This window comes from Lactuca serriola, chromosome 6, assembly GCF_051521515.1.
Source record: "Lactuca serriola cultivar US96UC23 chromosome 6, Lser_US96UC23_V15, whole genome shotgun sequence".
In the NCBI taxonomy this organism is placed as follows: Eukaryota; Viridiplantae; Streptophyta; class Magnoliopsida; order Asterales; family Asteraceae; genus Lactuca; species Lactuca serriola.
Genome location: NC_136413.1, coordinates 5,862,278 through 5,934,366, shown reverse-complemented (window position 1 = coordinate 5,934,366; position 72,089 = coordinate 5,862,278). Strand labels below are relative to the sequence as shown.

General features: G+C 38.7%; 1 non-coding gene across 1 annotated transcript; it reads right to left on the bottom strand.

Annotated features, from left to right (window-relative positions):
- Nucleotides 1–58,102: 58,102 nt before the first annotated feature.
- On the bottom strand, nt 58,103–58,208 carry LOC145060822 (small nucleolar RNA R71). The gene has a single exon (XR_013687005.1). It is a non-coding gene; the product is annotated as a small nucleolar RNA R71 (small nucleolar RNA).
- Nucleotides 58,209–72,089: the final 13,881 nt, after the last annotated feature.

The following is a 72,089-nucleotide window of genomic DNA, read 5'->3' as shown; positions in this document are numbered from 1 at the left end:
GCTTGAGGCTGGGGAAAAGCAGTTTATGGGACCCGAGATAGTCCATCAGACTGCTGAAAAGTTGAAAATCATTAGGGAAAGGATGTTAGCGGCTCAGGATCATCAAAAGAGCTATGCTGACAAGAAAAGAAAACCGATAACATTTGATGTTGGTGATTCGGTTTTGCTTAAAGTCTCACCGTAGAAGGGACTTATAAGATTTGGTAAAAGGGGAAAGTTGAGTCCAAGGTTTATTGGACCGTTTAAAGTTCTTCGGAGGATTGGAAATCAAGCTTACAAGCTAGAACTACCAGAAGAACTAGATGGTATTCATAACACTTTCCATGTGTGTTATTTGAGGAAGTTCACGAGAAGTTCCTGACATAATTCCAATTTCTGAGTTAAGGATTGATGAAAACAAAAGGTTAATTGAAGAACCAGAGGCAATCGTTGACCGTAAGACTAAGAAGTTGCGACGCAAGATGGTTGAATTAGTGCTTGTGCGTTGGAAACATGTGAATGGGCCAAATCTCACCTGGGAAATGGAGAGTGACATGATGAGTCGCTACCAGCATTTATTTGCTAATGTGTGATTTTGGGGACGGAATCATCCTAAAGGGGAGAGAATTGTAATGCCCGTGTTTCTGGGAAAAGCATTAATGATGGTGTAATAGTCTAGGTCAACCTTTATAACTCATTTTGAAGTAATAAAAAGGAATTATGTGAATATTATGTGAATTATGTGTTTATTTGCTTAATTATTATAATTTAATGAATTAAGAATAAAAATGAGCGTCGAAAATAAATATTAGATAAAGCCGATATCTATTAAGAAAGTTGTAGTGATTGAAATAAGGATTCCGGAGAAATAAAGAATACCGAAATCCGAGTTATAACAAAAGAGTTATGACCTGTCAAAGTTTCACGACAGAACCGGTACGACACTGCATTAAGTAAATAGTGAATTTACGATAGAGCGATATTTAGTCTTAGTGATCTAAACGAAAGTCGTAGAATACGTTAAACCGAGAGCGTGCATAAAAAAACGTTTAAATCTTACTTCGTATGAGGAAGTTATGATTTTTCTAAGTTTTGACTTAGCAGTATGCAGCCCAAAACTCGAAATTTAGATCGAGTGATTTTTAGCTGAAACAATCTAAACGAGAATCGAAGATCTTGTTGATATTAGTTCAATGGTAAAAAGACAGACGAAAACGGACGTCGGATGAAGAAGTTATGAATTTTTAACGGACTTTTCCTGTCCCTGCTCGTTAAAAATATAATATTAATATAATATTAAAAATACGCTCAAAATTAGACAATGGAGTCTAAACGAAAGTTGTAGAGCATAATTTCACCTACGCGTGGATATAAAGAACGTCAAAAACGGAGTTCGTGTGCGAAAGATATGATCTTCTGAAGTTCGGTGCACAAACTTCGAGAATTTGATTGCACTCACTTCGTGAACACAGTGTTCACGACGTGAACTCAGTGAACGACGCGTTTTGAGCCTAGAAGACACACGACAAGCCTAGGGGATGATCAGGATCAAAAGTCACGACGTCAACAAGCCTTGTTCACGACGTGAATGTCGAATTTGCACCCTATAAATAGAAATTGAAGGCCGTCGTATCTTGTTTACAATATCAGCTTTCTTTCACTTTCTACTCTCCTTTTAGCCTACTTTTAACCCCCTAAAGGCTAGGTATCATCCCTAACACCCGAAGCAAGTCCCGACGCCCCAAATATCCCGAGAAAAAGATTTTTCTAGCCGAAACTTTGCTTGCGTGAAGCCCGATTTTTGAGAAAACATCCCGGTTTCATCGAAGAATATTATTTTTATTGTTGAAGTATTGTCCAATCGTCTTCTTAACAAGTGAGTGTCTAGTCAGTTTCATCTTACACATAGATATGAAGTATTTTCTATAAAATACGTGCTATGTGTAATTATAGTGTTTGTTTATTTGAGATGAATGTTGAATGAATGTTTTATACAGGTTTTAAAATGTATATGTATTTTTATCTACAAAAATGTTGGGTAAAAAATGGGTATATAGTTGATGTGTGATGAAATAAAATGATGAGAGGCCTCGATGTTATTGTGATCCAGTCATCTAGCGGAATATGGATGACGACCACAGACTCTTCTAGACAGTCCAGTGGAACGCTGGCAGGCTCCCCACCTATAGGTGTTATTGAACCTGGGTGTTCAATTGCTGTACTCCATCCCCCACATGGTTGCCTTGTTTGACATATATTGATGAGGAACCCCGGAAGCATGTGTTGTCCCCCCGATGAAAATCCTTAGACTAGGTCCCTTGTGATAGTTGTTTTAGGGACGTAAAGTGAGGATAACGGGAATGGGTATTCTGGTTATTGTTGTTTGATGAAATTAATAAAAAAAAATTATTTTGGTTCGAAAACCCTATATGCTCACCAGGCTCCCAAGCCTGACCCACTAAGTTTTCTTTATATTACATGTAGTGGCGCGAGAGCATAAGTTGAACGACTTATCAAGATATTTGATTATACGCCTGTAGTGAATATAACTGTTGTAAGGCTTATAATGTGTCTTTTATGCTTTTGGTATGTATCGGAACATGACATCCCGAGTTTTGTTATATAATGAGAATACATTTCTTTAAGAAATGCTTTGGTAAATCATATTTTATCATATTTCGTTTTGGGAACAAATTTCGCAACTCTTTTAATCGAAGGATTACTCTGAAATTATTTTAAAAGCATAAATTAAACCGATCTTTTCTGGCCATGAATTTGGGAATGTCACAGCCGGGCAACCAGATATGCCCGACAGTATGTGATTATGCTTACGTGGTATGTGGTAGGTTGGGGAACTCATTATGCTTCGTGCTTATGATTTTCAATTTGTGTTTCAGGTACTTCCTGTAGTGGAGGGAAGAACTCGGGATGATCGCATGACACACACCAACAAGTTTAGTCTGAGGTGTTTTACTCTGATAAAAAGAACATGTTTAAAACGATACCCTGATTATATATATATATAAACCTTTGTTATGGACGAAACAATTTGATGACTTATGTTTTTATTAATGTTTTAAAAAGAAATTTTTTGTCATGATTTTTTGGATGTTACAAATTCATATTGTTAATTTTTCCAGATTTATAATGTGAACTTGTCCATATTTAACAGTGTGAATCTGAATTCATACGATGAAACCGAAAAATATATAATTTAATTTTTAGCATTTACAATGTGAAGTTATTAATTTATATATTTTTTATTTTTTTTCGATAAAGAATAAGTTTTACATTTGAAAAAATATTTGGTTCCTTGGAGAACTATTAATTATGGTTCTCTCTCTCTCTCTCTCTCTCTCTCTCTCTCTCTCTCTCTATATATATATATATATATATATATATATATATATATATATATATATATATTTCAAAAGTTGAGTAAGTTGTTATATCTCAAAAATATTTTAGTGCCGTTAAATAGCCAAAAGAAGTTCAGTAAGATTGTCCGGTATAACCATGACGAACCGGCTCGTGGTTTACATGACCACGAGCGTTTTCCGTGCACACTACCCCAACCATTCGTAGTCGAGTGTTTTCGTGGTGGTTCGTGATGCGGACGACGAGAGACAATGCCCAACCAAGGCTTCTCTCTCTCTCTCTCTCTCTCTCTCTCTCTCTCTCTCTCTCTCTCTCTCTCCGTGGCCGTGGAGGGTACGCCATTGCTTTATGGTGGGTGGTGGTGATTGATCTGGAAGCTTTCCACGATAGTTTTCGTGGAGAGTATAGTAGATGGTCTAACCTAACAATAAAAAACAAATAGAGAAATCTTTTGTTGGTCATAATAATTATTTTGACAATATTAATAAATTTTATAGCTATTTAAAACTTAAAAAAAATTAAATTATGAATTAAACAAAAAACAAAAAACCAAAAGTTATATGAATCTTAACCCTATTTTAAATGGGCATGTAAACTTTACATTTAAAACACCTAAATGTGCAGAATATTCCCCGAACTTTTGTTGGATGATTTATTTCGATAGGTATATGTTAAATTTGCTTTAGCAAAATGTTTAGTTTAAAAATAACTACAAAGAAAGAGCTTTATTTAACCTAAATTATATTGTCAATAAGTTACTTTTTTTTAGCAAATCAAATATATTCCTACTAAAATACTTTTAATATCATCTTTTAATATCATCTATGTTCCAAACGAAACTTGAAACATCGTAATCAAATTTCATTCAACTCGACGATACACCCATGAACATTTTTTCAATTTTTTAGATAACCGTAATCAATGTCTAAACGGTAAGTATTGTAATCTATACTGAAAAGTCAAAGATTTGGTTTTCAGAATCATGAAACTTTTCATGGCATTTATTATTATATTAAACGTTTAGATTTTAATATGCATAAATATAAAAATATCGCAAACGTTAAAAGCATTGTCAAATTTTCTTATCAAACAAATAGAAAATTTCAACTTTATCTCAATTAAAAAATACTACGATTAATAAAAAAAATATATTTTATATTTTATTTTACTGGATTTGTTTTTGTTTTTGTTTTTGTTTTGTTTTTTTTTTTTTTTTTTTTTTTTTCTATAGCTTATTCCTACCCAAATTTACCATTACTTAAAAGTTTAAATATGTGTAACAATCTAAATTTTCAAAACAATTTTTTCATTTCAAAATATAATAAAAATTCATATGTAATATCAAAATCCATGTATCAACATGATCTCGATAAACAAATCCCAAGATCTCAATGTAAATAAAACTCCATATGTGTGTACGGTCATGCTGGCGCCTTCCCGTGATCTTTTCTGGTACCTGAAACACATAACATACAACACGGTAAGTATAAATGTTTAGTGAGTTTCCCAAAATACCACATACAACACATACGCCACTCGTGGCTACAGCACGACCCTTTGGTCGATGTGTCTCAGCGGGACCCTCCAGTCACGTAGCTCGTTGGACCCTCTGGTCCGATCACAGCTCGTTGGACCCTTCGGTCCGGTGTGTATCGTTGGACCCTTCGGTCCGGTCAATATCGTTGGACCCTTCGGTCCGGTCTATACAGCACATAGCATACATATATCACAATGCACATAATCTTATACATACACATAGCACACAATACCCTCCGGTCTATACATAGATACCACTCTAGGTAATGTATAGTGAGAAGACTCACCTCGGGTAACTCGGATAATCTCGCACACGAATATACTGATCTAGCCCCTGCCTAATCACATAAACAATATCCTCAATAAATAATGGCTCTCAAAGGCTAGATTAAATCCCTTTCTACAATCCTACAGAAGGGTAAAAGACCATTTTACCCTTCCTTGACCCAAAAGTCCAAATGTTGACTAAAACCCTAAAAGTCAACGAAAGTCAACAGGGGGCAATACGCGGCGCGTACCAGCTCTTGTACGCGGGGCGTACTACGGCGATCCAGAATCGGGGTCTCAAACCCTTACGTTGCGCGTACTGAGATTTACGCCCAACGTAAGTCTCAGTTTCATGCTCTTATGGATTTTTGGACTTAAACGGTTAAGACATAAACTCAAACTCTAGATCTGACTTTTCTAAGGTCACTTAATCCATAAAGTTGAAACCTTTAAGCCTTTGCATGGCTGTAAAGGTCACTAATCACTCTAAACACCTTTTTTCTTTCCTCATAAAGCCTTTATCTCATGCATGACTTAATATTCACGTCCAAGATTGGATTTTTATGAACCCACAACTCATATTACTCTGAAATATGGCAGATCTAAGCTTATGGAGACCATTTGCTCATAAAATCTCCACCTTGGGACCAAAAACTCAAAAAATTGGTCCATGAAGCACAAATAAAAAATGACAAGGAAAGCTTTGAGCTTTTTACCTCCAAGTGAAGCTCCTCCCTCTGTAGAACTCAGATCCAAGCTTGTACTCCAACTTCTAGCCTCCACAAGAACCTCCTCTTCTTCTTCATTAACACACAAAGGCACTTTCTAGCTCAAGAACACTCACACACTAGCTTTAGAACGATAATATTGCTCTCCTAGGGTTTCTCTCTGTGTAATGGTGGCTGGGGACAAGACCATATCATTCCTTTTATAGTCCACAAGCCACAATTAGGGTTTACATCTGGGCCAGCTACGCCCAGTGTAACCCTGGGTACACCCAACATACCTAGGCGAGTCCGCGTCCAAAGTAAGCGCTTGAGTACGCACAACATACTCTTTAGTACGCCCAGCGTACTCAATAGCCATACTTTTTTCTTTAGGGGCTAAACTTGACAACTTGATAAAGAAGAAAGGTTTAAGAGATGCACCTGAATTTCAGAATGTTATAATTCTCCCCCACTAGAACCAGACTTCGCCCTCGAAGTCTCATGCCGTAAACAACTTCGGATGCTGCTCCCGCATCTCCAACTCCGGCTCCCAAGTCAGCTCGGACCCTCTCTGATGTTGCCACTGGACCTGAACCAAGGGCACTTCCTTATTCCTCAAAACCTTGATCTTTCGATCCACTATTGTGATTGGTCTCTCAACGTAATTCAGGCTCGCATCCACATGAATATCCTCCAGCGGTACAACTGTCGTCTCGTTGGCAATACACTTCCTCAACTGAGACACGTGGAAGGTATCATGTATCTGGCTCAACTCCCCAGGTAGCTCCAAACGGTATGCTACCCTGCCCACCCTAGCGGTCACCCTAAAAGGACCAATGTACCGGGGTCCCAACTTGCCCCTCTTCCGAAATCGGATTACTCCCTTGCAAGGAGATACCTTCAGGAGTACGAAGTCTCCTACCTGGAACTCGAGCTCGGACCGTCGCCTATCCGCATAACTCTTCTGGCGACTCTAAGTTGTTAACAACCTCTGTCTGACCTGCTGTATCTGATCTGTCGTCTGAAGCACTATCTCAGTGCTGCCAATCACTCGCTGCCCTACCTCTCTCCAGCAGATGGGAGTCCGACACCTCCTCCCATACAGAAACTCGAAGGGAGGCATACCAATACTCGAATGGTGGCTGTTGTTATAGGAAAACTCAGCCAACGGTAAATACGTGTCCCAACTTCCTCCGAAGTCCAACACACATGCTCGAAGCATGTCCTCGAGCATCTGAATCGTCCACTCACTCTGTCCGTCCGTCTGTGGGTGGTAAGCGGTACTGAAATGCCGCCTTGTGCCCAACTCCTCATGGAACTTCTTCCAGAACGTGGAAGTGAAGCGTACATCTTGATCTGACACAATCGAGATCGGTACTCCATGCCGCGATACCACCTCCCTCACATACAACACTGCCAGTCTCTCTGCAGAAGAGCTCTCACTGATGGCAAAGAAGTGAGCGCTCTACGTCAGTCGGTCGACGATCACCCAAATTGCATCGACACCCCTTGCGGTCCTTGGCAATTTGGTGATAAAGTCCATAGAAATCTGTTCCCACTTCCACTGGGGAACCTCAAGTGGCTGCAACTTTCCATGCGGACGCTAGTGCTCGGACTTGACCCTGCGACAGGTCAAGCACCTCTCAACGAACCACGCAACATCCCTCTTCTTACAAGGCCACCAATAGTCTTTTTTCAGGTCCAAATACATCTTAGTGGCACCGGGATGGATCGAGAACCTCGACCTGTGCGCCTCCTCCATCAGAATGGTACGTGCCCTGCCCGCAAACGGCACCCAAATTCGACCCTGAAAGGTCATAAGCCTTCGGCTATCGGTAACGAACTCAAATACCTGCCCGATCACCCGCTCTCTCTTGCGGTTCTCCGGTCTCACGGCCTCTGCCTGGGCCTCCCGAATGGTGTCCAACACCGGAGTCATCACTGTCAACCTCATACAAATGTCTCGTATCGGGGCACTCTCCGCCCTACGGCTTAGGGCATCGGCTACAATGTTATCCTTTCCCGGGTGGTACATGATCTCACAATCATAATCCTTTACCACATCTAACCATCTCCTTTGGTGCATATTCAGCTTGGGCATATCCATCAAATACTTCAAGCTCTTGTGGTCCGTGTATATGGTACACCAAACCCCATACAAATAGTGACACCAGATCTTAAGGGCGAACACGACTGCCCCCAAATCCATATTGTGGGTGGGATACCTCGTCTCATAAGGCTTCAGCTGCCTCGATGCGTATGCTATCACGTGCCCTCTCTAAATCAACACCGCACCCAACCCCGATATCGATGTGTCACAATACACCACAAAATCCTCCATCCCCTCTGGAAGGGCTAACATAGGGGCTTTGCACAATCTCTGGTGAAGTGTCTCGAATGAGGCCTGCTGCTCAGGACCCCAACTAAAAGCCACACCCTTCCGGGTCAACCTGGTGAGAGGAACGACAATCTTGGAGAAATCCTTAATAAATCTCTGATAATAGCTGGCCAACCCCAGGAAACTCTTGATCTCGGTGGGGGATCTCCGCACCTCCCAACTCATCGAGCCTCAATCTTGGCCAGATCGACCAATATCCCATTCGGGTTGACAAGATGCCCCAAGAACTGGACCTCTCGTAATCAGAAATCGCACTTGGAGAATTTGGCGTAAAGCCTCTCAGATCTCAGAACTTCGAGGATCCCCCTCAAATGCTCCTCATGCTGCTCTCTGGGTCTCGAATACACCAATATATTGTCGATGAACATGATCACCGAACGATCCAACATCGGCCTGCACACCCTGTTCATGAGATCCATGAACGCCGTCGGTGCATTGGTGAGCCCAAAAGGCATCATCACGAATTCGTAATGCCCATAACGAGTCCTGAATGCCGTCTTCTAGATATCCTCATCCCGCACTCTCATCTGATGATATCCAGACCTCAAATCAATCTTGGAGAACCAAGACGCTCCCTACAACTGATCGAACATATCATCGATCCTCGGTAAGGGGTAACGGTTCTTGACCGTCAACTTGTTTAACTACCGGTAATCAATGCACATCCGGTGTGAACCATCATTTTTCTTGACAAAAAGGATCGACGCTCCCCACGGTGAGCTACTCGGTCGAATAAACCCCTTCCCCAGCAGCTCCTGAAGCTGTGAGGATAACTCATGCATCTCTGGCGGCGCAAGGCGATAGGGTGCCTTGGCAATAGGCACCGCTCCCGGAACTAAATCGATGCGAAAATCCACTTGTCTCTTGGGAGGAACACCCGGAAAATCCTCGGGGAAAACATCCGGGAACTCTCGCACTATCGGTACATCATCAACCGAACTCGGCTTCTCCACAGTCACTCGTGTGTTCATCACATAGGCCACAAACCCACTACAGCCCTGCTGTAGACTCTGCTTTGCTCTAGCATCTGAACAAAACGTTGACCCAAAACGGGTACCCTCGCCTTATACCGTAAGAACTCCCCCACTAGGGTCTAATATGGTCACCAGCTGTCGCTCACAGTCGATAACCGCTCCAAATCTTCTTAACTAGTCCATACCCACGATGAAACAAACATCCCCCCATCACAACCGGGATCAGATCAATCAGGAACTCAACACCGAAGATCTCGAGTACACATCCTCGAATCACATCAGTGGCATACACCACTCGCTCGTCAGCTATGGAAACTCGTAGAGGTCAACTCAACGCCTCTCAACGGATACTGATGTGCTGACTGAAGGCTAACGACACAAAAGATCGACTCGCACCCGCGTCAAATAACACCAAAGTAGGTACAAAACTCACAAGAAAAGTACCTACGCATAACATAATACGAGCACACTATCTCAAACTCAAAATAGATACATGAAAGAATACATACCAGCCACGACATCGGGCGTTGCACGGACCTCCTCCGCTGTTAACTGGAAGGATCTCCCGCGAGCCTTCGGTACCTCGGCCTTCGTTGGCTGGATCTCAGTAGCTCTAGCAGCAGGTGCAGATCCCTACAGTAGATGTGGGCATTCGGCCTTCTGATGGCCGGTCTGGTTGCAATGAAAGCAAACCGAGAATCCCTTGGGGCAATCCATCACAAAATGCCCCTCCTTCCAACACTTGTAACATACCCCAGCTCTGTACACCCCCTCATGGCTCTTGCCGCACTTCCTAAAAGTGCGTCCCTTAGGACCCCCAGATCTCGAATCAGCGGGCTTTGCCCGCTTGGCTGCCGGCTGAGCCTGCACCGGTCATCTGTCCCTCCTCTGAGACTCGGCCTCCTCCCTGACCTGAATCTCCCACTCAATCTCCCTTTTCTAGGGCATTTTCCTGGAGCTCAGCAAATTTCCGATATGACGAGTTCGCCACGAACTCACAAATATCCCTCCTCAGTATGCTCATCTACCGGATCATACGTGCCTGCTCAGTAGACACATGCTCAGGGCAAAACAATGCCCTCTCATGAAACATCCTCGTAATCACTGTCACGAACTCAGTTCCCTGCTTGAGGGACAAGAACTCCTGGGCTAGACGTTCCCTCTCCACAGGGGGAACATGCTCATCTCGAAACATCGCAGTGAACCTCTCCCAGGTCACCGCGGTAAGCTCTATAGTAGTGAAGTCAGCCGTCACAAACTTCCACCAGTCCTTTACCCCCAAGCGAAGCTGGTTCAGTGCAAACCAAACCCTCAGATGCTCCGGACATGAGTAGGTGTAGAAGCATCCCTCGATATCAGAAATCCATCTCATTGCAGCTTTCAGATCCTGCGTCCCATTAAACTCTGGTGGCTTCGTGTTGCTGAACTCCCGGAACATCAACGAGTCACCCAACTACGGTTTAGCAGTAGCAACAACTACAGTAGCTGCAGCAGCCATAGCCTCAGTAATCGCTGCGTATCTCCTGTCAAACATCTCAATCAAGGTGGTCTTAATAGACCCAAACATCTCCGGTATCTCCGCGCAGATAACCGCAACCACCTCATCGTGGATCATCTGACGAAGCTCCTCGTCACTCACGCCGCTGGTCTCTGGTCTGTGGTGTGTCCCAACCATGATGTCTCTGAAATACAACATAAAAATATTAGAGACTCGCTCGAGTGTACTCGCACTCGATAACTCAACCCTACTTGCTCCCTAGTACCCTAAGAATTCTTACTTAGACTGCGCACTGATCTGGTGTCTTGGTAGTATGGGCCCTATACTCCTGTCCACACCGCATCAGTATTCACCCCAAGTCCTCCTCCTAGGATCCCAGATCACAAGTAATCTAATCTCGCTATGCATAGGCTACTCTCCAGCAGACCTCTCGTAAACTCCTCGCTGCTGTGACAACCGTCAATTTCCGGTTAATTCAAAGTCCACCGAAGTCAACAAGTCAAACTGTTCGACTCAATTTGCCCGTGAGTACTAGAATTTACATTATGTAATTTCTATACAACTCACTATTCTAATGAAAGATCATAAATCGAAAAGTACGTACATCTAGATCTCCTTAACCTAAAACTGTGGTACGTGGCGAGCCAAACTGATAAAACAATGTTGCATACTCATCGGGAGTGTGAAAGATCCTTAAACAAGGCTTAACAGGGTTTACGGACCTTGGATTGCGAAGCCGGGTACTCAAAAAGGTCACAAATGAAACCTCTCTCAATTGTTTTCTCCCAAATATCTCTTTGTATGTGAAATCTCTCCAAGAATGTCAGATCTCTCCCAAATCTCTCCAAGTATGTGAAATCTCTCTAAAAAATCTCTTTGTATGAGAAATCTCCCCAAGAATGTCAAATCTCTCCTAAATCTCTCCAAGTATGTGAAATCTCTCTCAAAAATCTCTTTGTATGAGAAATCTCCCCAAGAATGTCAAATCTCTCCCAAATCTCTCAAGTATGTGAAATCTCTCTCAAAAATCTCTTTGTATGAGAAATCTCTCAAAGAATGTCAAATCTCTCGCAAATCTCTCCAAGTATGTGAAATCTCTCTCAAAAATCTCTTTGTATGAGAAATCTCTCCAAGTATGTGAAATCTCTCCCAAATCTCTCTCAAAACCTCTCTCAACTTTCTATAATCACTCGGGGCATCCCGACCCTCGAATTTGGCGAAATCAGCCCAAAAACGGAAGTCTACACGAAAAACGGACTTTAGGAACCGCAACCTCTTAGGAACCGAAACCTCTTAGGAGCCGAGAGGCTTCCCTTCTTACTTTCTACCCGAGAGGCTTCCCTTCTCACTTTTTGCCCGAGAGGCTTCCCCTTTACTTTCGGCCCGAGAGGCTTGACCTTCGATCCGAGGACCAGGCTCTCGGTCCCTCCTGATGAGCAGAACCTGCGAGGCTCTCGGTCCCCAAGCACCCGAGCACCACCTTCGGCCAGAGAGGCGCCCCAAGCAGCCGAACCCTCTCCTTTCGGTCTCTTCTCTCCCTCTCTCGGTCTTCAGCTCTACTCTCGGCTCCAAGCATCAGAGACCGAGACCTCGGCCAGATTTCGGAATTTCGACACTTTTCACCCTTCTTTGATATTTTTATCATTTTAAGCCCGTTTTTCGAGATTTTAATGCGGGATTTTCACCCAAACTCATATTTTAACAAAATAAACCCCAAATATTCATAATTTAATCATATTTTCATGAAAATCCTTATTTAAATAATAAAATCTAATGGGTGAATAATTAAGGTGGAGTGTTGACTTTGCTTTACCTTATGACACAAGCAACCACCCCACACCCACTCTATGACCAGCCACACCTCCCCACCTTACCTAGGTCACTTCCATGTCCTTTCAACTCAATTATCACCATTTCTCACGTTTTTAGAGTTGGAACAAACCATCCTCTCTCCTCACTTCTCTCATTTGCTCTCATTTCACCAAGGATCCATCTCCACTTTTCTCTCAAACTTTCTCCATCAAAATTCGAGATTCAAGGCTGAGTATCAAGCCTTCTCATACTCTTCGTAAGTATAATTCACCCTCCTTGTGATTATTGCTCTTCATTCTACTCAAACCTTTGATTGCTTACACAAACTCCATCACTTTGATGTTAGATTCTCGAAAATCTTCAAAGCATCTTCAAGTGTTCTTGAGTTGTTTACTTCCATTATTCACTAATCCTCTTCTGAAATCACTCAAGGTGAGTTCATACCCCTCTATTATCATGTTTTCTTAAGTTTTATGGGGGAGAATACAAGTTAAAATACCAAGAACATAACTAAAATTTTCTAACAGCTTTCATCAGAAAAGTTGGACTCCATTCACGGACTGTTTTGGTCCACTTAAACATTTTTGTTTTTCAAACTGTTTTAGGTTCATGTAGTTCACGTTTTTAGCTTTAAAATGACTAATTGCACATCTCCATACGATTTTTCTACAATTTATGGTGATTTTTACAAAACTGTCTATCATTTCAAACATCAATCCGAACCAGTCTGTGATTATGGACTTGTTCACACAAGTTAAAGGTCACTAAAAATCATGGAAAAATTTATGAATAAACTAAACTCATTTTCCAAACTCCCGGAATTTACGGATTCTGATTTGGACCTGTTAAGAAGTTTTTATAAATGTTCTAATAATAACGATCGAAACTAGTACATACAGAAAAATGCTAAAAATTTCTTATCACCTTGTAACATGTTGAGCAAGGTGTATATCTTTATATGAATGTGTGTTATTGTAAATAAATGACATTTGCCTTAGTTTATAAACGTGCATCAGTTAATAAATGGATTTGATACATTGAAATACACCTGAAATATAAAGGATAACACATTTGTTTTAAATCAAAGTACATCCATTTTACTAAAACAATTGAATAAACTACATTGAATATAGTTTGCGTACATCACCATTTCAAACGTTTCGGATAAACTATCATAGGTATGGTTTATGTTTCCCATTAACACAACAAGTACATATCGGAAGGTTTTATTCCCATAGAAAAAAGGGTTTTACACTCACGCACACCACACGTAAACTTGTTAACTTAAATTGTGAGTTATCCTTCTCAGTACTCCTAGAGTACGGGTTAGAATTCCTGGTAGTTATAATCAGAGTCTCTTGTAGGGAGATTGTGATAGTTGTGTATAGATCTATATTGGGTTTGACACCCCACACCTTGCTGCTAGCTACAGTGGGACCTGTAGGTCTACGGGTGACAAATGTCATATCAGTTTCGCGACGCTTGAGAAACGTCGTGACAGGTTCATTAGTCATAGTATGATTATAGCGCTCACATAGGGAGTTAACAATACATAAAGTTTACGGGATTTCTTTTTGTATAAATCAAAAAGGGATTTTATGACGATTTAAAACCACTTTCTATATCAATAATTACAGATATTATGGTATACTTTCGGTCTTGTTATTTAAGACTACACATCATTCATTACATGTTTTTCTCAAATTTAGAAGGGTTTTTACGCCAATTTAAAACCACTTTATATCTTTAAGTACGACAAATACTTTTTCATTTCCGGTCCCGGTACTTAGGACTACATAACTTTTATAAGGAAAATATTGGATTTTCTTGGTAACATACCTCGCTTTACAAAGATGATTTTCATACTCTTACCATCAAAAGCTTATGAAATCACCAACCTTTGTGTTGACACTTTTTCAAAACTACTTGTATTCTCAGGAAATCATTGAACAGGTAACCAAGTGCTTTTGAGGATGGGACGTTAAGGCGTCAAACATTTCATACTTATTGACTACATATTGTAACTGATTTAGAACATGTAATTCATACATTGATGTAACTCTTTCAATTATATATATATGATTGGTTGTATTTACTTTGAGCACTATTATACTCGTTGTTGTGATACTATACATGAAGTCCTCCACCCCCGGACGTTTGCGCCATCCTTGGTTTGGGGGTGTGACAGCTGTTACCTACTCACTCTCAAGCATCTCATAGTAGCAGTAATCTCCTAGGCTAAGGCATCACAAATCAGGCCACTCTAGTCCTAATATGAATACCTAGCCTAATCTAGCATGCATAATATATCATATCATATCTCATAACGCATAATGTAAGGGTATTTTGGGAAATCACCGTTCAGGCGCTGGCTGATCGTACACACTGCTCTGATCTGCTCGTTTCAAAACCTTTTACTCTTTTAGAAAAATTGTTTTGTTGTGAAAAATTTCTCAAATCCTCAGTTTGAGTTTAGATATGCCCGAAGGTGCATCCGAATCCATCAAACCAATCCTCTGATACCAACTTGTAACAACGTAAATTTTCCAAAGAATTTTTCCATTTCAAAATATAATACAAATTCATATGTAATATCAAAATCCATGTATCAACATCATCTCGATAAACAAATCCCAAGATCTCAATGTAAATAAAACTCCATCCGTGTGTATGGTCATGTCGACGCCTTCCCGCGATCCACACTGGTACCTGAAACACATAACACACAACATGGTAAGCATAAATGCTTAGTGAGTTCCCCAAAATACCACATACAACACATACGCCACTCGAGGCTACAGTACAACCCTCCGGTTGATGTGTCTCAGCGGGACCCTCAAGTCCTGTAGCTCGTTGGACCCTTTGTTCCGGTCATAGCTCGTTGGACCCTTCGGTCTGGTGTGTATCGTTGGACCCTTCGGTCCGGTCTATATCGTTGGACCCTCCGATCCGGTCTATACAACACATAGCATACATATATCACAATGCACATAATCTCATAGATACACACAGCACACAAGACGCTCCGGTCTACACATAGATACCACTCTAGGTAATGTATAGTGAGAAGACTCACATCGGGTAACTCGGATAATCTCGCATATGAATATACTGATATAGCCCCCGCCTAATCACATAAATAACATCCTCAATAAATAATGGCTCTCAAAGGCTAGATTAAATCCCTTTCTACAATCCCATAGAAGGGTAAAAGACCATTTTACCCCTCCTTGACCCAAAAGTCCAAATGTTGACTAAAACTCTAAAAGTCAACGAAAGTCAACAGGGGCAGTACATGGTGCGTACCAACTCTTGTAAGCGGGGCGTACTTCGGCGATCCAGAATTGGGGTCTAAAACCCTTACGCTGCGCGTATTGAGATTTACGCCCAACGTAAGTCTCAGTTTCATGCTCTTATGGATTTTTGGTCTTAAACGGTTAGGACATAAACTCAAACTCCAGATCTGACTTTTCTATGGTCACTTAATCCATAAAGTTGAAACCTTTAAGCCTTTGCATGGTTGTAAAGGTCATTAATCACTCTAAACACCTTTCCTCTTTCCTCATAAAGCCTTTATCTCATGCATGACTTAATATTCACGTCCAAGATTGGATTTTTATGAACCCACGACTCATATTACTCTGAAATATGGCAGATCTAAGCTTATGGAGACCATTTGCTCATAAAGTCTCCACCTTGGGACCAAAAACCCTAAAAATTGGTCCATGAAGTACAAATAAAGAATGACAAGGAAAGCTTTGAGCTTTTTACTTCCAAGTGAAGCTCCTCCCTCTGTAGAACTCATATCCAAGCTTGTACTCCAACTTCTAGCCTCCACAAGAACCTCCTCTTCTTCTTCACTAACACACAAAGGCACTTTCTAGCTCAAGAACACTCATACACTAGCTTTAGAGCGATAATATTGCTCTCCTAGGGTTTCTCTCTGTGAAATGGTGGTTGGGGACAAGACCATATCATTCCTTTTATAGTTCACAAGCCATAATTAGGGTTTGCATCTGGGCCAGCTACGCCCAGCGTAACCCTGGGTACGCCCAACGTACCTAGGCGAGTCCGCGTCCAAAGTAAGCGCTTGAGTACGCGCAACGTACTTTTCAGTACGCCCAGCGTACTCAATAGCCATACTTTTTCCTTTAGGGGCTAAACTTGACAACTTGATAAAAAATAAGGGTTTAAGAGATGCACCTGAATTTCAGAATGTTACAATATGATCACTAGTTTCTTAATTTATTTAGAACATTTTTAAGGGAAGTTTTTTTTAGCGTATTATTATTTTTTTTCTTTAATTAATTTGTCAACACTATTGAATGAAATAATTTATTTGGTTTTTTATTGATCATTGACTCAATTATTGAGTGATCAATATATATTTACATTTACTCTATCTAAACCTTTATTCTTTAATAACATTTCATTTTACGCCTTAAATATATTTTAATTTTTAAGTATTTATTATTTGTTTACTGTATAATTCATTTTACTTTATACAATATAATTTTATTTATGAAATATAAATTTTATATCGACTATATAATGTTTTTAAATCCTTTTTTTATTTTTTATAATTATGACCTTTTATATATATATATATATATATATATATATATATATATATATATATATATATATATATATATATATATATATATATATATATAAAAAGAAAATATCTGACATAATTATATTTATATATTTTTATGTTTATGACATTTTGGATATAATGTGTGTTTAACAAACAATTATTTAATTGAAGGGAGATACATAATAGTTTAGATAAATAATGATATATTAGTTAGTTTAAGAAAAAAAACCTATTGAAAGGGGTTGACCATTAGGATGTTATTTAATGATAGTTTAAAGTTATAATAATGATGAGTTGACACTTTATTTTAAATCTTAACATAGGTAACCATTGGAGATGCTCTTAGAACGACTAAAATTATATTAAGCAAACAAGTTGTTAAATTAAAGAAACAATACAAACATAATAAATTGTTAATGTAAAGTTTTATAATCAACTAATTTAATTAATTTTGAATTTACTTTTTATATAAACAATCCTAAAAAGTATTGAAAAGCAATTTTGTCGATTAAACTGACTCATCTAACCTTATTTTGAAAATTTCAAGGTTCTAAATAACATGAGACATGAGCTTGCTAGTAAGGTCAATGTTAACTCATGACGAGCCTTGGCGGCAAGGTAAAACCTGCACAATAACGAGATAATGTGCGCTTTGACACGTTATTTGGACGTCATGCTTAACAAACCATTCTTGGACGTTTTTCTTAACAACTACACCACGCCTCGCGCCGTGTGCCATGATGTGATTTTAAAAACTAAGGAAAATTTGATATCACCCAAATCGAAATGCAAACCGTCCCAGTCAAAGTATGACGTTTAATCCTTGCCAAAGCCCGAAGAATCTACCCATTTATTTATGTTAGAAGTTGAAGCATGCATATTATTAACAACTAGATATTTCTCATGCGTTGCACAAGATTAAAATTATGTTTTTCATGTTTTCTTTTTTACTTTGGTTTTCTTCTTACTTTGAGTGTTTTACACATTTCTTTTTTCTTCTTATAATATTATTCGTACTCTAACTTTTTACCGATGGAATTTTCATTATATATTTGGTTTTGACGTTAAAAAGATTTTAAAAACATAAATGCTTAATAAAATATTAAAAATGAAAATAAAATCTATGGATCAATCAAATCTAATTATGATAATATTTTCTATAAATAACGTTTCTTATATGTATCTTAAGAACAGATATTAGAAAAATCTCAAGATAATAGGAGGTTGCTTATTTTAACATAAACTCAATTTAACATGTTGCCTAGTTCATCGTCGTCTTTTTATTTTTCCACGCATAAGATAGTCATATTGTTATTAATTGGCCCTTTTAAAAACAATATATATTATACATACAATTAATTATAAATGTGCTTATGAACACTACCCCCAAACCATTTGAGTAATGTTCATCAACCGGTCAAAGTTGGTCAAAGATGGTGGTGGCTAATTGCTTTTTTGGCTAGCCAGTGGCTGGTGGTGGAGTCGATAAAGTGTCCTCCACCGCTTTGTTACCTGATATGCACATGATACAACGTCCCTAAAATCCAATAACATTAGCTCATGTATTTTCAGCACCGACTCCTCTGAACCTTATTCAAACCTTTTTCTCAAAAGCAGTCGTCAACTTCTCCAAAATTGGGGACTCTTGAAGATAAAACCACCATTGCTTCCGTCCCCTTCTGCCAGCTCTTTGCTCGATGTCTACGTTTTGCCCTAAATTCTACTAATGATTCGAAGACGACATCATAAGGTGTTGAAGCAAAAAAATGCTTCTCAGTTGCTTCTAATTCGGAGTTCTTTGGAAGAAATTCTTGATTCTCTCCGGCGGAAAAAGGAGAGCAAAAAGCTAGCGAACTTGCCGCCAACCTTACCAAGACGACCGACATCTAGGTTAGGTCTTCCTAATCATCCGGGTGTCACAACTAGCAAATTAGGGTTAAGATGTTGCTCCTTGTACAAGATAATCTCCTTGTGTAATCTTGCAACATTTCATTTAATGAAATTCGAATTTCAATGCTATTAAGTTCATACTTTCATACATTGTCACTCAAGTCGAAACAACCTCGTATAAGCCCAAAATTCAATCCAATAAGCCAAATCCAATCATTTTTGGGCCTTAGCCCAAGAATTGTCGGTCCAAATCCCTTATTGGACCAAGACTTCCTTATTGGGCCCTATTGGGCCGATAACTTCCCCTTTTGGTCTTGTAGGGCCGAAAACTCCTCTTTGGGCCCAAATCGATCGAAATTTTTTATTAAACATTATATTGGGCTGGAAATCCTCTGATGGGCCTTTTGGGCCTAAAGCTTCTAGTTGGCGTTTATATGGGCCGAAAATCCATACTTGGTCCTTAGTTGGGCCGAGAACTCTTATTTTTGGGCTCCTTGGACCGAAAAAAACCCCTATTAAGCATCAATGGGCCAAGAATCCTCATTGGACCAAGCCAAATCAAAGCCCACAAATATTTTTTTTGGGCCAACCTTGGGTCAAGAGCCCCTTGGGCCAACCTTAGGTCAAGAGCCCCTTGTCACCACAATATTAACCAACATATAATTATGCTTAGGACCACCAAACCTCCATGCACATCCTATCACCCCCTCCATAATCAACTCTCCTTATCCCCCCTCCTTCTCTACCTCTTGGCTTACCTCCCCCCTCTCTCCACACTCACTTCAAAATTTCTCTCAGCTCATTTCCTTCCAATCACTAAAAGCTTCTCTTATTTTCTTTTCTCCCAAGATTTCGTGGGTATGTGCATGTGTTAGCTTCAAGGAGTTTTCTTCTTCAAGCATCATAAGCTTGGTAAGTCCTAGGTTAAATTCCATTGTTTTGTTTCAAGTTTATACTAAGATCTTTCCTCTCACACTCTCATGAACCCTAGAGCACCACCATTTCGAGAATCTTACCAAAAGAACAAGCTAGGCTCGGAAATCCTTCTTCTCCTTCCTCTACATCTCGAATATCCCCAAGGTGGCTTCATATCCCATTATTTCCAAGTTTTCATTCTTGGGGGGGGGGGGGGGAGGGGAGGGGGAATACAAGTCAAGTCTTGTTTGAAATCTTGAGATATTTGCATGCACATGTGTATATATATGTCTATGTGTATTGAAATGTTATTATTTCAGGCTAAAACTCCTTAAACTCGAGATTTTCACAAAGCCTCAAGTAGTTGGAACAAAGTTATCTTTGTGTAGTTTCACATATTTTGGTGTCATGTTGAAAATGAAATATGTTGCTAAGTGAAAATGGTTTCTTTGTTATGTGTGTTAAAAATCACAAATAATGTCAAAGAGAATGTTAAAGCACTTTTGGTTATAAAAATTTGAAAGGTGGTAAACATGAGAGTTTACACTCAAAATGGTAAATTTTTGGATATATAAATCTTTACCACTATCACTTGTAAAATTGTGGAAATATGATAAATTTCAAGGTTCTATGTAATTTTGTGTAAATTGTAACAAATTCTAGTCACAACAAAAATAGAGTATTTTGGTGCTATAAAACACTTTTAACAAATTTTTGGTGTGTTAAAAACTCACCACAACACTTGAATATTTTACTAAAATATAGTTTTTATTAGTAAAATAATAGTAAAATGTTGCACTATTTCAAAGGTTTAAAACTTAAGATATTTTGTTACGCTTACAACACATATGGTAAGTTCATAAGTTATTTGTAATTATTTATAAATATCGTTATAAATAAATTTAATATAACCGGTTTGCAATACAGAGTTTCACGACAGGAATATCCGTGTGTCATAATCTGTCCATCATAAAGCTTTTAATAATACAAGTGTTAGGTTGTATGTCATAAAAGTTGTAAAACGCGAGTCATAAAAACCGCAGTCTTGAATTTACACTAAGAACGCCATATGCATTATTCGATAAATTTGCGTAAAATTCTATTGAGGCTCTTATGAGACACTCCTTCACCGTACCCACCTAGCGTACACCTTAAGTCCTGTAGTTATAACCAGATTCTCCTGGAGGGAGAGCGAGGTAATTGTGTATAAATCTATACGGGGTTGACACCCCTTGTCACACCCCAAAACCGGAACGGCGAAAACGTTCTGGGGTGGATGACGTCATGTCAAGTATCACAACATATGCAGTATAGTAATCAAATTACAATAACCATTGCATTAATAGTAATAGTTTTACATGGTTTACATTACATGGAAACATCAAAGTAATACAAGTAGTAATATAGGTGCAGCCTGGTACTAAACTGTCTTCACCGAAAGCGCCTGAGATGTACCTGTCTATAGCTGACCTGAGAATACAAGTTATTTGGAAAGCGAGTATCAGCATTTTTATAAATGCTGGTGAGTTCATAAGTATTTAGTGTCATTTGTGTAAGTTCAAAATAACTTTATAAAAGTAGTAGTTTAGAATCAACAGTGTATTAGAGTCCTTTCCAGAAAATCCTATATTTTCTTAAATAAAAGTAGTCTTCTACCAAGACCCGACAGAGTTATGTTGTAAACAGTAAATTTTCCCTTAAACACTATCATTACCAAAATACGGTGTTTGATTTTAAAGAAATTAGGAGAATATCAGGGAAAATAACATATGCCTCAACAGTGAAGACTGCTGACTAAGGCAAAAGAGATCATAGACTCCAGGAGAGTATCGAATAAACGACACACCTGGCTCAGTCTAACAAGAGAGAGGCACAGACCCCAGACGATATCAAATGAAAGATACAGCTAGCAAGGTCCAAAACAGTGAATACAGACCCCAGACAGTATCAAATGAAAGATACAGCTAGCAAGGTCTAAAACAGTGAATACAGACCCCAGATAGTATCGAATGAAAGATACAGCTAGCAAGGTCTAAAATAGTGAATACAGACCCCAGACAGTATCAAATGAAAGATACAGCTAGCAAGGTCTAAAACAGTGTAAGTGTGTTTCCAACATACAATGTTAAACATCGTTACCTTAAGACCATGAATTATAAGGTAAACATGGAGATACTCGTAACCATACTAATCGACACTAGAGTACTTGACGCCCTGCAAGCGTCAAAAATAATGTGACATTTGTCACCCCTTGGCTTGGTAGGCCGTGGACTGTAGCTAGCAGTTAGGGTGCGGGGGTGTCAATCCCGTATAGATCCATACACACAATGTCCGCTCTCCCTACAAGAGACTCTGGTTACCAACTAGACAACGGAGAAGGCCGTGTCCTGAAGATGTATCCCGAACAGTGAATTCTGATGTAAGTGCTGGATTAGCAGTAGAGACTCATAACTGAAGCGATTGATGTAAACCCATATGTCTATACATGTATACATGATATATAATTAATGATCAAACGACCTTCGGATGGATATCCGATCCCACCAGACGACATCTCAACGAAGAAAAGGAAAAAGGGTGAACTAGCCTTCCTAAGTCCTTTAATCAATATTTATATAACTATACAAGTACGGGCATACATTTAACTAAGTAAGAGCATTTATCGAAGTGGAAGTGTTAAAAAAGTAGAAGCGTATCACGAAGTGGAAGCGTATCAAGAAGTAAAAGTGTTAACGAGTAGGAGCGTATCACTAAGTAGAAGCGTATCAAGAAGTAAAAGTGTTAACGAGTAGGAGCGTATCAGTAAGTAGAAGCGTATCAAGAAGTAAAAGTGTTAACGAGTAGGAGCATATCACTAAGTAGAAGCGTATCAAGAAGTAAATGTGTTAACGAGTAGGAGCGTATCACTAAGTAGAAGCGTATCAAGAAGTAAAAGTGTTAACGAGTAGGAGCGTATCATTAAGTAGAAGCGTATCAAGAAGTAAAAGTGTTAACGAGTAGGAGCGTATCACTAAGTAGAAGCGTTAACAAGTAGGAGCATTAACTAAGTAGAAGTGAAGCAGTAGTATCTTAACCAAGTAGGAGTATAAAAACATGGAAGTAAACTTTGATGAAAACTTTGGAAAACCTTTATACTTTAAGAAAATCATGACTTGGTATTCTTTTGTAAAATAAGTTTGAAAACCTTTAGAAATCCTTTGAAAACCTTTAATAAACAAGTTTTAAATGAAACTTTGATAAAACATTATAAGTAAAGATTTGAACAAGTAAAGTCGTTTTGGAAAGCCATTTACAGTATCATACTTGGCAAAACAGTTGGCAATGTAATAAATCCTTGTGCATGCGGGTTATCAAGCACATGTGATTGATATGATAACTGGCTTGTTTAACTTGTATTCCCCCCCTAAAAACATGTAAAAACATTTAAAAGGTTAATTCAGGGGTATGAACTCACCTGTTGTAAGTGGATCGGGTGAAGGTGCCGGCATAGGATGCTAAGTGTCAAGTGAGGACTTGACCACACACGCGAATCCTATTTAACATGTAATGATACATTTAAGTATCTAATTAGTCATTTAATAACTAATTAAGTAAGTAAGGATGTCTTATGACATAAAAACACTTTGCTACAAGTGCTAGAAGTGTCCCGGGTAACATCTAAGGGTGTGTATGACCTAGATAGGGAGTTTACTCTTCAAGAGTAAAATCTTTATAGAGTTTACGGCCCTAAGACCTTGTCCCCATGATTTTACGGCCGTAAACTCATGGATGGTGTGTTCTTTGATGCATTAAGGTCTTATAACACTTGTGGTATTAGGCTAGGTCAATTCTAGGGCTTATGAAGGGTTTAAGGCTTCAAAATGGACCATTAAAGGAGTTTACGGCCTATGAATACTCCTTGAGGAGTTTACGACCGTAAACACATGATTTTATGGTAGTAAACTCATGTTGGTCCATTTCTTTTGTTGTTTGGTGGTTCTAACTCATGCATGTAAGGTTCTAGTCAGTTTTAGGAGCATATGAAGGTGTTTAGGGCACTTAAACACCTTGGAAAGGTGTTTACGGTCTAAGGAGATGTTCTTGGGGAGTTTACTACCTTAAACACATGAGTTTACGGCAGTAAACTCATGTTATTCCATGAATCCTATGTTTTGGTGGTTGTAGGTTAAGCATACGAAGTTCTAGGTCCAATTCCAAGCCATACAAAGTGTTAAGGGCACTTTAACACCCTTTGGGGGTGTTTATGGTCTAAGAATAGGTGTTTACGGTCTAAGATCCTTCTTGGACCGTAAACTCAAGTGTGACATGATTTTGTATGCTTTGGTGCATATCTTGAGGGAAAATAAGGTTCTATGCACTCTAGGAAGTTCATGGAAGCCCTTGGAGTTGTTTGAGGAATAGTTTAACACTTAAACAGGTGTTTATGGTCTATGAACATGGGTTTACGGTCTAAGAACATCCTTAGACCGTAAACTCATGTTTACTCCCCATTTGGCCCGATTTTGGTGTTCTAAGTCCTTTCGGGTAAGCCTCTAAGCCATTGCTAAGCATGAGAAGTGGTTTGGAAGGGTTTTTGAGCACTAAAACCCACATTCAAGGTGTTTACGGTTTTGGGATGCTCCCAAGACCGTAAACTCATGTTCTTGGGGTTTTTGAATGTTTAAACCACGAATTTTAAGGATAGATGAGATGAATATCAAGCTAGGGATGTTAACTTACCGATTTGAAGCTCGAAGAGGCGATTTTGGACCAAAACCCGTTTGTAGAGAGAGAAAGTAGAGAGAGAAAGAGAGTCTAAGGTGGGAAAAGGCTTCTAAGGAGTGTCCAACCACCCTTATATAGGGCTTGGGTGTTGTGCCCGGTATACGACTACCCGATACTTATGTTTAACGGGGTTTGAAATTTTACCCGGTTAAATGGCCGTAAATAAAAATAAACTTTTTCCAAATAAATGGAAAGATTATTTACGTGTTTTTATTTTCGCCTGACGAATATTAATTAAAATATTCCAATGGGTTTAATTCCGGTCAAAAATATTTTTGGGATAAATTTGGCTAATTTTTGACGTAACTAATTTCGACGTTAATTTTTGACGTTAAAACTAACGGAAATTTTTGGGTTGTCACATCATCCCCCCGTTAGAGGGAATTTCGTCCTTAAATTCAGGTTTAGGCAAGGAAGTAGGTATGAATGACCGAGCAAAGGTATGAGGATACTTCTTATTAGGCGGGTCCTCGCACTCCCAAGTGAACTCTGGCCTTTGCTTGGCGTTCTAACAAAACTTCACTTACGGGATGCGGATTCTGTCTCGTGCTGTTAGCGATTCCTATAGGTTCGTCTACGAAGTTTGGGTTCCCAATGGTTTCTATCAAGATGAGTGAGATACAAAGAGTGACGTCGGGCAAACACTTATCAAGTCTAAGAAGTGAATTGATCTGGGGTGAAACTCGTGGAATATCCGAAAGTAGTAGTGGTCTGAAGAGGGTTGGACCAATCTCCATAAAGAATCTCGGATGGTCTTAAGCTCTCGGAAGGGTAGAGCTTTTCAGTACTTAGAACATAGTGTACTTCTATGGCGAGATCATCACTGGCGTGATCACCATTCCGAAGTTCCTACCGTTCTCTCATACTGGGAGTGTAGTCCTTCGGGTTGGTTATTAAAAAGTTTGGCTTATCCTTGTGTAACATCTGGAATTTCAGGTATTATAATTATTCATTGTATTTCAAGTTTTGTGGAAGAACTCGGTGAGTTGGTGCGTAGACTCGCCGAGTAGAGACGCGAATCATTATCCGGGTGGATGGCTGGACTCGGCGAGTCCACGCTGTTTAATGAAACCCTAATTCCTATGGTTTGGGGCCTATTTAAGGGGCCTTATGGCTGTCATTTGTGGTTACCAGACCCCAGAGAGAAACCCTAAGTGAGCTAGAGCGACTGTGAGAGGAAATGATCCGTTTCTTGATCATTTGTTAGTGTTTTTGCAAATAGAAGAGGACCAAGACAAGAGGAGGCTGAAGAGGGTGCTAATCTAGTGATTCCAAGGCTCAGAGACTTCATTTTGAGGTATTCATTCGAGCTTCTTTAGTTTATGGTGTAATTCCTAGAGTTAGGGCTTTTTAGCCCCTTTAGAGGATGGTTATATGGAGTAATTGGTCCCCTCTCGTGTTGGTGCTGTAGATCTGGACCCAAAGAGGTCCAGAGACCCTTTTCCCTTAAGCTTTATGAGTGTTAATGGGGGTTATGAGCTTTGGATGTCATTTTAGAGGTCATATCTTCAAATAAGGCCTTTGAGCCTTTGCATGAGCACCAAGATGTTAGCACGTGATTATAATGCTTTAGGAAGCTAGATCTACAGTTTAGAGGAGCGGATCTGACCTCAGGAGGTCAGTTCAGCTTGAGCATGGCATGAACTCGCCGAGTCCAACAGTCGACTCGGCGAGTAGGACGAGGGTTTTCCCAATAATCACACAGTTGGTGACTCACTGAGTTGGGGAAGTGACTCGGTGAGTCAGGGGGAATCTAGAGGTCAGAGTGCACGATGGTACTCGCTGAGTCAGGAGCCGGACTCGGTGAGTTGGGTCGGGACATTTCAAAGATTGTGATCGGTGATGATTTGCAGAGTTGAGGTTGACTCAATGAGTTGAATGAGGACTAGGAGAGTGAAGAACACGTGTGGACTCGCCGAGTCACAGTTGTGCACTCGGCGAGTTTGGTCAAGGTTGACCGTTGACTTTGTTGACTTTTAGGGTTAGTCAATGTTTGGACCTTAGAGTCATCGGAAGGGTAGGATAGTCTTTTACCCTTCCTAGGGGATGTATATATATATATATATATATATATATATATATATATATATATATATAGAGAGAGAGAGAGAGATTAGCCTATCCCTGAGGGTTGTATTAATTAGAGTATTTATTTCATGTGATTAGGCAGGGGCTAGACCAGAGTTTACCGAGTCAGAGATTTACTGAGATATCCGAGGTGAGTCTTCTCACTATACTTTACCTTGAGTAGGTAATCAGAGTTATGTGATACAGTGTTGTATGCTATCTGTGTGTTATGTGTTGCACTGCGTTATTCTATGTGATTTATGTTGTGCATGTTACAGAGTTAGAACCGGAAGGTTCACAGAGATAGAACCTGAGGGTTCACATAGTTTGGGTGCACGGACCCACAGAGTTATAGCCTCGAGTGGCTAATATGTGTTATATATGGTATTTTGGGGAACTCACTAAGCTTCGTGCTTACACTGTTATGTGTTACGTGTTTCAGGTACTAGTGAGGATCGTGGGAAGGCGCCGACCTGATCAGTACACACATGGGAATTTTATGCTATTAGATCTTGGGATTGATATATGTTATGAATTGAGTTTTAAACAATGATGTTTTTATGAGTAATAAATGAATTATGTTTTTATAAAATGCGAAAAATTTGTTTTAAAATTTTCGGTTTTACACCTTGGATTTGTGTTCTTGTCGATTGGCTCTCCGAGGTTTTCTGGATCATCGGATGGATTGCATGTCTACGGGTATCTTCTTGCTGTAGAGTGTGCATCTCAATCTTGTGCAAAAGGAACCTGCACTTCTGATTCTTGAGATATTTCTAACGGAAACCCTCAGGGTTGGGGAGATAGGGTTTCACCAGACGAGTGTTGGACTATCTCGGGAGGTGGTTCTACTATTTCTGTGCGAGATAGTATTCGTGGAATACCTAGTAGTCCAATGAATCTCCGAGACATGTCCTATTCTCCAATGCATTGGTTTATTTTAGTGCGGAAAGCACGTGCTCTTGTATAACCCATCGACTAACACCTAGACTGGTGTCAAGTCTATAATCTCTTCAGGATCTGGGTTATAAGGCTTAACGCAACCTACTCTCGCACTTTATTCAAGTATTCTTGGCTGCGGAGGTTATCCAGTGGTTCTCGGTATTCTAGTGTTTGCTTCGGAGAATGCAGTCTATCGTCTATAGGGCGACGGTGACTTCCTCTACGTAAGAAGGCGGAGGGTTCTAGGCACTAATCGTCGGTAACGGGGTGGACGAAATGCCTGAGTAGTGCGAACATCTTCTGCAACTACTCTTCTGAAGGTTCTGAGTTTTCTCGATATAGTTCAATTCTAGTGAGTATAGGGTTCCATCACTCGGAACTTTAATCTCCTCATCCACTCTTCTCAGAGTTTAACTTATCGCAGCTTCTGGATTTCTGGGATATCCGTTGAGATGCTTAATTCGGGGGATTAAGCGTGAATGGATGGTGGTAGTCAATGTCCTTGACTCTTACGACTCAGATTTCTTTACTAACTGGGGGTGTTAGCGGCTATGTTGGCTTAACCAGGATGACAACAAATTTTGGATTTGTGGTCATTATAGTAGCTCAACCCGGTGTGGTTCTCTTGACTCTAGCTCCTATTCTATGGAATAGGATGAAGGGCTTTACTATGAGCTTCGTGGTAGAGCTCATACTTGGCTTAACTATTAATACTCGGTGTATGCAAGTCGTATATAATTGAGGTTGGCAGGATGTTCAGTTGTGCGACTCCACCCCAGACCCACAACCCAACGAGGAACAGGGAGTAGGGAGGAAGCACACATCTTAAATCTTTTTGATCTCGATTATATACCACTCTTATGCATATACTCAGTTATAGTGGTTAGTCCCATGAGTTCTATCCTCTTGATTCACGAACCGGATTGCGAGGTGCGAAGAGTCTTTCTGGGTTTCTACGGTGTCTGCTTCGGATGGTTATCGTCTTCTGGAATGCCTGCAGTGCCTTTCGCTTCGGTTCCTATCTGTCTAAGAGGGGTTGGTCAACAGCGCGCGGTACCTTCTCCTTGGTACTTCGGATGGTTTGAAATACCAGTGACGACTGACGGATCGCGTTAGGTTTTATTATCTTTATTATGCTTAGGTTTAGAAGAACCTTTATTCGCCGAAATGGCTACGGAGAAAGTTCTTTTTACACAGCACTAGGGATTTACACATGGTTGCACGAAGCCGAACCATGATTGATAGAGTCGTCGAAGTTGGCACACTTCGACATGATATAGAATGAGGGTCGATAGAGTCATGTGCCGAACGGGCACACCAGTTCTTGGCGTCTCAGGTTTCGTCCCGTGTATCCCTGTAGCGGATACTTGGACCGATAGAGTCGACGCGGAACTATAGAGGGTCCTGAATGTTTCTGAGTAGAGTACCTTTTCATGAATGGATTCTCACGAGGCATTTCTATAATCGCCAAACATATACTAGTCATGTATAATTAAGGCGGGGAGGACTGTTGACTGAGCGACTCCACCCTAATTCCACAACCAAACAAGGAACAGGAAATGAGGTGGCATTCACTCACTCTAGGTCTATGCATCTCAATTATACATGGCCGTAACGTATATACTTAGCCATTATAGTTTTACCTAATGAAAATTTTAAATTTTATAATCGTGCTGCGACTTTTGTCTTAATGGGGAAATTATTACATTTAGAATTAGCCTTTTAATGTTTTCGGTTAGTTATCAGAGATTGAGAGACGTACCAAAATCTATCGGGTTCCTTGATGCTTCTCTCTAAGCATTAGAGTCAGACTCCTCCTGTGTCCTTGTCGTTTCCTTCAGTTGGGCAGTCCCTTTTGATGCTTCTCTCTAAGCATTAGAGTCATCCGTCCCAGACATTTCCACTGTCCTGGTTTGGGGGTGTGACACCAGGTCTGGCCATGTTTGGCGTGTCCCCCCGGAGCTTATTGACAGAGAACGGTGGTGCCAGTCTTGCCACTCCTCTACCTCCACCCTCATTGGCTTATGGATGGGATACCACGATCGATTACTATATAAAGAAGGTAAGATTTCATGGTTTCAACTTATGATTCATAAATTACTTTAATATCAGTTCTTATCAAGCATAAACTAATTTGGGGTTTCTTTAATCCTATTTGTTTTATGCACATCTGACTTTTGAGTATCAAATACGTCTCTATTTAACTTTCATATTGATAAAAGCTGCTGAAAAATAAAGAGACTATACAAGGTTGGATATCTGATGATTTTTGTTTGTTAATGCAAAAATTTCTTTTGACCTTGTGACTTTCCACAGTTGCATTTTTCTTCAAATTAAATACCAATATAGGTTTATATCTATGTTTTTGATGTCATGAGCTTTGCAATTATTGGACTGGAAAGAATTGATTCTAGAACAGTAGGTTCATATCTTTCATTAACACTTCATACATAAGAACTAACTACAAAAGTTCAATTGGTAATGATAAATTTGTTTAATCACTCATTTTGTGCAGGAGAAACATGGAAACGTTTGATTAGGTAACATTAGTGTTGATATGGTAAATCAATGTTTCTATATTTATAACTTACTTTGTTAACTTTTTGGTTTCACTATTGTTTTAAGTTTCATAATGTTTACACATTGTGTAACAAATTTTCACAAGGTACTTAGTAGGATAAGGGGAATCACAAGTCTGTTATGGTAAACATCCTTACTTCCTTCTCTGACTTCTTTTTACTAGAAAGGTAAATTTTTAATGTACCATTGGTTATTTATTTTCTTTATTGACATATTTTTTTGTTTCTATATTACACATCAATAAAGCTACCAACAAAAAAAACAAGTGAATGCCTTGTACAAAGAATTTTGTAGTCATGCCATCATCTCAGGTAATGTAATTTCATTTCCTTTCAGTTTAAATATTTAAAAAAGTTAAACTTTTATTTATCGGTGAATTTTGTTTGTTGATACAGATCATGTGTATAAAGCCATCAATGCACTAGGTATATCATATCATCTAATGGCTCAATTTACAAATTGTCTTATGTGCTTATGCTTCTAATTTAAGTTGTTGACTCTACTATTAGATTGACTTCCCTTCTTTATATTGATGATCATTAATAGCATTTGCAAGCCAAATACTAGTGAACAACCAAATAAATCACTTTATACCTCTACTGTTAATTTGGTAGTCCAAAGGTAAAGTCTAAATCTTGGTCCAAATCAAATTATGATGAAACTGATATGAAATTAATGTAAGTAAAACCATGTCTTCCCTATGGACACATGGTCCTCAATAGTAGAATTTATAAAAAAAATTGACGTTTACTAATTCCTTATTAATTAATGGTGTAAACTTGTGGTGATTGAATGTTTTCATTTTTGTACAGGAAAACCAAAAATTTTCAAAAAGCAAAGCAAAATAGCTTGTAGCTGAAAGAGAGAAAACTTACTCTCATACTGTTCCTGAAGCTATTCATTCCTAGCGGTACGCAATTAGTAGTTTCCCTCAATTTCATTCTCATGTTCTTGGTTGAAGACAAATATTCTGTGAAGGGCTTGAAAGTTGTCGTGGTTTTTACTAGAGTATACCCCCAGTATACCCCCTACTCGGATAGGGTTGTCCTAAATATTGGTCGGTTTGTTTTTCTCGAGTAAAATTGTTATTGTCTCATTAAATTTATTCCACTCCAGTTAACTTTTTATTTCACATTGTTTGTTACCCTACAGACATATTGTTAGCTGCCTTCATTAAACCATTGAGTGTGATTGCCTTTGTCACTTAGCTCATAAACAAGAATATTTCAACAAGATCATTATCTGATTTTGATTGCCTGAAGATTAGATTCTTCGCCCACATGACATTAATTCACTTATAACAAATGGGTGTATGCTAAACAATATTTCTCATGTGTTATTACTAAATAAATAGATAAAAAACACTAAGCGAAGTCGAGGTGAAAGAAACTCACCATGGAAATATATGCCGGAAGAATAACGATTCTGGATTAACATCTCAGCCAACATGTGAGCTTAAGTAAGAACTAATTTCTGGTTTGCAATGTTATTTTAAAACTTGCTTATATTGTAAGTTGTGAGTGCATTTAATTTATTTTTTAAAACATTAGTTTCCCCATGGATAGAAGATGTGCAATGAAGTCTGTGGTAGAGTACTTCCGTGCGATGTATGTTACTCTGATTATACAGGTGACAACCGTTGTAACTCATCAACTTGCACGTCAATGGTTTGGAAATCTAGTGACAGTGGAGTGATGGACATTGAAGAGCTTTTACTTGGAATAAATCTTCTTTTGTGGCTAAATCATTTAGAAGAAAACTGAGAGATAGCAAATGGAATAGAGTTTAGTAGTTTAACTATAATAACACCTATGTAAGTCATATAAAATTTGTTTAATTACATTTGGTATTTTAAATAACAAACTGTTGATACTTTACATACTTCAACATAAAAAATAAAAATATACAAAAATAATTGTCACGATCGAAGCATGGGCTTTTCACCTAGTTTGTGTTAGTATACACTATTATGCTTATATTTTTGATAAGCTTAAATTTATAAAGACCATGTAACACCGTAAAATTTAAAACGAATTTTCACTAAATTTTTAATAAAACATTTCATTATTAAATCATCCAAAAGTCAAGTATCCAATGTTTCCACAAAATACATAACATAATCCATAACCCAAGATCTCCAAAACATGACATCTGCAAGTGTGTACTGATCAAGCTGGCGCCTTCCCACGATCCTCGCTAGTACCTGAAACACATAACACATAATACTGTAAGCACGAATGCTTAGCGAGTTCCCCAAAATACCACGTACCGCACATACGCCTTTCCAGGCCATAGGATCTTCCGATCCAAGTGTCTCAAGGGATTTCCATCCCAGACTCTGTTCACCTTCCGGTCCATATCATCTTGACCTTCCGGTCCACATCATCATACTCATATCACAACATATCACATATAGCATACATCACATATACATCATACACATAAGACCTTCTGGTCACACATAATTACCCCGTCGGGTAAGGCATAGTGAGAAGACTCACCTCGCTGATGTCGGATAACCACTCGTGCCCAATCTCCCGACCTATCGTCCTCCTATATCATAAGTACAACTCTCATTAATACTTTCCTGACTTTTTTTGACTGACACTATCAAGTCAACACTAGTCAACCCTGGTCAACGGTCAACCTTTGACCCGACTCGTCGAGTGCCCTCAGGCAACTCGGCGAGTTCACCCTTGTCCACCCGTAACCCTCTAGTCCTGCTTAACACGTCGAGTCTTTCCCCTGCTTGACGAGTGACACCTGGCTTGAATCGCGGGGCCACCCCGACTCAACTCGGCGAGTCCAAATATGAACTCGACGAGTTCCATCGCGTACTCACGACCTGTAGGTCCCTTCTGACTCACTAAGTCTTTCCCCAACCCGGCAAGTCACCAACTGTGTGATTTACAAGGAAACCTTAACCCTACTCGTCGAGTCTGTTCTTGGACTCGGCGAGTCCAAGTCATGTACAAATCCAAATGACCTCCTGAGGTCAGATCTGTTCCATTAGTCCATAGACCCAACCTTCCCAAGCATGATAATCACGTAAAGTTTATATCTTGATGCACATGCAACATCTACTTGATCCTATATGATGTTTTAGCCCTAAATATCATAACCCAAGGTCAATACCCCCATTGTTCTTCATAAAGCTTGATGAGTAATGCTCTCTGGGCCTCTATGGATCCAGATCTAAAGCCTCATCACAATAAGGGACTAATTGGACATCAAATCTAACCAATCAAAGGGTCCAAGAAACCCTAAATCCATATGATCATCATAACAGCAGAAGGGAAGCCGAATTACTACCTCAAATATGATGCCCTAAGCTCCAAATCCGCAGAATGGCAACCTCCTTTGCTTCCTCTTGGATAGAACCTCCTTATTCTTGCTAAACAACACCTTAAGCGTCAACAATGGCGCCCTCTCTCTCTCTCTCAAAATGCTCAAGCACTCTAGGGTCTCTCTTAAGGGACTGATAGCCGCAAATGACGGCCCTAAGGGCCTTTAAATAGGCCCCAAACCCAAGAGATTAGGGTTTCATTAAATAGCACAGACTCGTCGAGTCCACCCATGAACTCGCCGAGTCCGGTCATGATCCGGATAAGAATTTGTGACCCTACTTGGCGAGTCTAAGCACCAACTCGCCGAGTCCCTCCACAAACTCCAAAATAAATTAATATAATAATATATATGGGGATCCGGATGTTACAATTCTCACCCACTAGAATCAGACTTCGTCCTCGAAGTCTTACTCTGCAAACAACTCTGGATGCTGCTCTCACATCTCACGCTCCGGTTCCCAAGTCAACTCTGACCCCTTCCGATGCTGCCACTGGACCTGCACCAGAGGCACTTCCTTGTTCCTCAGAACCTTGATCTTCCGATCCCTAATAGCCACCGGTCTCTCAACCTAGTTCAAGCTCGCATCCAACTGAATATCCTCTAATGGTACCACTGCCGACTCGTCGGCTATACACTTCCTCAACTGTGACACGTGGAAGGTGTCATGAATCTGGCCCAACTCTGTAGGTAGTTCCAATTGGTCGGCTACCCTGCCTACACTCGCGACCACCCTGAAAGGACCAATATATTGGGGCCCCAAATTGTCCCTCTTCCTAAATCGGATCACTCCTTTCCAAGGAGAGACCTTCTGGAGTACAAAGTCGCCGACCTGAAATTCGAGCTCGGACCGGCGCCTGTCAGCATAACTCTTCTGGCGACTCTGAGCGGTCAACAACCTCTGTCTGACCTGCTGAATCTGCTCTGTTGTATGGAGCACTATATCTGTACTACCTATCACACGCTGCCCTACCTCTCCCCAACAAATAGGAGTCCGACACCTCCTCCCATACAACAGCTCAAAGGGTGGCATACCAATGCTCGAATGATGGCTGTTGTTGTAGGAAAACTCCGCCAAGGGTAAATACGTGTCCCAAATCCCGCCGAAATCCAACACACATGCTCGGAGCATGTCCTCGAGCGGCTGAATTGTCCGCTCACTCTGCCCGTCAGTCTGTGGGTGGTATGCGGTACTAAAATGCAGCCTCGTACCCAATTCCTCATGAAATTTCTTCTAGTATCTGGAAGTAAAACGCACATCTCGATCTGAGAGAATCGAGATCGGCACTCCATGTCGCGATACCACCTCCCTCACGTACATCTCTGCCAACCTCTCAGCGGAAGAGCTCTCACTGATAGCAAGGAAGTGAGCGCTCTTCATCAACCTGTCTACAATCACCCAAATTGCATCGACACCCCTCGCAGTCTTCGGCAATTTGGTGATAAAATCCATGGCAATATGTTCCTACTTCCACTTGGGAACCTTTAAAGGCTGCAACTTACCATGCGGTCTCTGGTCCTCGGCCTTAACCCTACGACAGGTTAAGCACCTCTCAACGAACCACGCGACGTCTCTCTTCATACAGGGCCACCAATACTCCCTCTTCAGGTGTAAATACATCTTAGTGGCCACGGGATGGATCGAGAACCTCGATCTATGCGCCTCCTCTATTAAAATGGTACGTGTCCCGCCCACAAACGGTACCCAAATCCGAACCTGAAATGTCATAAGCCCTTGGCTGTCAGTAACGAACTCCGACACCTGCCCGATAACCCTCTCTCTTTTACGGTTCTCCGGTCTCACTGCCTTAGCCTGGGACCCTCTAATGGTGTCCAACACCGGAGTCATCACAGTCAATCTCATACAAATGTCTCAAATCGGGGCATTTTCTGCCCTACGACCCAGGGTGTCGGCTACCATATTAGCCTTGCCCGGGTGGTACAGGATCTCACAATCATAATCCTTTACCACATCCAACCACCTCCTTTGCCGCATGTTTAAGTTGGGCTGATCCATCAAGTACTTCAAACTCTTGTGGTCCGTGTATATGGTACACCAAACCCCATACAGATAGTGACGCCAGATCTTGAGGGCAAACACTACTGCCCCCAACTCCAGATCGTGAGTGGGATATCTCACCTCATGAGGCTTGAACTGCCTCGATGCATACGCTATCACATGCCCCCTCTGCTTGAGTACTGCACCTAACACAGATATAGATGCGTCACAGTACACCACAAAATCATCAACTCCCTCTGGGAGGGATAGCACAGGGGCTTCACACAACTTCTGGCGAAGAGTCTCAAATGAGGTCTGTTGTTTTGGACCCCATGAGAAAGCAACACCCTTCCGGGTCAAACTAGTGAGTGGCACTGCAATCTTGGAGAAATCCTGAATGAATCTCCAATAATAGCCAACCAACCCTAGAAAACTCCTGATCTGGGAGGCAGACTTGGGTACCTCCCAGCTCATCACCGCCTCAATCTTGGCCGGATCAACTAAAATCCCATTCTGGTTAACAAGATGTCCCAGGAACTGGACCTTCCGTAACCAGAAATCACACTTGGAGAATTTGTCATAGAGCCTCTCTGATCTTAAAACCCCGAGGATCTCCCTCAAATGTTCCTCATGCTGCTCTCTAGACCTCGAATACACCAATATATCGTCGATAAACATGATCACCGAGCGATCCAACATTGGCCTGAACACTCTGTTCATGAGATCCATGAACGCTGCTGGTGCATTGGTGAGCCCGAAAGGCAGCACCACGAATTCATCGTGCCCATATCGCGTCCTAAACGTCGTCTTCTGGATATCCTCATCACGCACCCTCATCTGGTGATATCCAGACCTCAAATCAATCTTGGAGAACCAAGATGCCCCTTGAAGCTAATCAAATAAGTCATCAATCCTCGATAACGGATAACGGTTCTTAACCGTTAATTTGTTCAACTCCCGGTAATCTATACACATCCGGTGTGAACCATCCTTCATCTTGACGAAGAGAATCGACGCTCCCCAAGGTGAGATGCTCGTACGAATTAACCCCTTCCCCAACAGCTCCTGCAGCTGTGAGGATAACTCCTGCATCTCTGGCGGTGCTAGGCGATATGGCGCCTTAGCGATAGGCGCAGCCCCGGGAATCAAATCGATGCGAAATTCCACCTGCCTCTCAGGAGGCACACCCGACAACTCCTCGGGAAATACATCCGGGAACTCACGCACTATCGGAACATCATCAACTGAACTCGGCCTTCCAACGGTCTCACGCGTATCCATCACATAGGCTACAAACCCCTTGCAACCCTGCTGCAAACTCTGCCTCGCTCTAGCAGCTGAACAGAATGCTGAATCACTACGAGTCCCCTCACCATAAACTGTCAGCACTCCCCCACTAGGATCTCGGATTGTCACCAGCTGCTGCTCGCAGTCTATCACTGCCCTAACACGGCTCAACCAATCGATGCCCACGATAACACATACATCCCCCATTGCAATCGGGACCAGATCTATCGAAAACCCAACGCCGAAGATCTCAAGTACGCATCCCCGAATCATATCTGTGGCATACACTACCCGCTCGTCAGCTATGGAAACACACAAAGGTAGACTCATCACCTCTCGATGAATACCGATGTGCCTACTGAAAGCTAATGATACAAATGACCAACTCGCACCTGAGTCAAATAACACCAAAGCAGGTACATAATTCACAAGGAAAGTACCTACGCATATCATGATATGAGCACAATATCTCATCATAAAAATAAATATATGAAGGAATATATACCAGCCACGACATCAGGTGTTGCACGGACCTTCTCCGTTGTCAGCTGGAACGCCCTCCCTCGCGCCTTCGGTGCCTCGACCTTCATCGGCGGACCCTCACTAGCTCTCGCAGCAGTAGGAGCAGATCCCTGAGATGCTCACTGAGTCGTCCCTCGCAACTATGGACACTCCGCCTTCCGGTGCCCAGTCTGGTTGCAATGAAAGCAGACCATGAATCCCTTGGGGCAATCCTTGGCGATATGCCCCTCCTTGCCACACTTGTAGCAAGTACCAGCCCTACAAACTCCATCATGACCCTTGCCGCACTTTCCGCAAGTGTGGCGCTTCTAACCCCAGACCTCGAATCGGCGGGCTTGGACCGCTTGGCTGCCGGCTGAGACTGTGCTGGTCGCCGATCCACCTTCTGAGACTCGGACTCCTCCCTGGCCTGCGTCTCCAATTCAATCTCCCTCTTCTGGGCATTTGCCTGAAGCTCAACAAATGTCCGGTATGATGAGTTTGCCACAGACTCACGAATGTATCTCCTCAGAATGCTCAGATATCGGCTCATACGTGCCTGCTCGGTCGACACGTGCTCAGGGTAGAACATTGCCCTCTCGTGAAACATCCGGGTAATCGCGGTAACTGACTCAGTAACCTACTTGAGGGTCAAGAACTCCTGAGCCAAATGCTCCCGTTCCATCGGGGGAATGTACTCATCGCGAAACATAGCGGTGAACCTATCCTTGGTCACCGCAACAAGGTCTGCTGAAGAGTAGTGCGATGTCACGAACTTCCGCCAGTCCTTCGCCCCCAGACGAAGCTGGTTCAGCGCGAACCGAACTCTCAGATGCTCCGGACATGAACATGTATAGAAGCACCCCTCTATGTCAGAGATCCACCTCATCGCGGCTATCGGATCCTGAGTCCCGTCAAACTGTGGTGGCTTCGTGTTGCTGAACTCCCGATACGACAACGAGTCATCCCCCTGCAGCCTGGCAGCAGCAATGGCCGTAGTGGCTGCTGCAACAGCGGCATCAGAAAGAGCAGCATACGGCTCATCAAAAGTCTCAATCAAGGTGGTCTGAATAGACCCGAACATCTCTAGAATCTCAGCCCTGATGGCCACAGCCACCTCCTTGTGGATGATCCTACGGATCTCCTCATCACTCGTCCCACTGCTCTCTGGTGTGTGGCGTGTCCCAACCATGATCTACATTTGAAATACAACATAAAAATATTAGGGACTCGCTCGAGTATGCTTACACTCGATAAACCCACCCTACTTGTTCCTTGGTACCCTAAGGATTCTTAGTTAGACTGTGCACTTACCCGGTGTCTTCAGTAGTACGGGCCCAATACTACCGTCCACACCGTATCAGCATCCACCCCAAGTCCTCCTCCGAGGATCCCAAGTGACAAGTACTCTATCTCTTTTCACACATAAACTACCCTTCGGTAAACTCTCATAGCACCTCACTGCTACCTACTTACTCTAAAGCATCTCATGGCAACATAAATCTTCCTAGGCTAAGGCATCACAAATCACGCCACTCTAGTCCTAATATGAATACCTAGCCTACTCTAGCATGCATAGTACATTTCAATATATCTCACAACACAAAATGTAAGGGTATTTTGGGAAATCACCGTTCGGGCGCTGGCTGATTGTACACACTACTTCCTTGCGTATCTTTTCAATTCTTTTACTTTCCAGAAAAATTATCTATCTTATGAAAAATTTCTCAAATCCTCAGTTTGAGTTCAAATACACCCGAAGGTGAATCCGAATCCCTCAAACCAAGGCTCTGATACCAATTTGTAACACCGTAAAATTTAAAACGATTTTTCACTAAATTTTTAATAAAACATTTCATTATTAAATCATCCAAAAGTTAAGTATCCAATGTTTCCACAAAATACATAACATAATCCATAACCCAAGATCTCCAAAACATGACATCTGCAAGTGTGTACTGATCAAGCTAGCGCCTTCCCGCGATCCTCACTAGTACCTGAAACACATAACACATAATATTGTAAGCACGAATGCTTAGTGAGTTCCCTAAAATACCACGTACCGCACATACGCCTTTCCAGGCCATAGGATCTTCCGATCCAAGGTCTTAGGGGATTTCCATCCCAGACTCTGTTGACCTTCCGGTCCATATCATCTAGACCTTCCGGTCCACATCATTATACTCATATCACAACATATCACATATAGCATTCATCACATATACATCATACACATAAGACCTTCTGGTCACACATAATTACCCCGTCGGGTAAGGCATAGTGAGAAGACTCACCTCGCTGATGTCGGATAACCACTCGTGCCCGATCTCCCCACCTATCGTCCTCCTATATCATAAGTACAATTCTCATTAATACTTTCCTGACTTTTTTGACTGACACTATCAAGTCAACACTAGTCAACCCTGGTCAACGCTGGTCAACGGTCAACCTTTGACCCGACTCGTCGAGTGCCCTCGGGCAACTCAGCGAGTTCACCCGTGTCCACCCATACCCCTCTAGTCCTGCTTAACACGTCGAGCCTTTCCCCTGCTTGACGAGTGGCACCTGGCTTGAATCACGGGGCCACCCCCACTCAACTCGGCGAGTCCAAATATGAACTCGACGAGTTCCATTGCGTACTCACGACCTGTAGGTCCCTTCTGACTCACTGAGTCTTTCCCCAACCCGGCAAGTCACCAACTGTGTGATTTACAAGGAAACCTTAAGCCTACTCGTCGAGTCTGTTCTTGGACTCGATGAGTCCATGTCATGCACAAACCCAAATGACCTCCTAAGGCCAGATCTGTTCCATTAGTCCATAGGTCCAACCTTCCCAAGCATGATAATCACGTAAAGTTTATATCTTGATGCACATGCAACATCTACTTGATCCTATATGATGTTTTAGCCCCAAATATCATAACCCAAGGTCAATACCCCCATTGTTCTTTATAAAGCTTGATGAGTAATGCTCTCTGGACCTCTATGGATCCAGATCTAAAGCCTCATCACAATAAGGGACTAATTGGGCATCAAATCTAACCAATCAAAGGGTCCAAAAAACCCTAAATCCATATGATCATCATAACAGGAGAAGGGAAGCCGAATTACTACCTCAAATATAATGCCCTGAGCTCCAAATCCACAGAATGGCAACCTCCTTTGCTTCTCTTGGCTAGAACCTCCTTCTTCTTGCTAAACAACACCTCAAGGGTCAACAATGGCTCGCCCCCTCTCTCAAAACGCTCAAGCACTCTAGGGTTTCTCTCAAGGGACTGATAGCTGCAAATGACGGCCCTAAGGGCCTTTAAATAGGCCCCAAACCAGAGAGATTAGGGTTTCATTAAACAGCGCGGACTCGCCGAGTCCACCCATGAACTCGCCGAGTCCGATCATGATCCGGATAAGAATTCGCGACCCTACTCGGCGAGTCTAAGCACCAACTCGCCGAGTCCCTCCACAAACTCCAAAATAAATTAATAAAATACTATACCTGGGGATCCGGATGTTACAGACCAACCTAGCAAGGCGTTAGGAAGGAAAAATATTACCCATAAAGTGTTGGTTTTTGGAGACAATGAATATTAAACTTGTAATTTCTTTGAATACCATATAAAAGAATGATCAATAACATAACAAAAATGGAATTCAGTCTCTGGTTATTTTTGTTGAAAATGAATTGGTTCTAAAATGTCAAAGAACTCACCACGTCGTGTAGATGACCACTTTGATAACCATTTTCTTCTGGTATTGAGTCTTAAGTCATCCATACAAGAAATGAGCTATGTAATCATGATATCTTTACAGAAATTAAAGATGTGGTTGGATGGATCGATTCTCTTCATTTGGTTGTAATTAAGAAATATGTGGTGGAAGCTATTGTCATGATTATGTGGTGCTCGCTTTGGAATTTTAGGAATGCCATCATTTTTGAAAATGTGTATGTTAATTGATAGCTTGATCAATTACTCATATAATTGGTTTGTTTTTAGAAGTAAAAAGCGCTCTGTTGGTGCGAATGTGTGGTTTTTGAACCCGATTCTTTCCATTCCTTTGTAAGCATACGTTAACTCTATACTAACTTTTTTAATATATATTCAGCAGTTCAAAAAAATCATGATATCTTCAAGATTTTCAAATAAGTCAATCTCCCAATCACATTCCAAGTTTTTCAGGCTATCTCACACTTCATAAACAAGTAGCATATCACGTATGAAAGTATCGAGTCTTCAGATACAACATATATATATATATATATATATACACACACACACACACACACACAGAGAGAGAGAGAGAGAGAGAGAGAGAGAGACAGAGAGAAAGAGAGATAGAGAGGTAAGTTCCGTTGACATTAAAAAAATTAGAGATCGTGAGATTCAAAATCAACTACATATTTCACATCTGCTGATCTAACCCTCAGACTCACCGGCACGGTAGGCCTGTTATAATCATAAATGATTATATAACGCCGCCTGTTCCTTTCTCCTTCGCCACAATCCCCACCACTACGAGCACCATCGCCACCACCACTACCACCACCTCTAACACTGCCAAGCCCACCACTGCCTCCTCTGTCATTTTTATCACCGCCACCTCTGCCACCACCTCTTCTCTCACATACTGTCATAGTCATATATGATTAGTCAATCTGTAAACACACACATATATGTATAATCATTTATGATTGGACATATACTTAAGAACATGTATAATCATATTCGATTATACCTCTCTCTCTCTCATATAATCATTTATGATTAGGCATGTATCGTTGCTGCCAGTACGCTGGAGCATTAGAGCGGCAAATGAGAAATATATGGTTGAGGTTGAATCTCAAGATCTCTATTTTCTTTAATCTCAAGTGAACCGTCCTATATATATATATATATATATACACACACACACACACTAGTTGTAAGACCCATGTATTACATGAGTTATTTAAAAAAAAAGTTAAATATGAAGGTCTAAATAATTGTGGTCTTTGAATTTATAAGCAAATAAGAAAAATAATGAATTATCAAAATTGAAATGTTTTTTATCCTTTAAATTTAAACAAATAATTTAAATAAATAAAGAAAAGAAACCAGTAAACTTTAATTTAGAATTTTTGAAACTAGAAGGTAAGCTCATTAATGAAATTGATATCCATTTATTACTATATTTATTTCAATTCTAACATTAAATTGTTATGGAATTTAATAAATATGAAAACCCATAAAATGACATGTGGAAAAAAAATTAAATCAAAATTACCACAAATTGACATTTGTCAAATTGAAGGAGAGCATGCCATGTGACAAAAAAGTTCTTTATATATATATATATATATATATATATATATATATATATATATATATATATATATATATGGGTGAGATCGGTTGAGAACTCATACTTTTCCGAGAACCCGAGAACTAAAAGTGGAGCCTTGGATCAAAAGTAATTAATTAAGGACATGATCATCATCTTACCAATCTCATTTAATGTTTGATTTTTTTGTGTTATTTAATATATTAATTTTGAAATTTTACATCATAAATCAAAATTTCAGATTTTTTTAAATTTAGTATTTTTTTAAGAAAATGAAGATTTTTTTTAATTTTTTATAGAAAACATGAATTTTTGAAAAAAAAAATGAAAAAAATATTTTTTTTAAAACTATAATGTTTTCAAAAAACTATTATTTAAAAAAAAAACTGAATTTTTTGTTTTCAGAAAAACCGCAATTTTTTAAAGAAAACTGCATTTTTAAAAATAAAAAACTACAAGTTTTTTAAAGAAAGTTACATTTTTTTTCAAAAAAAAAATTGCATTTATAAAAACACTGCATTTTTTTATAAGTAAATTTTTAGGTGCATATATGCATATTTTTTCAAATGCATAAATGTATATTTGTTATACTATAATATCCATAAGTAAATCACAAAAAAATCTCATTTTTATTAATGAATCTATAAACATAATAGTACAAGTATTTTATTCAATACAAAATATAAAATACGACAAATTTCAAAGCGTTTTCATGTTTTTGTGTCAATATTTCCTTATTTTCTTCAATTTTTCATTTTTTACATCTTCAATATTCACCACAATTTCTTCCAAATCTACAAGAAAATTTTTTAAAAAAAATGATTGATGCAAAAACACTCACAAATATATATATATGTATGTGATTTTCATATGATTATCATATGAATCACATGCGATTCACATATGATTCCCATATGTATCACATTTACATATGACATCATACGTAAATGTGATTCACATGTGAATCGCATGTGATTCAAATGTAAATCATATGTGATTCACATGTGATTTACATGTGAATCACATATGATTTACATGTGAATAACATGTGAATTATATGTGAATCAAATGTGAATTACGTGTGAATCAAATTTGATTTATGTGTGAAACAAATGTGATTAATATGTGAATTACATGTGATTTTCAACTGATTAACATATGAGTGTGTGCATATATATGTAATTCATATGTAATTTACTTGCGATTTACATGTGAATCACATATTATTCATATATGATTTACATGTGATTAATATGTGAATCACATGAGATTTACATGTGAATCACATATGATCTACATGTGAATCACATGTGATTTACATGTGAATCACATGTAAATATATGAATCACATCCAAATTAATAAAATGGGTATTATATACGCCACAATAATTAAATTTGGATAATAATGTAATGAGTTGTTGCTAGATAACTAATTATTGAGATATATGTAAAATTTCCTAACTATCCCTATCTTTTAGCAAATGATTAGTCATTTTTAAAATGCACACCCAAAAACTATCTAGGACCCATGTCATAAATAAAAGAACAAACCTTAATAGGTGCAGTGCATAAATACGGAGGGCTGACTCTTGAGTTTTCAGGGAAGCCAATTGAATGCTGAAAACAATAGACTATCAGGTCTATTTTTTATCCCAAGATGGATAAAAATTGCAGCTTTTTGTCCCACCTAAAAAGGTGGGACAAAAAATATGTTCTCAAAATTATTATACTTTAAGAAATATATGTAATTATAAAAATGCATTTTTATTAATTAATTAGCAAATGCAAGTAGGATGCCATAAATATAATAAACAAATTGACAAATGTAGAAAATACAAATGATAAGAACCTGAAATTGGCACGGGAGAAAATTCCAATCCAGTCATCATTTGATGGGTTCAAATTGCCGATGTACACATTCACCCATTCAGAATTTTGGCCCTAGAAATACAAAATAACCAACATAGATATGTGAGAATGATTAGCAAAATTCAAATATATCACTTCTTTATCCTCAAAAACTTTCATTGTTGTAACAAAATAGAATATGATTCTTTTAATTATATCCTCAAAAACCCTCTAAGGCATTTCATCGAACAGGTGGTGAGTGGAACAAGGAGATCTCAAGTCTTGCGAAAATCAGTGGTTTTGATTCAAAGAGTATTCTATGTCAAACAACATTGGAAGAATAGAATTAAACTGGAGTAAATCAGATTAGCACATTTCAATGTAACAGATCGAGGTCATGAAAACAGATTCAATCATGATGTGATTGATGATACTTAATTGATAATCGATACATAAGTGGGAACTGCTAAGGTTGGAGCCATATGTGACGGTGTTTGTGTAGTTTGGAAAAGAAGGCATTGGCGGTATAAGATCCTCGCTAGATAGAGGTGGTCCACAAATGCGATTTGACGGTTTACTGTTGCAATCGAACATAAAAATGAATGACGTAGATCTCTTGAGTCGTGGATTTGACGTCGTTGATATGCCAGACGAGGACCGTGGACTAGTAGTCGTTGTTGTTTTTCAGAACAGGTAGAGATGGAGGATGGAAGGAGGAAGAAGGCGGTAGATGGAGTGGATCGTCGATCCTTAGTCTGTGCGTCGAATTTGATCCTCAATGTAGCATCCTTGGCGGAAATCGGTGGCGGAAAGATCACATGGAGAGATATTCATCGGAAGGAGGCGGATGACGGAGTCGTGAAGAACCTGAGAGATGAGAGAGAAAGTGACAAACACGTGTTTGTGTGTGTGGTTTTTTTTTAATTTGTTAAATTGATTATTATGATTGATATTTTTAATTCCTAATTTGCCCTTGTAAATATTTATAAAATGTCTAAGATACCATCGAAACAAGTGATAATTACAATTACGTCATGATCAATATAAGTCATTCAAGATTTTGATCTAACACTCCACCTTAGTTTTCGCGTTTTCGAGAAACTTTGAGTTCTCAAATGAGCCTTCCTATATATATATATATATATATATATATATATATATATATATATATATATATATATATATATATATATATATATATATATATATATATATATATATATATATATATATATATATATGGTTTTCGTTTTTTAAAGATAGTTGAAAAACATTTCTAGAACAGATGCCGTATTTTTAAAACCAAATTCAAAGATTCTTGAATCTAAAGTTACTGGTCAACTCAAACAACGTAATTGAAGAATCTTTACACATGAAAAAGTCTTTGGTAAGACAAACAAAACCTGTTAGACGTTTTCAATTCAACATTCATGCTTCATAAACAAATAATATATATATATATATATATATATATATATATATATATATATATATATATATATATATATATATATATATATATATATATATATATATATATATATGTTCAGGTTCATTTGAGACCATTCTAATTTTGTAAGATCGTGAGACCAAATCTAAAAATAATTTTAAAATGCAAAATAAATGGAAAAATCCAAAAATTCTTTTTTTAAATATTATTTTTGGAACTTGAATTAAATAAAAAAAATTAAAAAAAATAAAAAAAGAAATAAAAAAATCCCGTTTTTTTTTAAAAAAAATACGTGAAATATTCTAAATAGAATATTACACTGACATATTCTAAAAAATAATTTTAAAATGCAAAATAAATGGAAAAATATAAAAATCCTTTTTTAAATATTATTTTCGGAACTTGAATTAACTAAAAAAATAAAAAAAAATCTCATTTCTTTTGAAAAATACGTGAAATATTCTAAATAGAATATTACACTGTACATATTTTAAATTTTAAAATGCAAAATAAATGGAAAAATCAAAAAATTCTTTTTTTAAATATTATTTTCGGAACTTGAATTAACTAAAAAAAATTAAAAAAAATAAAAGAAAAAATAAAAAAATGCGTCTCACGGTCTCACAAAATTAGGTCGTCTCACATGAACCTAACCCTATATATATATATATATATATATATATATATATATATATATATATATATATATATATATATATATATATATATATAGAAAAGTGAATATACCCTTAAGGGTATCTAAGTTTAGGTACCAAACTCAAAATACTCTGTCGTTTTGTATCATATAATACATTCTAATTGTCCAATGTTCTTATAATTTAACTTATAACTTGATTTACTTCCATGGTTTTTATAAATTATACACTTTCTTCCTTTTACATAATTTTCATTTTTAACTACAATATATATAGCCTAATCGGTGTTCGGCAAAAAGATGCGATGTAAGAGAATGATAATAGTGAAATTTCAAAAATCTTGAAAGTAGATCAAAGTAAATCAAGTTAGGGATTGAAGTTTAAAAACATTATAAAGAATATATCAAACAAAACGACGTATTATGGTGTGTTTGAGTATCTAAGCTTATATACCCTTAAGGGTATATTCACTCTTCCCATATATATATATATATATATATATATATATATATATATATATATATATATATATATATATATATATATAACATCCCAAAATCACAATAATTTTCTTCTTCAAATCAAAAGAAACCATTTTTTTCAAACAAAACTCATAACAAAACCATATATAAAATACAAATATCTCCAAGATCAATATAACCTAAATCTAAAATATGTCATTGAAGGATGTGTACGATCACACATTCATCTTGCCATGGTCATCTGAAGTACTTGAAGACAGCTGTTAAGAACATCTTCAGGTATCTCAAGCGAACATCCTCATTGGGAATATGGTACTCTTCTGGTTCAGGTTTATTTGTGCAAGCGTTTTCGGATGCTGATCTTGGAGGTTGCGGTTTAGATAGAAAAAGTACAATGGAGGATGCCAATTTCTTGATGGCAAGCTCGTGAGTTGGCAATCTAAAAAGCAAACTTGCGACTCCCTATCGACTGCTGAAGCAGAGTACATAGCCGTTACATCCTACACTTCACAAGTTATCTGGATTCAAAGTCAACTTCGTGACTATGGAATCAACATGAAGCGAATCCCATTATATTGCGATTCTGAAAGAGTCATTCACATTTGTCACAACCCAGTGTAACACTCAAAGACGAAACATATCGCACTAAGGTACCACTTCATCAAAGATCATGTGGAAGATGGAAATTTTGAGATACACTTTGTAAAATCCGCTGATCAGTTAGCCGACATCTTCATGAAAGCCTTACCTGAACAATCATTCAATCGCATTCTTCAAGGCTTAGGAATGATAGAGGCTGAATCCGTTCTGATACTGCCTTCGTAGTCATAAGTTTTTGACTGGCCTGCAAATTGGTGTGAACGCTCGTAGTGACTCGCAGTCATCTTTTTGGCCTGCGAATTGCTGCGAACGCTCACAATGACTCACAATCATATTTTTGTCCTGCGAATCGGTGCAAATTCTCATAGTAACTCGTAACCAGCTGTTCACGCTGCGAATTGATGCGAATGTTTGCAGTGACTCGTACTACACTGTTCATTTGTGGTTTGGAAGTATACGTATCCTTTGTATATTTTCTTTATTACTTTTTATTTCTTTATGTTTTTTATTTATTTTTCTTTTTCAGAAATATCAAAAATCCAAAAATATTTTATTTCTTTCTGCTTTCATTTAAATCAAAAATCCAAAAATATTTTATTTCTTTATGTTTTTATTTCCTTTTCAGAAAAAAAATACAAAAATATTTTCTTTATTTTATCGTTATAAAATACCAAAAATATTAGCTAATTGAGCAGGTTTTAAGGCAAACATCCCGATGATCTCAATTATGAATGATGGGGCAAGTATAAATTCAGAAACTTTGCACTAGTTAAGTGTCCCCAGAAGCATGCTGTTGTATGTCGACCAAAGCCTCAAATTTTATTTTTCTTTCTGCGTGATCTTAATGAGACGTTCTAGACCTAATATGTTTCTTCCCAATCGATCCAATTTTCATTTTTCTTGAAATTTCTATACTTATCCTTGTCACTTAAAATAATTCCACGACATACTTGTTTTTATGGCTACACCGGTTAGACACGTACTTCATCGAAACGTTCGAACTTATATCAAGTTTCATAGTTTGGTTGAAGGTTAAACCACCCTTAAAGCCGAATAAAAAGATTCCTTTCAATGTTTCTTAAGAAACATGTGATTGTAATTTAACGGGAAACCACACAAAAACTTTAGAGTCTTTCTTGACTCCAAAAGAAGAGATCGTTGCCCAGGATCCATTGCTCTGTGTCTTTATAGCACATCACTAAAATCCCACAAAATTTTGATTTATTTCTTTATCTTTGGCACACTCTCGCACGAAGATCCTTGTGATTTTCCAAAGTTTGGTTCGTGGCACTTATATTTACTTTTAGTTTCGCAGACACGTTGATCTCTAATCACGGCGAAAGTTCATAAAAGAGTCAACTATGAAAGCGCGTAACCGACGCAGAATATTAACGGATAAGATTAGGGGAGAGAATTTGAAATGACGCTGATTTGAAACGTTGCTGATTTCACGCCGCCTGACACATGTCATAGTTGTCAGTCACGCCTTTTTAGGCGCCTTTTCAGTAACCGATGCAACAAATCGACGATTTTCTCTCACCTACTACTCCGTATAAAAGGATTTCGACGTTTCATTCAGTAATTACAACTCTCAAAAAGCAAGCAAATCCTCTGGCGAGTATTCTCTATTGTTCATCGTGTTCTTCATCAAGCTTCAATGGCAGCATCATCAGAAACTCCTTTAGTTACTATTAACGTGGACCAGTCCTCAATCCTCAACCTGAAATCTAATCAAAACCTAATCCTCGATCTTGACCTGATGAAATATGAAGGGTTTCTCTAACCGATTGTCGAGTGCCCGAGGTATTCTCCGCTCGTCATAGCGCTTACCAAGTATGAAATTGTTCCTCTGGTGCATCTATCAAAGGCCTACTCCACTGCTAGTTACACAAAAGGGGAAGAAATCATCTCCTTCAAGGTCTTCAACAAGAAGACTCACATCACAAAATCAAGATTATGTTAACTTCTAGGGCTTCCATAGGGTCTTGACCTAATTGATATTGAGAGCGTGTCCAACTATGCAATCCTGGAGATGTTATACCAGATGGGCTAAAAGGAATCATTTCCATCAGTTTCTAAGTTCAAGAAGCCTAACTTGCCGCCGATGTGGAATGGTCTCTTTACAATGATCTTCAAAAGCTTCTCAGAAATGGTTACTGGCTCAGACTGTGCGAGCAAGCTATTCATGATGATGATGTACGACATTTACTCCGACATCAACTTGGACTATGGTTGTGTTCTCTGGGCTTAGTTGGTTCAAAGCACTCTTTGTACCACACGACATAGTGAAATCTCTTGTGCTCGGATTTGGACCATCATTATTTAAAGGGCGATTACCAAATTCAACATTCCAGTCTTGGAAGGGTCCTGTATGGAAGCTATTCAAATCTTTCACACCTCCAACATTATCTTAGTAGACAACTCGAAGTTTAGTTTTATCGATTCCATTCATGGAGCAATGCTTCTTGATGTTCTAGCATCAAGTGAGATATTGCAAAAGGTCCTCGAAGAGGCAGACAAACCAAAGAAGGGAAGCAAGAATAAAGGTGCGAAAGTTGGTCCATCTGAACCAGCCCCATCTCCAAAGAAGGGTGGGAAACGAAATCCTGAAGCCAAACTTTCCGCACCAACTAAAGCTCCTAAAAGGAAGAGAGTCAAGAAGATGGCCCGTCGAACACAAAATCTGACACCAAGCGATCAAGAGGATTGATAATCTCAAACAATTTTCGTATGTTCCCATTCAAATGGAGGTTCACAACGAAGAAGATGTTACATCTCAAACGAAGGTTTCGGAGGCGATAACTATGAATCCTGAGGTAACGACTAAAATCCCCACTTCTGTTCCCATTAATGAAGAATTTTTCCAAGATTTTTCTGTCCCTTCTCAAACTGCCACAATTTCCACTCCCATTGCAATTGCCCATGCCCTCCGGTTTCAATGGGTGTTTCGCAAGTTCAAACCCCATTCTTCACTGATTCCACCGCCAGTACCTCCACTATTGATCCTCCAGTAACTGTCAACGCATCTGATGCGGGGGCATGTGCTTCGGGATTCACAGTTGGTCATTCCACTCCACCTATCTCACCTTTCCGCCAGGATGATCCAAATACGATATATGGTGATGATGACGATGACTTCGTAGGATTCACCTATAGTTCATTTAACATTTGGATTGAAAGAGATGACGAAGCTCCAGTCACAAGAGGGCAACTCAAGGCGATTAATGAGAAAGTAGAATCGTTGCTCCAAGATTCTAAAGCATCATCCAGTGACGATTATTTGCAAGCAACGATGAAGTCCTTCCTCGAGACCCTTACAAAAGAACACTCTGCTAATATGGAGAAAACGAACAAGGCAGTAGATGCTTCTGCTTCAGTGTGCAACACCACGACCAAAAGTCGATAAACTAATTACTGATGTTGGTTTGTTCATGGAGAGATTTCAAACCTACTTTGAGTCCAACACAATGAGGGCTAATGAAGTTATTTCTAGCCTTAGCTCAACATTGAAAATGGAGAAAGTGAAACTCGAAGAGGTTCGCACTGGTATTCAAAGAGATAATGCCGAGCTCAACTCCTCAATTTCATCAAAGATCATGTAGCTTCCGGATGACTTGGAAACTGAGAGCAAGATAATGGATGATCTTGCTATAAAGATAAAAAAGGTGAAAGCCTTAACAGTCAAGCTAGAGCATGCGGATAAACAAATCATTGATCTGCTATGCGAAAGGGTAGTTATGAAAAGTTGTGTAGCAGATGTAAATGCACTCATTTTGGACATCATTGAGACTCGCGACTCGATGATCACGATCACAGTCAAGAAGCATCTCTCCGAAAAGCTCAGGTCAGTGTTTGCAATGCTTAATAGACTGGAAGGTGTTTCAGAATCCAACTCAATTCCAAAATGAGGGGGAGAAGAAGTGAAACAATCTAAGATGGAAAACCCCAAACCATCGGCCAAACCCACTGTCAAGCCAAAAAGCGAAAATGAACCAAAAGGCAAAGAAAAGCTGGTCAATGAAGAACCAATACTTGATAACAGAGAAGATGAAAAGCTTGATGAACATGAGCTGAAAAGAAGAAAAGATCGTGGAGCTCAGCTAGATGAGCACCAAAGAATCATTCACGAGGATGAAGAGAAAGAAAAAGTCGAACGTGAATCTCAGGCCATGCTGGAAAGCTGAAAGCATTTGTTTTCAGTATGGACTTTGAAGCGAATCCGTAGTGAAGTTGTGGATATGCCGAGTTAGTATTGGTTGGAACCAGTTGTGTCATTCGATCTTCTGAATAGAAAAGATTCGCATCTGGACCTCCCGATCACTACGAAAGCCTGCCGGTTTTGCAGTTTTATGAAAGTTGCGAATGTCCCAACAATAGACAGCGGGGCAAACCACTTGCTTTTTTCGTTCTACCTGAAGCATATGAAGCCGTAATATGTGACTTGGAGTGCAAGCAAATTTTTGGATGTGAAGCTCACTGGTCCACATGAAAATGATAGCTTCCCAAATACGAAATTCAAGGTTGCTAAAGGTTCAACGAGTCAGATGCATGAGTTTATTCTTTTCGATCTTCCATGGATGAACCCATATGATTGGATCATGTTGTACAACTTGTTGCTAAGGGAAGGACAGAGATATGAGCCAATTGTTTCTCACCTCAAGCAAATGATAATTTCATATATTCATGAGGTTGGTCAGATGGATGTTGAGATTGTTGCAGTGCTGCGAAAGAAGCCAAGTGTACTCTCCAATGATAATCCTGATGGTTTCGACAAAATGAAACTTGGGAAAATAGAAAAGGACGGATGGTGTGTAGCTTTTCAACTGAAGGAGCGAACTGATGCAAACTTTTACAAAGCCTGTTTCTTTCTTGATGACAAACATTTATTCTTCACTTCGTGCCTGGAGTATATCTTGGACTTCTTCAACAAGCACATGGGTATTAGCAAAGGTGACACGAAGTGTTTTACGGATATCATTCAATGGTATCTTCAAGTTCGCAAGGTTCTGCTGGGCGTAATTCCGAAAGTGTTTGAAGTGCAGAAGAGAACTCAACAGTGCAGGACTCTCGCCTCAATCAATGCAAAGGGGCAGATTGTTGAGTATTTTAGTGTTGCGTCTTTTGGGCCTTTGCTTAGTATTTTGTGTATCCGGGTTGGTTTTGTCTATCCGTGATTAATGATTAAGGTTTTACTATTTAAGGTGCATGCATGCATCGTGTATTTGTTAATCGTGTCATTGTAAACCCTACACACCTCTACAGTAGCAGTTCTTTATTGAGCTCTTCTGAGGCTGTGATTTATAATCATTCGACACATTCTTGATTCATATTCTTGTTTGATTGTTATTACTTGTTTGAATCTATTCGATCTTTAGCATTATTAACTCATCACTTTGACATGTAAGAAAGCATTGGTGTAGATAGCAGTGTTTGGAACCTCTTTTGTATTAAGCTTCAACATGATTTTCACTAACACCATAAAGTCATGCGGATTCATCAATGGAAAATCTACAATAGTGAATACATAGCCCCTTAATCTCCTCTAACAACCTTGAATTGAATGTATTGAAATGCATTCTCAAACATTACGTCCTTTGATATGTTATGAAGCTTGCCAATCTTCTTTAAATACTAATCCTTATCATCCTCTTGATCAAGATTTAAATGGAATATAATCTTCATAGGCTTATGAGTAGTAGTTTCATCAAAAATCACGAGGAAGATTAAATTGATGGAATTTAAACATCAAATAATACAATGGAAAATCAAGTTGATTTTCAATTGTTTTATAGATAGAGTAACTAAATTTGGGCTTCTTCTAGAATTTTTGAAAATCACAAATTGCTAGACTTTCACCAGTATCGAAGTTCCAATAATTTTTTACATCACCTTTATTCTGAGCTTCAACACATTCTCTTTGTCATTATTGAATAAAGCTAGCAGTTTGTCTCGTCTGCCCAACATGATCTTCTTTCCTTCGTTTGAATACTTTGTTCGATATCATCATTCCCTTTCCTTTGTTTGAAGCAAATTGAACAACTTGCTTTTGTGATTGCTGACCTCTAATACAAATTCCTTTGAGGATTGGAGTTAACTCTTATCAGCATCAAAAAATTTCTGAATAGGAATTGTTGTAGTGACAACTGAAAACTATACTTTCCCACCATTATTGCTTAAATTTGTTTCTCATGAATGCCCAGACCAGATCCATAACCTGATCCTGACCTGCCAACCTTTTCTCCCCCTTGTGACATGATATTTGGAGAAAATTGTGGATCACTTGTAGGCAAACGTCTAACCACATTAAGAATAGGAGTCATGAGTTTTTCAAAGTTCCTATAAATGGTATTAAAAGCAGTTGTAACTTGATCACGATTTACTATTTGTATCTTCTTCTCTAATAATGCCAAACTGGACTTGATATCTTGAAAACCCTTTGAGTAACTTTCATTTGTCTTTGATATCTTCTTAGTATAATGTTTGTTGAAAGGTCATACATCTTTAATGACATATTGTATATCTAGGAAAATCTTGTCAATACAAGTTCAAAGCTTTGTATTCTCCTCTCCACAAACTTTAAGATCTCGAGTCACCGTCTTATTAGTAGAATGAAGCTTTGTCTCAAATATCTTGAGATGGTTAACTTGTAACTTCGATATGGTAACTAACAACATGTCATATTTATTCTTCATAATATCCTAATCTTTAACTAGCTTCTTAGAAGAATTACTAATTGCAGTAGCAATCCAATTTCTAACTGCAGCAAGGCCATTCTCCATATACTTATTCACATGGCCTTCATGAACAACAAACGTCTTCTCAAGTAACTCTTGATTGATTGGAAGAACGGTAAGAGGAGTAGCAGTCGAACCAATAAGAAGATCCAATTAAATGTTCAATTTGTTATTTAAAATCTTGTATTTATAACCAGAAATGATCACTTCATCAGGAACATCCTTAGCATCCGTATTAACTAAAATAGGACCAAAATCAAAATTATCAATATTTTGATCCAGATTTCCCAACACGAGAGCTTCATCTTCAATATTTTTATTGGAGTGAGATGAAATAATATGACCCTCCAAATTTTTAGAAGTGAGAATAACTTCAAATGTGGGTAAGGTGAGTGATGTAGTAACTGGTCGAGGTGCAGGTTGATGTATTGTTACAATGGTAGTAGACATCAAAGGTGGAGGTAATGGAGTAGTACCTTCGATAGGAGTTGTAATAGAAGCGAAGGTTGATAGTGGTGGCAAAGGTTTTTCTACATGAATAGTAGAATGAACAAATAAACTTCGACTACACATATTTTTTTTCTACTTCATCATATCATAAATGGTCATACCCTTTATTTCTATCAGTTGCATATAACGTTAGAGTAAGCCAATACATGATAGAATTATTGTGTAAAACCCCACATGTATTTTGGTTTGAAGAATAAAAGATGCTATCAACTGAGAATTACTCTTGAATAAATCCATGAAGTAATATCTAAGTGTGGGTTATTCTAATAGTTAAATCTCACTTAAGTACTCATGAGTGTTAGCTCACTCTTTATGTTATGCTTCAATCCACCTGTACTCATGACAGTTTTAAATCACTACTTACTTTAAAGAGTACGGAAAAATTTAGATTTTTGAGTAAATTAATACTTGGGAATTAGGTTCCAAGCATTCAAAAGTGAAACATCATAATAAATTTAATAGAAATTATAGCATCAATAGCACTTTATTAAGTCTCCACAAAATAAACACCAAATCAGTTACAATTCACACTGCTAAATGTTTCAAAACTTTATGAAACTAACAACTAAAGAATTACACCAAATCATCAACAAATAAAATGCCTATCGATCTAGTTGATTATCATGCTTAATCCTTGATAATGGCTTCGTGAATGTATCACCTGGATTCTCCTACGATGATAGTCTATTCATGATAATATCTCCATCCTTGACTCACTTTCTTATGTAGTGGATGATATGTGCATATCTATACACATAATTATACAACGTATCTTAATATTTGTATTACTTGTATGCCCTTATTAGAACAAAAAGATACTTAATTTGCTATGAATCATGTTGTAGGGACCAAAAGACAAGCTTCGAGCAAAAAGGAAGCTGGAAGCTGGATGATGGATGCTGGAAGTTGGGAGTTTGAACCAAAGCTCTAATATGAAGAAAATATACCCCAACACGACGTGGTGAAATCCCCACGGCATGGCAACTTGAAGCATCCCGATCCACTCTGAAGACTTGTAAAACATAGGATAAACACGATTACCACGACACGGTGGACTTACCATGACATGGTGCTCTGATTTCGGGAAAAGTATAAATATATCATGTTAACCTCCGAATTGGAACTATTGGCTCTGGAGAATTCGACACTTTTGAAGGCAATACACTTGTTTTAAGGCTTGGAAGCAATAATTTCATTTACAACCTTCGAAGAAGGAGCATTAAGGCAAATAAATTCTACACTTCGATTTTTCATTAGATTTTGCTATGTCAAATACCTTGAATTTCATTTTTGTGCTTTTGTTTGTTGAAATCATGAGCTAAATACTCATGACTTTTGTTTAGCCTAGGATGAATGAAGTTTATGTGGTTAATTTATGGTTTTGATTTGGATACTTGGTTATTTATTGATTTAGCTTATTAAAGAATCTCAAGTACTTTTGATAACTATTTTCTCTACTTATTGCTGAATTTGATTAGGCTAGTATGACTATATATCTTAGTTAAATTTGAATATTATGATCTTGTGATTTGAAAAGTTGTAGGACTAGAGTTTTGAATAAAACCTAGGGTTAAGTAGAAAAGTGGGTAAAAAGGTATAGGAGCTAATATATGACGACAAATCATGTATTGAATTGAATCAATAAACTAAATTGGTCAACTAATTATATGTCTAATCAATCGGAACCAAAAAACTAGTAAGCTTGTAAGTTTGTCCGCTTGATCACCGAATAAATAAACTAGTTTGCTAAAGGACTAAGTTAGTGAATACTAATTTGGTCATATTAGGAATCGGTAACTAAAGAACTAAATCCATTGCACTTCCATAAATCAACCATATTAACATATAAATCCAAAGCAAAACGAAAGTCTCTTACTTACCTTGGTTAATTCATACTTGTTAATTTGCTTTAGTTAGTGTTAGCTGAATTAAGTGATAATTAGTTAGTTTGATAATTGAAGTATCTAGTCTTTCAAAACTAGGAAACCTAAACCTTTTCTAATTTCATTAGTATTTAGTTAATAGTATAATAAAGTTAGTTCAAAACCGTTCCTTGAGTTCGACACTCATTCTTACCATAGCTATACTATTGCACGATTAGGTACACTACCTAGTGTGTTTAATAGTCTAGTGAAGGAAATAAATTTTATAAATTTAAAACTGAAACAAAAATATAAATACATTAAATACACATCTAGTTTTTGGAGTCGTTGCTAGGGAATGGTTCCGTTTTAGTTACTTTTATCTGCTATCTTTATTTTAGGATTGTTTGCTATTTATTTGTTTTTAATTTAATTTAGATTTTTCCTCTTTTTGACTCACCACGTCATTGTAAATTGTACTATGTCGTGGCATCGTAACAATAGGATTTTATTTTTTGTTTTTGCTCTTTTTACGCGTTTCCTTTATTCATTTGCAGATTGTTTATGACCCGTGGATCAAATTCATCGTTGATCCCACCACTAGAAAACCCGGAATCATTGTTTCGCAAGAACAAGGACAAGACCGAAGAAGATACTCCGAAGAATTCACCTTTCAAGAGTCTTAAATCGGTTTTTGGTAAAAAGAAGGGAAAGAAAGTAGGGGAATCCAGCAACACAAAAGAAGACACCTAGTACGAGACCGAGAATAAGGAAAGTGTTACCGATTTTGAAGAAAGTGATCACGAAGAAGAACCCGACAACACCATGGCCAACATTGTCGACCTCTCGATGGAGGCGTACAAAAAGAGAATTCGAGACTACACCGGTCCGTGGCTTGTGCACCCCACCATACCCGCCATTGCTACATTTGAACTTAAGGGGCACATCTTTACAACACTAAATGAGACTCCTTTCAATGGAAATGATCATGAAGACGCCTATAAGCATCTAGATGAAGTCAACGACATCACCTACTACTTTAACATTCCAAATGTACCAAGAGAAACGGTGTTGTTGAGGATGCTCCCTGTCACCTTCAAGGGAGCCACGAAGGATTGGCTAAAGGCACTTCCACCATGCATGGTAACGACATGGGAAAAAATGCGTGAATTGTTTTTGGAACAGTTTTGCCCACCATCGAAGGTGCTAATCTCAAAAAGGCCATCACCAATTTTGAACAACAAATAGGGAGTCGTTGTACGAAGCATGGGAGCGCTACAAAGGATTGATAAGGAATTGCCCACAAAATGACCTCAATGTGCAACAAGAAGTGTCGATTTTTTATGATGGGGTGAACGTCACCACTGGACAACTCCTTGATTCTCAAAGCCCCTTAACAAAGAAAAAATCTGGCAGAAGTTAAGGAACTCATTGAAGAATTCTCTAAGCACTCTATATAATACCATAATCCAAGGAATGATGTAACGAGGGGTTCAACTAATGCAGCTTTGGAAGACATGTCGGGGGTTATGGCAATGCTGCACAACATGGATAGGAGGATGAATAAGGTGGATCAAACAATACATGCTATTAGGGTTGGGTGTGAAAACTGTAACGGTCCACATTTGACTAGAGATTGTGACCTTGATGAGAATGGAAACTGGAAGGTTCAAGCTTGCTACTCGAGCAGTGATCGTTTTGATGAAGATTGGAGAAAACCCAAGAAAAAATGGTTACCTTATGATGAGTATAGAAAGGTGAAGGAGGAAAAATATGAACAAAAAGGAAGAGGCTTTTACCAAAAAGAGAAACCACAGGCTGAAAAGAAACCTGACTTCAAATCAATGCTCATAAGATTTGCAGTCGTTTCTAAAAAAAGGCATGAGGAAACTGAAGCAGCAATTAAGGAACAACAAATAATAATGAAAGAGCAACAAGCTATGATGAAGGAAAAATAAGAGATGATGACAAACTAGCAAGCATTATTTAGAAATCAACAAGCTTCGATCCTCAATATAGAAAAACAACTTGGGAAACTAGCTATGCAATTCAATGAAAGATCACTGGGAGGACTTCCGGGAAATACCGAACAAAACACAAAAGGAGCTCACTGATGGATTTTATACATACAATCCTATGTGTGCATGCAACCCTAGATTTGGATCTATGTTTTCACTATTAGATACACAACATGACGAACACAAGAAGAACCCTAGCATGCATCTAGGTATTTAGAAATTTAGATGGTAGAAAGAATTACATACCTCTTGTTGTTATATTGTAATAACAACACAAATCTTCAATCTCCTTGTCTATGAAAGCAAGTACCACAAGTGTAGTACCTCTAATGGCTCACAAACACCAAAAGCAAATGGAGAGGCAAGAGAGAGAGAGAGAGAGAGAGAGAGAGGGAAGAGGCAGGTAATCGGCTCTAAGTCTTCTAGGGATCAAGTGGCCGATTTCCCTTAGTCAAGGGGTCCTTATATAGGGTAGAGATTAGGGTTTCAGTCCTTATCCTTATCTGATTGCTTGCCTACCAAGCAGCCCATAAGATAAGTCTAGAACCTTATCCTTGGACGAATTCTAGGGCCTTATCCCCTTGAATTCGACCACTCTATCTTTAGGGCATCCATTGCCCTAATTTTCAACTATCACATAATTAAAATTTAGCCCCTCTAGTTTAATTAATTACTTTTGGTCACATAGTTAATTCTTAATTAATTATTGACCAATATTAATTAAACAAATATGATTTCTCCTTTAATATATTATTCTTATAATATATTAATAAATCATAATAACCTATTTCTCTATTATTTCTCCAGTCAAGTTGCTTTGGTGAAGGCAACCCAAAAGGACCATGCACAACCGGGTCAAGTACTTACCAAATATGGTTATGGCTTAGACACTAATCCAACAGTCTCCCACTTGGATGAGTCTAGTAAACATAAATGCAAGCATAACTCGATTAGCAATTGTAGCTCTCAAAGACACTGTCGAACTCTGATCTTATCAGCAACCTTTCCTTTGGATAACGGATCATACAGTCCTTTATTTCAGATATCGTGCGGAAAATCTCATGGAACATAGTCATACTTATTGTCCAGTAGTTTGTTTCTCTATCTCAGATTCATTTGACATAGAACTTAATTGAACACAATAATTTAGTCCTGACCGGGCCCGACACATAAGTCAAATCAAATCATCGAGGGGCCCTGATATCGCTTTTACCCTCTTAGGATAAAAGGAACATATAAACTTTGACTTATATGGATTCACTATTCACTAATCAAATTATACACAATAATGTGTTTTATGACATCAAGTTACTGATGTGTTTTCGCATTATCAATGCACAATCAATTAGCAAAATATAAACCATAAATCTTGGTTTTAAGACCATATGATATTATCGTCTTGCGATCACTCATGATAAATTCCTTGAAGTGATTCTAGCAAGCGTGAGTTTATTCCAATGCTCAAAACTTATTCATAAGCACTAATGAACGTTGTGGCAAACCTTTGTTATGTCTAATGCCTTTCAGACAATCTACACCCATTCATGACAGTCTTCATTCATACCTACTTCCAACATATGAACGACTATGGACCGTTTGAATAATTCGTTTATTCTTAATTAACTCAATTATTAAGAAAGTCAAAACATGCAAAGTGAAACAATAGTTAAACAATTAACATAAGACAGAAAATTTAAATAATACTCCTTTATTTAATCATCAAATGTCAATTACATTAATCTATTACACGTTTCTAAACTATCTAATCCAAACTAATATCGTCCTTCATCCCAATGCTCCTAGCGTGCTGCAAGTGCTTAACCCCACTCAGTCCCTTTGTAAGTGGATCTGTTGGGGTATCCTCTGACGATACCCTCTTTACTACGAGGAGTCCTTCTTCTACCCGATGTCTGATAAAGTGATATTTTCTGTCGATATGTCGAGATCTACCATGATCCCTCGGTTCCTTGGTCAAGGCAACCGCTCCTTCATTATCATAGAAAATTTCCATAGGCTCTTTTATGGCAGGTACAACTCCAAGGTCTCCAATGAAGTTCTTCAACCATATCGCCTCCTTTGACACTTTGCTCGCTGCAATGTACTCTGATTCGCACGTTGAATCAGCTACGGTTTCTTGCTTGGAACTTTGCTAAGTCACTGCTCCCCCATTAAGGGTAAACACCCAACCCAATTGTGAACGATAGTTGTTCCTATCGGTCTAGAAACTGGTGTCACTATACCCTCGCACCTTTAAGTCATCACTCCCTCCGAGGACTAGAAACCATTCCTTTGTCCTCCGAAGGTACTTAAGAATATTCTTGACTGCGGTCCAATGTGCTTTGCCAGGGTTCCCTTGATATCTACTGACCATGCTCAAAGCGAAGGACATATCAGGGCGAGTACAATTCATAACATGCATGATTGAGCCAACTGCGTAAGCATAAGGTACTCGGCTCATCTCTGCTATCTCGGCTTCGGTACTCGAACTTTGAGTCCTACTCAACTTGGCATTACTTTGGATTGGTAATTCTCCCTTCTTTGAGTTTTCCATACTAAAATGTTTTAGCACCTTGTCCAAGTAAGTATTCCGACTAAGTCCTATTATTCTCTTACTTCGGTCCCTCACTATCCTTATTCCCAAAAAATAGGAAGCCTCTCCGAGGTCCTTCATAGCGAAGCACTTCCCGAGCCAGGACTTAACTTCCTGCAGTGTCGGGATGTCGTTTCCTATGAGTAGTATGTCATCAACATACAATACGAGGAAGCTAACTATACTCCCACTGGCTTTGACATATACACATGATTTATCTTCGCTTCGTACAAACCCAAACTCTTTGACTTTCTCATCCAAGCAAAGATTCCATCTGCAAGACGCTTGCTTAAGTCCATAAATGGACTAGTCAAAGGTTTCTGACTTGTGCTTGATTAAATAGATATACCCATATCTACTATAATCTTCAGTGAAAGTCATAAAGAAGCGGTTCGCGTCCCTTGTGGTGGATCTAAAGGGCCCACACACATCGGTGTGTATGAGATCCAATAGACCCTCACCCCTTGCACATGTGCCAGTGAAGGGTGACTTGGTCATCTTTCCAAGTAAACAAGAATCACACACGTCATTGTCCCTAAGGTCGAATGACTCCAACACTCCATCCTTTTGGAGTTGGGCTATGCGTTTCTTGTTGACATGTCCAAGACGACATTGCCAAAAGCATGATTTATCCATACTATTGGAAGAATCCACACATAATACATCATTTCCTAGGTTATCTACAACCATAACAGTTTCATAAATTCCATTACAAGGCAATGCTTCAAAATATAAAACACCATTTAGATAAGCATAAATCGAACCTTTCTCATTATCAAATAAATATCTAAATCCTTGTCTAAACAAACCATGAAATGAAATGATGTTTCTTGCCATATCTGGGGAATAGCAACAATTATTTAAATCTAAACGAAATCCATTACTAAGCGCTAGAGAATACACTCCAATCTTGATGACAGGCGATGATCTTCTATTCCCCATGATTAGATTTATTCTTCCACGATCCACATCCTTATCTCTTCTTAGTCCCTGCAAATCAGAACATATGTGAAAACCACATCCTATATCAAGAACCCAAGAAATAGCATGTGATGAATCATCAGATTTAATTGTGTAAATACCTGCGAAAGACGACTTGATCTTCCCATCCTTGATGCCTTGCTAATATTCCGGGCAGTTTCTCTTCCAATGCCCTATTTTGTAGCAGTGGTGGCACTCTGCCTCCTTTGGGTTTGAGTTGGGCTTAGCAGAACCAAATTTGGTTCCACTAGAAGAGGTACCATCTTGGGGCTTAGCCTTGTGGTGGCTCTTTGAAGTAGTCTTCCGCTTCTTGCCCCTCCCTTGCCCAATCGCCAAAACAGGAGCAATGGGTGGAGTGGGAGTTAATGCAACAGACTTGTCCTTAAGGTTGCTCTCAGGAGTCCTTAGGAGCCCTGTAGTTTACTTAAGGTGACCTCTTCTTTGTTCATGTGGTAGGTCATCCTAATTTGGTTGTAGCACGAGGGCAAGGAGTGGAGAATGATGTCGATTTCCTGATCTTCCCCAAATTTAACATTTAACTTGCAAAGACGATCAACATACCTCTGAATCTTTTGCAAATGCGAGGTTAGGGACTCTCCACTTACCATCTTAGCGGTGATCATGTTGGTGATGATCTCATAGCGCTCTTGCCTTGCGTTATGGTGGTACCTCTCCGGCAAATCTTGGTGCATTTCGTATGGATACATGTACTCATAGAACTTTTGGAGTTCAAGATTCATAGTGGCCAGCATAATGCAATGAATTTTCTTTGCATCACGCTCGTGGGTCTCAAAGACGACCATTTCTTCGGGATTAGCGATTTCTGGATTGATCTTTTCAAGCTTCTCTTCGAGGACGTATTCTTTGTCCTCGTAACGAGCAATCATGCAAATGTATCTTATCCATTCGTTGAAATTCGATCCATCAAACGTCACTTTTTGACATAGGCTCATTAACGAGAATGAACTAGGAGCAGCGTTGTTTGCGTTTGCGTTAGACATTTGTAAATAGAAAGGAACAAAGTTTGATTAGAATTGAATCCCTAATTAAACACCCAAAATGAGAAATTAGGGCTAGGATCCAACAACATTATTTACACATTAGAAAAGGGATGCCGTAATCCAACATGCAAATAATTTGGAGGTAAGTGAATGACGATTCACTAATTTTCCACCATGAAAACATAAAAGGCTTAAGTTTTAAAATGTATTGAAAATTCCTAGATTCGTTTGAGATTCATTGAACTTTTCAATGGCATGTTTAAATCTCGATATGCCCCTCTAGTTTGTGACTGGGATGCCGAGGATCACAAAGCGGGTGTGAATAACCATGCAAATGTACATGGTGCCCTCATTGTTACAGTCACCTATTCGATGCGGTGGTTAACCACACACGCTCTATCGAACTATAACAAACAATGAGTCACCCTTTGCCACCTTTGCTTAGAACCAATTAGTGTGCCTGTTAACCACACACGCTCCACTAACTTCTTAGCAAAGGTGCAAAGTGTAATTTCATGGGATTGCATCTATTCACTTTTGCTTAAAGTAACTAAGATTGGGAATTTTGTAAAAACATTTAGTTACTTTATATAGATACATTATACTTATTGATGAGGACAAGATTGCCCTATCCTACCCGTTCGGCTAACGACCCTCCACCAATCAAGGAAGCGGTGGGTAAGAGTGGATACCCATTAAATGGCCATTTTGTAGGCCATAACCTTATACCCCCTTATAGATTGATTTTGTGAATGAGGCCTACTAACGGTAAGACTAGCATTTCAGTTATATATATATATATATATATATATATATATATATATATATATATATATATATATATATAGGCCTACTAACGGTAAGACTAGCATTTCAGTTTTATACATATATATATATATATATATATATATATAAATCTTGTAATAATATAGTAGTATAGGGTCTATATAAACATTTCAAAATACTAGGGTTTTAATTTCAATTTTAAAATTTTCGAAATTAAAGACTTTTTAAATTTAAAATTTTAAATATTAAAACTCTTGATTTAATAATTATCCTTAAATTAAACAAGTAATTTGAATTATTAAATCATAAAGGATTACCTTAAATTAAACAATTAATTTATCCTAATCCCTTAAATCCTTCTAGATTTCGAAAATATGGGATGGGATAATTCAAAATCTTTAATTACCATATTTAAACCATTAAAAGATAATTACAAGATATGGGATTATCCAAATCCCTAAAACTTAGGATCTTATCTTGGGGAGGATGCATATTTTGAAAACCATAGGGTTTGCAAACCCTAGATTTCAAAATCTTGGGCAAAAAGGTAAGGGTTTGAAAACCCTTATCAAAATTTTCGAAAAATAGGGTTCAAGAACCCTAATTTCAAAATCCTTGCCTCCTAGGGTTTGTTGGCCATAAACCCTAAAGTGTCAAATTCATACAATTGTATAATATAATTAAAAACAAATAACCATAAGCTCTAATACCACTGATGGGTTTTATACAAACAATCCTATATGTGCATGCAACCCTAGATTTGGATCTATGTTTTCACTATTAGATACACAACATTATGAACACAAGAAGAACCCTAGCATGCATCTAAGTATTTAGAAATTTAGATGGTAGAAAGAATTACATACCTCTTGTTGTTATATTGTAATAAAAACACAAATCTTCAATCTCCTTGCCTATTAAAGCAAGTACCATAAGTGTAGTACCTTTAATGGCTCACAAACACCAAAAGCAAATGGAGAGGCAAGAGAGAGAGAGAGAGAGAGGGAAGAGGCAGGAAATTGGCTCTAAGTCTTCTAGGGATCAAGTGGCCGGTTTCGCTTAGCCAAGGGGTCCTTATATAGGCTAGAGATTAGGGTTTCAGTCCTTATCCGTATCTGATTGCTTGTCCACCAAGCAACCCATAAGATAAGTATAGAACCTTATCCTTGGACGAATTCTAGGGCCTTATCCCCTTGAATTCGTCCACCCTATCCATAGGGCATCCATTGCCCTAATTTGCCACTATCACATAATTACAATTTAGCCCCTCTAGTTTAATTAATTACTTTTGATCACATAATTAATTCTTAATTAATTATTGACCAATATTAATTAAAAAATATGATTTCTCCTTTAACATATTATTCTTATAATATATTAATAAATCATAATAACCTCTTTCTCTATTATTTCTCCAGTCAAGTTGCTTTGGTGAAGGCAACCCAAAAGGACCATGCATAACCGGTTCAATTACTTACCAAATATGGTTACAGGCTTAGACACTAATCCAACACTCACATCCAAGCAATCACCACTAGGAGTGGAAAAATTATTACTCATTTGACTCCCGTAAACAGTAAGAAGCCGGAGGTGGAGCAAGAAATTTGAGAGGAGAGTTAAGGAAAAAATTCTGGACAATCACCACGACGTTGTCCAGATGCCACGGCGTGGCAGGAAGCTGAAAAGAAAACTTTGGAACCAGTAAAACCATACCGCCCACCATTGCCATTCCTAAGTAGAGCAATTCAAGAGAAGCATGCTGAAGATTTTAGACCATATAAAGTCTCTTGAAATAAACATTCCCTTCCTTGAGGCTCTGATTGAAATGCCAAAATACGCAAAGTTTCTCAAGGACCTCTTAACTAATCATAAGAAAATGGAGGGTTTATCCAAAGTTGTATTGAATGAAACCTGTTCTGCTGCAATGCTAAACATGTTACCAAAAAAGATGGGTGACCCAGGGAGCATAACCTTACCACGCCAATTCGGGAATCTAGGAACGATTCATGCTCCAGCCGACTCGGGAGCAAGTGTTAACTTGATGCCTCACTCGCTTTTCAAGAAAGTCGATCTTCCCGAGTCAAGAACGGTCCGAATGGTCATCCATTTATCCAACAAGATGATGACCTTTCCAAGGGGTATATGTGAAGACTTGTTAGTAAAAGTTGACAAGTTTGTTTTTCCAGCAGATTTCATTGTATTATATATGGAGGAAGACGAACACGTCCTAATCATCCTTGGAAGGCCATTCTTGAGTACTGCCCGAGCTTTAGTTGATATAAGAGAGTCCAAACTTACTCTCTGAGTTGGTGAAGAAGCGTTTACTTTTGGAGTTAATCGGGCACTCCAACATTCAAAGATAAGTGACGATACAACGTTTTATGTCGATGTGCTAGACAAATTACTTGAAAAAGAGCTAGAGGGGGGGGGAAGAAAAAGAGACTGAGGGATTTATGGTGCTTTAGGATGTTAATTATGATCCTGAACTGGATATTCAAGAGTTGGAGAAGTTATTAGAAGAAAGTGAGTACAATGAAGCAATAAAAGAGGCAAAAGAGTCAACATGACGTGGTGATGAGAACACGTCGTGGCAAAGTTTTTTTCGCGATCTGGAATTAGAAGTGGTGACACCACGATGTGGCAGGATGCCTACGTCGTGGTAACTGACGAAAGGCAGAAAATCGAGCTGAAAGCCCTCCGCGAACACCTGGAGTATGCATTCTTGGAGGAAGGACAACAAAAACCGATAATCATAGCTTCCGATCTTGAAACACATGAAAAAGAAAGCCTCGTGAAGGTACTAAAAAAGACAAGGTGCTATAGCATGGAAGATCACTGACATCAAGGGGATTAGTCCAACCTACTATTCTCATAAGATTAACTTAGAAGAAGGAGCAAAGCCCATAGTACAACGCTAAAGAAGACTTAACCAAAGATGAAAGAAGTAGTTAAAAAGGAGGTTGTTAACTTTTAAATGTTGGTATCATTTATTCAATCTCAGATAGCCCATGGGTGAGTCTGGTACACGTTGTACCCAAGAAAGGAGGAATGACGGTAGTCACCAATGAAGCTAACAAGTTGATCCCAACAAGAACAGCGACCAGGTGGCGTGTTTATATAGACTATGGAAAGCTTAATGATGCTACATGCAAGGATCATTTTCCACTACCATTTATCGATCAAATACTCAAGAGGTTATCCGGTCATCTCTACTATTGTTTCCTGGATGGTTTCTAGGGTTACTTTCAAATCTCAATTGATCCACAAGACCAAGAGAAGACCACGTTTACATGCCCAAGTGGTACATTCGTATATAGACGAATGCCTTTTGAGTTATGCAATGCACCGGCTACTTTCCAAAGGTGGATGATGGCTATTTTTCATGACATGATCGAGAAATTTATGGATGTTTTCATGGATGACTTCTCGGTTTTTGGGTCCTCTTTTGAAGATTGTTTGTCCAACTTAGATCTAATGCTAGCAAGATGTGAGAAGACCAACCTTGTCCTTAATTAGGAAAAGTGACACTTCAAGGTGAAGGAAGGAATTGTGTTGGGACACAAAGTCTCAAGGTTGGGGATAGAGGTGGATAGAGCAAAAGTTGATACTATAGCAAAATTGCCACCTCCAACAAATGTAAAGGGTGTAAGGAGATTTCTAAGCCATGCGAGATTTTAACGCCGCTTCATCAAAGACTTTTCAAAGATCACAAGGTCATTGAATCAACTTCTTTTGAAGGATGACCCATTTGACTTTTCTAAAGAATGTCATGAAGCATTTCAACTGTTGAAGGAAAAGTTAACTAGTACCCCTATTATGATAGCTCCAAATTAGAGACTTCCTTTCGAGCTAATGTTTGATGCTAGTGACTATGCGGTAGGAGTTGTTTTAGGATAAAGGGTTGATAAACATTTTCAAACAATCTACTATGCAAGCAAAACTTTGAACCCAACTCAAGAAAACTACACTACTGCCGAGAAGGAGCTACTAGCGGTGGTGTATGCTTTTGATAAATTTCGTCCATATTTGGTTATGTCAAAGACAATAGTTTTTACCGACCATTCTACCCTTAAGTATATATTTGCTAAACAAGATGCTAAACCAAGATTAATACGTTGGGTCTTGCTTCTACAAGAATTTGATATTGAAATAAGGGATAAGAAGGGAATAGAGAACGTGGCTGCCAATCATTAATCAAGATTAGAGAACCCGCATTTAGAGGAATTGGAAGAAAACAAGATAGGCGATGATTTCCCCGAAGAATATCTTATGGTTATAGCAGGAGAGGTACCATGGTTTGCAGATATAGCTAACTACCTAGCAAGTGAATACATTCCAAAACATTTCACCCGACAACAAAAGAAGAAATTCTTTTCAGAAATCAAGTAATAATTTTGGGATGAGCCATATCTTTTTAGAAGCTGTGCAGATGGAATGATAAGAAGATGCATGTTCGGGAAAGAGAGTCAGGAAATCTTGAAACATTGTCATAGCGGGCCCACCGGAGGACATCATGGAGTGCAGTATATGGCTAAAAAGATTTTTGATATCGATTTTTATTGGCCTACATTTTTTAAAGATGCTACTCAATTTGTTAAGGAATGCGATTCATGCCAACGGACGGGAAACATTTCATCACGAAATGAGATGCCCCAAAATAGCATTCAAGTTTGTGATATATTTGATATTTTGGGGATTGACTTTATGGGACCTTTCCCAACGTCAAAAGGAAATAAATACATATTGGTTGCTGTCGATTATGTATCCAAGTGGGTTGAAGCACAAGCGTTACCTACTAATGATGCTCGAGTGGTCGTTCGTTTCCTTAAAAAGTTGTTTTCAAGGTTTGGAGTTCCTAAGGCTCTTATTAGTGATCAGGGCACCCACTTCGCAAATGATCAATTGGCTAAGGTGTTGCCAAAGTATGGTGTCCACCATAGATTCTCAACATCCTATCATCCCTAAACAAGTGGCAAGCTGAGGTTACAAACCGAGCATTAAAATGGATATTAAAGAGATTGGTTGGAAGTAATAGAAAGGAGTGGTCGGATAAGCTTGATGATGCACTTTGGGCATTTCGAACGGCGTTTGAAACACCTATTGGTACTACACCATATAGGTTGGTTTATGGAAAGAATTTCCACTTGCCAGTTGAGATAGAACATAAAGCATTTTGGGCTTTGAAGATATGTAATTTTGAGCTTGCTGAACTTTGCACCAACTGGTTAATGCAAATGAATGCACTTGAAGAACTTAGAAATGAAGCATAAACTAGTTACTTGATATATAAAGACAATACTAAGAAATGGCATGATATGAGACTAAAGGGTAATAAGGATTTTCATGAGGGACAAAAGGTGCTACTCTTCAACTCAAAGTTAAAGCTTTTTCTAGGTAAATTGCAAACTATATGGGATTGCCCTTTTGTTGTCAAACAAGTTTTCCCACATGGAGCTATTGAGATTATATCAAAAGACGGAATCCCTTTCAAAGTTAATGGACATCGAGTGAAGCATTATGAAGAAGGAATGCCAATTGAAGAAACAAAGGGGGAAATCGTCAAAATTCACACGAGCTGAGACAACATGATGTGGGAAGGAGTCCGACTTATGACTCCCCAAAAAGAAGCGCTTGCAGGAGGCAACCTGTGATTTTGAGTTTGCATTTTCTTTCCTTTTCTTTTATTTCTTTTTGTTTGTTTTATTTAGGTTTTATTCTCTCATTCTTCTTATTTGTCTATGAATACGACGTAGGGTATGGCATAATACGAGAGTGGGGTGGATATTTTTAAAAATTTAATGAATAAGAATGATTTTTAACTCACCACGAGGTGGTAATTGGACTGAACACGTAAAATCGGGAATACATGAGTCACCACGTCGTTGTGGAAAAATAATTGCAGTCAAATTAGGGTTTTTTTTCAACTTCAGTCAAAAACATTTCACTTTTACTTCACCCACCTCTTTCATCGTGCCAGCCGCTTCCACTAAGAACTTAAGCTTTCTCCATTTTTTTGCAATTCTTCACTAAAAGGCATGGTTGCAGAAATCGGGATTAATCGGCGATTAATTGTGGATTAATCGCTTGGCGTTCTCCAACCGTCGAGGATTAGGGCATTAATCGGAAATTTATGATTAATCGGGTTTGCCGGAATTAATCGGCCTTGGCGGGATTAATCGGTCAACAAAAGTCAAAAAAGTCGAAAAAGTCAAAAAAGGTCAAATTTTTTTTAATAATTTCAAAAAACCAACTTTCTTTTTTTACTCTAAAATTTTCAAAATTTCAAAATTTCAAATATTATACCAAAATGTTCATATTTTCGTATTTTCAAATTTCCAAATTACAATTTTTCTTATTTTCTATACTTGTTTTTTCTTAAGATATATTAATATTTAATTAATTTTAATATTTTATTAATAATCTATGGTCCCCGATTAATCCTCGATTAATCCCCGACTAGAACGATTAATCCCTTAACACCAGTCGACCGTCGAGCTACCGTCAAGCGATTTTTAGAACCTTGCTAAAAGGTATGATTTTCTAGTGATTTATTTACTGTTAATCGTTTATTATGTTAGTAAAGGGTATATATTTGCTGATTAGAACACATTTAGGGCCAATTTTAGGAACCCAGGGTTCCGATTTTTGAAAAAATCGGACCCAATTTTAGTTGTTTTACACCTTGATTTTGCTACCATTCTACTCCATAATATGCCTTGAACAAACCCTGAACTTGTATTGAGCTGAATTGGAATGAAAAGTGGTCCGATTTAACTAGGAATCCCAACAGTGGGTCGACTATGACGACTCCTCGTGGTCCTCGTCGTGGTGGGGTCTTTTCTAGTTTATTATGTTGCATTTTGGGTGTAATGATATATATGGCTCTTTGGGTATCCTTTGTGGTTATTTTTTTTGCAGGCATGGCTAACCATTTAAGATGCAACCAACCCAGAGGACGCCCAACGTTTCCGTGGTATTCTCTCCTAATGGATGTTGCACCCGAGGTCCATGCTCGTTGGAATGCTAAACTTGAATTGATGAAGAAACGAAAAGTACATGTTACCGCGTTTGTGGATAGGCTTTGGATGGGACAAATAGGTTTAATGGAAGCCATGGAAACTTATCTTGACAAGGTCTTTAATGGAGTTCATGGCCTGTTTATGTGCTTGGGGTGGCGCCAAATTTTTGAAATTCAATAGGTCGCGTATAAGGAATTGGTTCATGAGTTTCTAGCAACAGTTTCTTTTGCACGAAAAACTTGGATATGTGCTGATGACAATCTAACATTTTGCCTTGGTGTTGAAAGACGCTCTCTTAGCCTTGTCGACTTTGCACTTAGGATGGAAATTTACCTTCCGTCCGAGGTTCATTCGGAGTTATATCAGCAGTACATTGCGGCTTATATAAGAAATATGGATGGGTTTAAAGCTGAGGAGCATTGGAATGCAATTACCAATGGGATGTACAATAAGGGAACCGCCCAAGAAAGCGATAACCGGTCGCCCATTCACCGCTTGTTGCACTATCTCATCACTAACACCATCAACGAGCATCGGGAGGGGGATAAATGTCCCACTGTTGATGTCTTCTTCTTGTGAGCTATTACTTCAACCGATATCTATGTTGATTTACCTTTTCACTTAGATGAATTTCTTGCAGCTCGAGCAGCCAAGGATAGGAGCGGGTCCCCATTGTATGGTGGAATGTTGATTACATGGCTCACACGTTCATTTGGAGTTCTTGAAAAACGTGAAACTTTCATGTTAACTGTGGAACCTTAGAAACCCTTTTCCGTCCTTCTGTACAGGCGGGCGAATAT